This window comes from Pseudochaenichthys georgianus, chromosome 22 (genome assembly GCF_902827115.2).
Source record: "Pseudochaenichthys georgianus chromosome 22, fPseGeo1.2, whole genome shotgun sequence".
NCBI lineage: Eukaryota > Metazoa > Chordata > Actinopteri > Perciformes > Channichthyidae > Pseudochaenichthys > Pseudochaenichthys georgianus.
Window position 1 is genome coordinate 21414425 of NC_047524.1, and position 72089 is coordinate 21486513.

At 42.4% G+C, this 72089-nt stretch overlaps 1 long non-coding RNA gene across 1 annotated transcript; it reads right to left on the reverse strand.

The window, feature by feature from the left end:
* Positions 1-4901: 4901 nt before the first annotated feature.
* Positions 4902-47489, reverse strand: LOC139432919 (uncharacterized). The gene is made up of 3 exons (XR_011642492.1): positions 47408-47489; positions 47227-47318; positions 4902-5393 (listed from the first exon to the last, which is right to left on the reverse strand). It is a non-coding gene; the product is annotated as an uncharacterized lncRNA (long non-coding RNA).
* Positions 47490-72089: the final 24600 nt, after the last annotated feature.

Genomic DNA, 72089 nt, shown 5'->3' on the forward strand with positions numbered 1-72089 from the left:
ACTGAAGAGACTTGCAATGATTTGCCCTAGACTTCTGCTTTCAGACGTAGTTAAGTTATTATCCTATCCAATAATAATCCAATTCAGAGGCAATAATGTAATATAATACATTATTTTATATATATATATTATATATTATTTATATTTATATAGTTACAACCGGCCATTTGAGTGCAACCATAATGCTAATGTGGCCCGCAATGAAATTGAGTTTGACACCCCTGCACTACAGAAAGGGGAAAACAGCAAAAAGCATAATAGGGCCTCTTAAATAGGAAATAGCTCCATGGCCAATCAGGTATTTCCATGACCTGTTTTGGTTCAGCTAAAAGGGACTGGTTCACTTTGAGGCCAAATATGTAAACACTTTCTCCTGTTTCACTGCAAACTCGAAACATCCTCTCTTTCTCTCCTTCTCTCCTTCTCTCAGTCTCTATCCTTTTTCTCTCTTCCCCCATTGTCTTCATGTCTCCCAGGTTATTCCTATTAGACACTATTCAGCGCCGGGCTGACAAAGACCTGCCTGCTGCGAGCTGATACAGCCACAGAGCACGGCTCCAGCCTCCCCTCTCTGATGTTTCGCTATGAACACACACACACACACACACACACACACACACACACACACACACACACACACACACACACACACACACACACACACACACACACACACACACACACACACACACACACACACACACAACACACACACACACACACACACACACACACACACACACACACACACACACACACACACACACACACACACACACACACACACACACACACACACACACACACACACACACACACACACACACACACACACACACACACACACACACACACACACACACACACACACACACACACACACACACACACACACACACACACACACACACACACACACACACACACACACACGCCGTGGTTTGTGTGTGTGTAGAAAGTGAGAAAGACAGAAAGGACTGAAGCATTAACAACTACATGTTTTTCTTTGTTTGGCCAGGGAACAAAGCAGTGGAGGAATGTCAGAGCACAATGGCACACAGATTCTGTTAGTCCAAAAGGAGGATGGCGGTGCATTCGGAGACAGACGGAGGGCCGAAGATAGACGGAGGGCAGCAGACAGTGATGGATGCACACAGACGGTGGGCGACAGTGAAAAATGAGAGGGTGGGAATTGTTCTTGAAGTGACACATAGGCTACTGATGATGGCGCCCAGGAAGCGAGGGACGAACAAAAAAAGAGGGATGGAGAGGGTGTGTAAGATGAACCTGGCTAATAGGGTCAGTGAAGAGAGTTTCACACTGCGCAGCCGAGCCATAAGTGTGGTGACATGTGAACAAACAGGACCCTCGCTGAAAGGACTGACACAGGCAGGAGAGAGGCAAAAAGGACTTGAGAGAAGGAGAGCTAACATGTGCTGAGTTTAGTTTACAATACAAGAAGCAAGAGAAGTTACTGGAGATAGTTATTCATAAAAATGATGCTGAGTAATCACATCCAGTTTCATTAAAGTGCCAAAAAGCTTAAATGGATTTCTTAGTCAGTCATTTCCATTTGCTCAGTGAGGGAAGAGATGCAAGCTGCAGTCAATTTCATTTCAGAGGAAAACTGTCACAACATTTGCCAGATGTGCATAGCTCGGCACTTTGATGCTTGTTGGGGTATTGTGAGGACTTTCTAGTAGGAAGGGACACAGTCACATTTCACTGTTTTAAATTCATAGGGGGCCATGAGTGTTTTACGTTAATCTGACTTAATTGAGGATTATTTTCTGGTGTGTGTGTGTGAAAAATTCAAACTAAAGAGGAACGTTACATACACAGTGTCCAGAGGAAGATCTGCAAAATGGGAAAATTGTCTGTAATTATGTAAATTGGGTCAGAATCGATTGGTGCGAAGTAAAAAAAAAAGGAAAATGTAGACAAAACTTGTTGCCATCGTGATATGATGCCACAATAACTGCGTGTAAGATTGGGCCAATGGAGTGAAGAGGGGGATCTGGGGGACCTGAAAAGTGTTATGATGCCCAATGGGCCAGGGGTGTAAAGGTAAATTATTTTGTGTCTACATTTTGCAGAGTTGGGTCTTTGGTCAGATGAAAAATCAGGGGACCTCAAGTTATTGTAAAATTCATTCTAAGAGTGATTTGAATGTATTTTACTTTACATCTCCCATGTGAGACAAACATATTTAAGCCTGTAAACATGCATGTGCAGTGGAACATTGATAAATGCATTTGTGTGTGTAATATATTTTATTGTCATGCAGAAGCTGTCGATAAATATCACATATAGCCTACTTGAAACTCTTGAGAGAGGAACAGTAAGAAAAAACGCTATTAAGTTATCTGCATGAATCTCAAATATAGCTAGTGTGATAAAATGCACACCCCATCGTATATTTTATAGATTGTAGTTATTCTTTGCCAGCGGGTCTTTACTCTAAACACCTGCAGCAGCAATATATTTAAACCCTGTTAGTGCCATTAACTTACCTCTCTGCAGTAGGTGAAGAAATATCCTTCAGGAATATGTAAATAAGTACGCGGAGTGCTGAGGCAATTAAGAAAGTGAAGCATCTCCGTTTGGTCAGATTGATCAGAGCACAGATGAAGTACTTCTTATTTAATGTGTGCAAGCTCAATAAAGTGCTAATTTGCAGGTGATGGATATCAAGCGATATTCGTAACCGTCACAAAGCACGTCTCCGTCTAATACGACTCATAAACAACGTACAGTGCGAATATGACATCCATCAGGCAGCCGATCAATCTGTCACTCACCGGAGCCACGGAGGAGCACTAAAAGGCACAGGGCTGAATTAGTGTGCCAGGCTGTCTGACCTGTCAACGTCACTGCCACAATATACTGTAGTGCTCTCTGACTACTGCGTGAATGATGAGGAACCCATTCGCAAAGTGGAATTTGGCAGCCGAACATGGTTATCCCCGTTTGACCTCCTTCCACCGGCTCCTTCCCTGAAAGAGCGCTGCCAGCCGCTCAGAGGGCCACTACTGTAATTGAACCGAGTAAAGGCTACATGCGAGAAGTACTTCACGGGAAGGGAATTGCTGATCATAAACAAGAAATTATCTCCCGAGTGTCGTTTTTGCCAGTTTGGCTACAATGGCATTTTCTTTGTTGTTGTTAAAGCACAGTAGAGCAGCAGCGGAAGGCCACACTTCTGTAGACAGGGGGGTCATGAGGCGGAGTGACTCACTGAGTTTAATGAGGGGTTTATGACTAAACAAAGGCCTCTTCTTTTTGATTTCTGGTGGTCCTGTCTTCTGAAAGCTATATCAAAGCGGCATTAGTTCTTCTTATTTGATCTGAAGAGATTCATATCTATGTGAAATCCATCAGGATGATATCAGAAAAGTTCACTGTAATGTTTCTATTATTCATTTGTGAGAAACCAAAAGGTTGATCTTGATTTAGGCAAATAGGAGTTTGGGTGTGAGGTATTGCATGCTGTAGACGAGATAATAGGAATAACTACATTTTCAAGTTGTTCATATTGGGAATCTATCCAACCAATCATAGCATCCAATAATGAGAGCCCTCCTCCATGCTAAGCGTCTAGCTCTTTCTAAAGACAATGCGGAAAGAATAAGACAAATTAGACAACCAGTAGAGGAATTATGAGAGCACAGACTTCAGCATGGCTAAATTCCTTATCTGGTAATGCTAACAAAATTGGTAAACCATTTTGTGTACCTGCCCACCCCGAAACTGCTCCTAAATTGAATGGGATCAGGTGAAATTATAGCTCACTTAGTAGGACTCAGATTTCAATCCAATTGCCACGTATCATCTCCTCTGTCTCTTCTTCTCAACACTGTCAATAAAGGCACAGGTGGCCCAAACAAATCTTAATGGGAATAAATCACAGGATCCTTTTTGGCCCATGTTACTGCCTTCCACCAACTTTCTTGAAAATTCGGCCAGTAGTTTTCCGTATAAGTCACTGAGGCAAACAAACAAATCGCCCAAACCACCATCATACCTTCCTTGTCTCTGGGAGCTACAAGTGGCCCTCTCCAATCAAGCTGTGCTCATAATGGTTCACTTCAAAGCACACAACCTGCCTTCACATTCCTCGGCCTTACCGCCATCTGCTTCAATCGTCGTAATGAAGCACCCCCCCTCCCACACTGGCCCCATTAGCCTCAGAAAGCTTCAGCCTCTCTGGCAGCACTGCTCCAGGCTGGGCCACGTCTCCGCCCAGATCGCTCATTTCATCATCACCCGGCTCTTAATGAACTGGAGGATGGAGGGCAGTGAGCAGAGAGGGAACCACAAGTGTAGCCCCTTTGTACTAATAAAGACACTCTGTCCGTAATGAAAGTGGCTCTTTTGTTCCACATTGGGCACACTTAGAGGGCGGGATTCAGCAGCCGAGGCGCTCTGACCACTTTAACATTCAGCTCCGTGATAAATGGTCAAGTCGTGAATTATTTCCCCCTTTTGGGAGGTCTTTCTTGTCATATGGCAGCTCTGAATTATTCGCTCATTTTAACTGATTGGTTCCTTTGTGCTTGGAGGCTCACGCGGTGAACTTGCCATCTCTCATTCTATGTGTGTAAAATGTATATTTCTAATGCAGAGACAGCTGTTTCTTTGCTCTCCACCCACTGGGAAAGTCATTCAATATCAAAGGAGAGACTGTCTAATCACAACAGAGTTACGTACTGTACTGTACTGTACGTTCAACATGGCTGATTAGTTTTATTTTGTTAGGAAAGGTCCACATAGGTCACACGTATTGCTCGGAAACAATGATAATTGATAAGAGATGCATTTCCATTGAAATGAGGGGGAATCAAATCAAATCAAGTTTTATTTATATAGCACATTTCTAAACGATTTTTGGTCGAGCCAAAGTGCTGTACATATAATAAAAATAGCCTACAGTAGAGACACTTTACAGCAAATACAACAGCACAGATTGTTCAGAATATCAGTATGAGAAACACGACACCCTCTATCCTTAGACCCTCACATCGTACAAGGAAAAACTTCCAGAGAAAACCCACAGTTTAAGGGGAAAAAATGGGAGAAACCTCAGGGAGAGCAACAGAGGAGGGATCCCTCTCCCAGGACGGACAGACGTGCAATAGATGCCGTGTGTAAATCGCAGAGATAATACATTTTACAGCATATAGACCGAATGTTAGGAAATGCATGTGTCTGTAATAAGAAGATGAATCCACAAGGATGTCAGCTACAATCCTGTGGAACCCATCAGGGAAGCAGCATGACGAGACCCAAGGCAGGACCGCAGAGACAGGTTCAGCCACGACCCAAAGTCCACGACTTAATCCAGAACTCAGGATAGAGGATCCAAGACACAGGACTACAGCAAGAGGATCAGCCTTGACACCGGATCCCGGCGTAGATATAGATACAAAACAAGAAAAAAGATTTGGCTGGGTTAATCGGAACAAGAGAATACACAGACACAGACAGAGAGGGAAAAGGTCATTGGATAAAAGTTATTCTTGATAACCCTCTAGAAAGATCTCATGAACTTCCCCACTCAATCTATCAAAACCCGAGCAGTTCTATTAGATATAAGATAAGCAGTGGCGACTGGTCATTAGGGGCAGGTGGGGCAAAAAAATGCAAACAAATATATAAAATATATTTTAAGATCATGTTTAATCATCTGATTCGTCTGTACATTGCTGTTTTAGTCTGTGTTCTTCTAATTAGTGTCTACACAGTGTGTGCCTATTGAGCTGTTTAGAGCCATGTGGGACAAAACCTGATCATGCCCCTCCCTCTCACTGTCTAAGTCAATGGTGACTGTAAAAACTACACTGCGCATGCTCAGAATATTTTCCTATTTAATGTGTGTGGCAAAAAAATAATGACCATAGGGGCACTGAACTGCCATCCCCACCATACGTCATCTCACATAATTCAGAGCCGATTGGCTGTAAGTACGTGCGCCGCGAAAAGTGTGGTGTGTGAAGAGGAGACGAGCTGCAGTGACGCGTCCTAAAACCCGGAAGTAAGCTGCGCATGGCTTCCCTCGACAAAAAAGCAATGAGATTTCTCCATAGAATTTTAGAAAATAGCTCCAAATAAGATCTGTGGGAAACAAACCTGTTATATAAATGCACGTTTTGTTCAGCCGGATAATATCCACATGTCTACCCTACTTTTATAATTTTCGAATCATAAATCTATTGATTAGATTAGATTTATGATAGACTTTTGAAACTACAAGAACATAAGGACTTTTACAAAAAAAAAGTAAGAGATTTTTGTCCAGAGGAATAGGCAAATGGATTTAATCTTCAAGTCAAGGTAAGACTGCAATTTTATTGAAAATGGGATCTTACTAAGAGAGAACAATTCAATATTGAAATGATAAAATTACATTTTTTGGGTATCCTTTTGTTGAACTGTCTGTTTAAAATTAATTGAAGCATCAGACAAAAACAGCTTTTGAAAATAATATTATATTTTGATTTAGGTCAACATATAATATTTGTAAACCTGAAGAGTCAGTGCCAGTGCCTCACCAGCCATGAACCTCACTGCAGATGCTTATAGACAAAGTTTTTTGTGCCCCACCACTTTTGTACATATAAAAACGCCACTGAGGATAAGAAACAGAGAGCACAACAACCTATCTCTTCATCAGATGCACTACCCCGCTTATCTAAGCGACCGGGCGGCCGAGTATGAGGGCGAAGGCAGCGGCCGGAAGAGTCAGGGGGCCGGGCTCGAGGACGAGGGCAGCGGCAGGAAGAGTCAGGGGGCCGGGATCGCGGGCGAAGACCGCGGCTCACAGAGGGCTGGGCTCGAGGGCGAAGACCAGACAGCTCCGGAGGCCGGGCAGGAAAGCGCTGACGGGACAGCTCCGGAGGCCGGGCAGGACCCGGTGTCGGCCGGACAGGAATCGGAGCTGGTGGGACAGGCTTCGGTAGGATCCCCCACGGAAGAGGACCATGAGTTGGCAGGACCCCCAGCGAGACATGTGATGTCGAGGCCTCCAACGAAACAGGACATGGGGTTGGCAGGACCCCCGGTAGAAGAGTAGTTGGCGGGGCCTCCAACGGCACCGGACACAGGGTTGGCAGGACCCCCGGCAAGAGAGTAGTCGGCGGGGCCTCCAACGGCACAGGACATACGATTGGCAGGACCTCCGGCAAGAGAGTAGACGGCGGGACCTCCAACGAGACAGGACAAAGGGTTGGCAGGACCCCCGGCAGGAGAGTAGTCGACGGGGCCTCCAACGGGACAGGACACAGGGTTGGCAGGACCCCCGGCAGGAGAGTAGTCGGCGGGGCCTCCAACGGCACAGGACATAGGATTGGCAGGACCCCCGGCAGGAGAGTAGACGGCGGGGCCTCCAACGGCACAGGACATAGGATTGGCAGGACCCCCGGCAGGAGAGTAGACGGCGGGACCTCCAACGAGACAGGACAAAGGGTTGGTAGGACCCCCGGTAAGAGAGTAGTCGGCGGGGCCTCCAACGAGACAGGACAAGGAGCTGGCAGGACCCCCGGCAGGAGAGTAGTCGGCGGGGCCTCCAACGAGACAGGACAAGGAGCTGGCAGGACCCCCGGCAGGAGAGTAGTCGGCGGGGCCTCCAACGGGACAGGACAAAGGGTTGGCAGGACCCCCAGCGGAACCTCCAACGGTACTTGAGTAGGGACTTGAGAGGGAACTCGAGAGAGGGCTTGAGAGGGAACTCGAGAGGAAACTTGAGAGGTAACTCGAGAGGTGATTTGAGAGGGGACTCGAGAGAGAACTCGAGAGGTGACTGGAGAGGGGACTCGAGAGGGAACTTGAGAGGAGACTCGAGAGATGACTTGAGAGGGATCTTGAGAGGGAACTTGGACGGAGACTTGAGAAGGGACTCGAGAGGAGCCTCGAGAGAGGGCTTGAGAGGGACCTCGAGAGGTGACTTGAGAGGGATCTCGAAAGGGGACTCGAGAGGTAGCTCGAGAGGAGACTTGAGAGGGAACTGGAGAGGGGACTTGAGAGGGAACTTGAGATGGGACTAGAGAAGGGACTAGAGAAGTGACTCGAGGTGGGACTAGAGGTGGGACTAGAGGTGGGACTAGAGAAGGGGCTCGGGAAGGGACCAGAGGAGGGACTAGAGAGGTGACTAAAGGGGGGACTGGATAAGGGACTAGGGAAGTGACTAGAGGAGGGACTTGAGAAAGGACTTGAGAAAGGAATTGAGTAGGGACTAGAGAAGGGGCTAGAGAAGGGACTTGAGATGGGACTAGAGTTGGTACTTGAGAAGTGACTAGAGAAGTGACTAGAGGTGGGACTGGAGAAGGGATTAGAGAAGGGACTAGGAAAGTGACCTGAGGAGGGACTAGGGAAGGGACTAGAGAAGGGACTAGAGAGGGGACCAGAGAGGGGACCATGGCAGCTGGGGCCAGAGCTGAGTCTGGAACCATGGCTGCTGGGGCCAGAACTGAGTCTGGGACCATGGCTGCTGGGGACAGAACTAGGTCTGGAACCATGGCTGCTGGGGCCAGAACTGAGTCTGGGACCATGGCTGCTGGGGCCAGAACTAGGTCTGGAACCATGGCTGCTGGGGCCAGAACTGGGTCTGGAACCATGGCTGCTGGGGCCGGGACTGGGGCCGGAACCATGGCTGCTGGGGCCAGAACTGGGGCCGGGACCATGGCTGCTGGGGCCAGAACTAGGTCTGGAACCATGGCCGGAAACATGGCCGCTGGGGCCGGGACTGGGGCCGGATATGTTATAAATATTAAAATAAAGAACTAAATGAATAAATAAATAGCTAAATAAATAAATAAATGAATAGATAATTAAACAAAAGCCAGAGAGAAAAAGTGAGTTTTCAGTGTTGATTTAAAAACCCCCAGGGTCTGGGCCGACCTCACATGGAGGGGCAAAGTATTCCAGAGCCTAGGGCCAGCCGCTGCAAAAGCTTGATGCCCTCTGGTTTTAAGCCTGGTCTTAGGCACTATCAACAACAGCTGATCAGCCGACCTTAAGGCTCTGCCTGGGGTGTAGCGATGGAGGAGGTCAGCTACATACAGTAGGCCGGAGCCAGCCCATTTAGGGCTTTAAAAACAAATAAAAGGAATTTAAAATCTATTCCGAACCGAACTGGAAGCCAGTGCAATGAAGCCAGAATTGGGGTGATATGGTCGCGCTTTTTATGGCCAGTGAGAAGACGTGCAGCTGCATTCTGAACTAGCTGAAGACGTCTAATTGAAGCCTGGTCCATACCCACATACAGTGCATTGCAGTAATCCAGTCTCGAGGTAACAAAGGCGTTAATAACCCTTTCTAGGTCTTTAAAAGATAAAAACGACTTGGTCTTAGCCAATAGTCGTATTTGAAAGAGCAGGTCTTAACTACAGTGCTAACCTGCTTATCAAATGTAAAGGCGCTGTTGAAGGTCACTCCAAGGTTCATAACAGAGGGGAGGATATTTTTATTGAGGGAGCCCAGAATATCAACCGGGGAGACTGTTGGTTGGGGTCCAAAAAAGATGACCTCGGTCTTGCTCTCATTGAGGGTGAGGAAGTTTTGGCTCAGCCAGGATTTAATCTCTATTAAGCAGTCCTTCAACTGCTGTAGTGAGTTGGCATTTTGATTGAGAGGCAGATAAATCTGTACATCATAAGTGTAACAATGGAAGGGGATATTATGTTTTGTGAGAATTGAACCTAGGGGCATGTATGTACAATAGAAAAAGGATGGGGCCCAGAATCGAGCCTTGGGGAACCCCACAGGTAAGAGGGGCTTTGGCAGAGGAGAAAACACCTAACTGCACTGAGAAGCTACGGTCCGTCAAATAAGACCTGAACCATGCAAGGGCAGAGCCTGTAATGCCTGCGGACTGTTCAAGCCATGACAACAGGATACTATGATCCACAGTGTCAAAGGCAGCAGTTAAATCTAACAGCACCAAGACAGCTGGGCTGCCTGAATCGGCGGCTAAGAGCAGATCATTAAAAACTCTTAAAAGGGCTGTTTCAGTACTATGCATAGGTTTAAAGCCAGGCTGACATTTTCCATGGATACCATGCATGGTTAAAAATGACTGCAGCTGGGCGTAGACTACTCGCTTCAGGGCTTTAGATAAAAAGGGTAGCTGGGAGATGGGCCTGAAATTTGCGAGAATGGAGGGATCGAGATTTTTCTTTTTAAGTAGTGGCTGGACCACTGCATGTTTGAAGGCAGCTGGGACATATCCTGAGCTAAGAGAGGTATTTATAAGTAATAAAATACTTGCTCCAACTGATTCGAAAACATCTCTGAGAAGGCGAGAGGGAATGCTGTCTGAGGTGCAGTTTGTCGGCCGCAAGTGCTTGACTACATCCGAGAGAGAAGAGAGGGATATAGGCTCAAGATGGTCGAGGACAGCAGGGCACAGAAAGGGAGCAGAATCTGGGGTAGCATTAGGCCAAGAACAGATACTTTTTCGATAAAAAATTTAAGAAATGTATCGCAGAGAGTAGTTGATGGCACAATTGGAGAAGCATCACAAGGATTAATGATCGAATTGAGGACATTAAAAAGAACTTGAGGTTTATGGCTGTTTTTGGAGATTAACAGAGAAATATACTCTGTTTTGGCTGCTTTGACTGCCGTCTGATAATCGGAAAGGCAAGCACAAAGAATTTCTAAGGAGACATGAAGTTTATCCTTTTTCCATTTTCTCTCTGCACGCCTGCAAGCGCGTCTAAAAGCGCGAGTACAATCATTGAGCCACGGCTCTAAGAGAACTTTGTTGCGTCTAAGCGTAAAGGGAGCAACGGAATCCAGTATTAGTGTGCATGTCGAATCAAACAAAGAGATAAGCTCATCCGCACTAAAAGCACAGTTCACCTCTAATTTACAAATCGGATAAGTATTAAAAGCATCTGAAAACTGTGAGGCAGTCAATGGGTTAATTGAACGCAGACAACGCGCAGGAGCACGTGATTCGACTCCTACAGAAGGGATCGAGGTTGTAAACAGAACCGGTAAATGGTCTGAGATACGCGTTCCTGCACAGATTTCATCGAATAATACGATAAAACGATAATACTAAATCTAAGGTGTGTCCTTTATCGTGTGTTGGGCCAGCCACAGACTGAATAAGACCGAAAGAGTCGAGGAGGTTTAAAAAATCCCTAACCACACGTTTAGACTCGCAGCACACATGGACATTAAAGTCTCCGCAGATCAAAACATGATCATATTTCACCATGATCCCGGACAAAAAGTCAGAAAAGTCAGTTATGAAATCATTATTGTACTTTGGCGGACGATACACGACTGCGCAGAGTATAGGCGAGGCCGGGTTCAGCTCAAAAAGCTGCAACTCGAAGCTAGAATAGCTGGTTACTGGGTGAAGCAATCGGCATTGGAGATTAGCTCTAAACACTGAAGCTATACCCCCACCACGGCCGGTGGTACGGGGGGAGCTGAAGAAAGTACAGTCGGGAGGAAGAAGTTCAGAAAACGGTACATATTCGCCGGCGTGGACCCAGGTCTCAGTCAGGAACATTAAATCCAGATCATGAGAGGTGAAGAAGTCGTTTAACAGGAACGTCTTGTTTGCTATTGACCTAGCATTTAGCAAAGCCATGCAGAGTTTTCTCTCCGGAGGTGCCGAAGGTGTAGTGCGTCTTAGCGGACGAAGATGTGTGTGTTGAACGCCGCGCGGACCGGGAGCAGTCAATCGGGCAGGAGGAGCTGCCAGCGGGCCCAGCAGAGGCCGCAGCTCCGGAAAGACAGGGCGAATCCACCGAACCCTCGGATGGTGTGCAGCGGGAGGGCCATGACATCTGATGGGGGGATAAGTCACGGAAGAAGCCGGCAGGTGTGCTTTTTGATGGACAAGCGCGCCACCACGCTTTCCCCGTCGTCTAAAGCGCTTTCGGTGAGGCAGGATGCAGGGCAACCGGTGCAGGTAGGTGGGAATATCTGACAGTAGAGGGGGGGGAGTCGATTTACGGTTGCCAGATATAGGTTTGGGCAGCAGTATAAACTCCAGTGAGGGTCTTAGGTGGAGGAGAGCTTGGCGATCATAGACAAGCAGAGCAGGGACATTCTGACACACATAAAACAAAAACAGGATAGCTAAAGGCAGAGAGCTGAGGGAGCGGCATGCCGACACGCCATCTTGAAAATTCTGGAGAAGTGGCCTTGAAGAATATGACTTAAAGCACACTTTCAACGCTATAATCGAGCATATTAATCATTTATATAACCCCCCTCCACACACACACACACACACACACACACACACACACACACACACACACACACACACACACACACACACACACACACACACACACACACACACACACACACACACACACACACACACACACACACACACACACACACACACACACACACACACACACACACACACACACACACACACACACACACACACACACACACACACACACACACACACACACACACACACACACACACACCAGAGATGGGGACTCGAGTCTGCGACTCGGACTCGAGTCGTACTTAAGTCGCACACACTTGCGACTTCAGACTTGACTTGGACTCGTGACCAAAAGACTTCAGACTCGACTTGGACTCGTGTGTTGGGACTTGTGAACAATCATTGTGTTTTCTATTTTTGGCGTATTAAAGGTGGGGTAGGTAAATTTGAGAGAAACCAGCTCGAGATCGCTAGAATTTGAAAATACACAACCGGAGATAATCTGCTAGAGGCTGCTACTTCCTTATAGAGCCGCCTCCTCCAACACACACGAACGCGCACATGACCAATGAGGGCACGAGATAAGTTTGTGCCCAGATGGAAGGCTGACAGGCACGTAGGCGATCCAGTTATTTTAGCCGGGCTTATTACGCAGACGGGCGTGCCTCTGTTACTACCTCGTAGTAACACAATAGCGACCGGCGGCACACCTGCGGCTGTACCGCTTGTAATCAGGTTCAACTACAAAAACTTCGAACAAAACGCCGGCGGCACCAACAAAAGGAGCGCACACTGCAAAGTCTGCAATATCAAAATCAAGGATGCTGGCGCAACAACGTCGAATTTCATCAGGCACTTGAAAACTCACCCGGAGAGGTCAGTCACATTAACGCATATGGACGGTTAGCAAACATGTTTAGCTCAGCATCAGCTATGTAATCTTAATTTAGCTTGCTACTAGCTTTGTAACTGAATATTTGAAAAGATTAGTGAATTGCTTGTCACACTTGTTTGAGTTGAGTGGCGTTGACATCCAACTCTTGACAAGACATAAAAAAGGTCGGTAACATTAATCATTACCCGCTTTTAAGTACTTGTGATACTGATTTCTGATTCTGAAGTGTTTTGCTTATAAGTTGTTTGCATTTAGCTAAAGTGTGATGTTTTTCCTCATATTGCATTGCAATAGCCTGTTTAAAGTGATCGTATAACAAACAACTAATCAGTACTGATACTGTATGCTAATAGATATAGGAGTGATAATAACACAGTAAATGCTTTGAATTTCTTAGATATAGCTGTGCATTATTCTTAACAGACTGGATAGCAGCAGACAATAGAAGGCTTATTACAACCAGAAGAGACATGAGACTTTAATTTTGTTAGAGACTTGAGACTTGACTTGGACTCGTGACCAACGACTTGAGACTTGATCAAGTCTCACCCCACAAAGACTTGAGACTTGACTTGGACTCGTGACCAAAGACTTGACTTGGACTTGCAAAAAAAGACTTGTGAACATCTCTGACACACACACACACACACACACACACACACACACACACACACACACACACACACACACACACACACACACACACACACACACACACACACACACACACACACACACACACACACACACACACACACACACACACACACACACACACACACACACACACACACACACACACACACACACACACACACACACACACACACACACACACACACACACACACACACACACACACACACACACACACACACACACACTCCCAGTAGATACATCGCTTTTGCCAAACACATGCCAGAGGGAAGCCAGTCAGTAGTTATAACCATGCCGCTTTCGTCTCATTAGTATGTATGAAAAAGTGACAGGTGACACGCCCCCAATTATGCAAATGAGCTAAGTCCGTCTCCCATTGGTCAATGAGCTAAGTCCCGCCTCCCATGTCACGCCTCCCATTCTTTGATGTGTGTTATCAGGTAGGTGTGAAAAGCCCCCCTGTGTAGTGCCTTTGTTGTCTAATTCTTTGATGTGTTAATTAGGGCAGACTCTTTTAAGTTATGTTGTCTGGCCCCTGTCCCCTCACACCCCTTTGTAGTCTAGTCCATTGATGTGTGTTATAACAGGTAGGTGTGAAAAGCCCCCCTGTGTAGTGCCTTTGTTGTATAGTTCTTTGATGTGTTGATTAAGGCAGACTCTTTGAAGTTATGTTGTCTGGCCCCTGTCCCTCAGAGCCCTTTGTTATCTAATCTAATTAGCCTTTGATGTTTTGCCCTTTGATGTGAGGTGTGATTTCACACTGGTGAAAGCCTTTGATGTTAATCTAGGTGTCTCTTTGAAGTTATGCGTGAGACTGTCTACCCGCCCCCTCCCAGCCTCCCCCCCCACACTTTTCTCCACCCCTTCCTTATGGCTATGAACCCAGCAGATAGTGGGGGTGGAATTAGATGAAGATAGAAATACACTCAAACTAAATTAAAAAAGACAGACAATTCAGCGGGTTCAAAGTACAGCCTCTTTCTGGTCATGTGTGTTGGAGGAGGGGCTCTGTAAGGAAGTCTGAAGGAAGGGGCATATTTTCCCCCGGTTGTGTTCTTTCAAATTATAGCTCACTCGAGATGGTTTCTCTAAAATGACAGGTTTTGCATATATAAAAAGTGTATCTTACAGTTCCTTTGTGAGTGAATTACACAAATCTGCAGAGTGTCACTAAAAAGTTTTACGCAGTGACTGACATTCTGTATGGGAGTTCACACCCGAGCTGCTGCAGGGGTTGAGTATGTGTTGGCTCTCGGGGGATGGTAGGTTAAGAGTCAGATTCTTAACGAAATCTTTACACATAAATCTGCCGAGTGTCTGTAAAAAAGTCTTTAAATCAAAAAACGTGCCTTTTTAGAGTCAGAATCCTAACGAAATCTCCTCAAACAGAGTACTTTATGGTAGTGGTCCTCTTTTATACACAAAGTGTATCTTTTCAGTAACTTTCTCAGAGAATTTAAGCATAAATCTGGCAAATGTTCAAAACAGCCTTGTTTTCACTGAAATCGCCTCAAAATCACAAACTGACATTAAGAGTCAACGAAATCTACTAAAACAAAGTACTTCATTATCTACTTTTTTCAGCTTTTATACACAAAAGTGCAGGGAAGGTAGGCAGATTTAGAACACTATCTGTGAGATGCAGTTAGTTTTAAAAAATAAAACAAGATCAAATTAAATAAAAACACCCATTATTCTTCACTCTTTTGTAAAACGGACAGTTTCAAGAAAGATGAAACCGTGTTTATGCAGACATGCAATATATCTGAAGCCCTATGAAAAAGTTACAAGTATATTGTGTGAAAATATCTCAAAAAGTCGTAATATTGTTTATTAGTGATACCTGAGGATATTCTCTTTTTTAATTGTAGCGACTGTGAACTAATGTGTAATTACTTTTTACTAACTATAAGAAAAGTCTCTCTGAAGAGGGGAAATAATAAAACAATTTTAAAAACATGATCTTTGTCTTTTTATAATTACTTTACACCACTATAAGGAAACCCAATATTAAGTTTGTGTGAGGTTGTACTAGGGATAATATTAGAATTTTGCTGTACCCATAAAGAATGTGTTTCTGCTCCATTTCACTCCATGAAGCCTCCAGCTTGTACAAGGGCTCCGCCTCCACTTAACATAACATGTCCCGCCCTCCTCACCAGAACATTTAAAAGTAAGGGGATGGAAATAGACGAAAATAAATACGCTCAAACTAAATAACAGGCCAGTCATTTCCAATCACCAAGGCACTTTTCAAAAAAGAAAAAATGGCCAAGAGAAGCATAGATATGGGTTTAATCAGCGAGACGCCTGTGACAACGTACAGCCATCAGTCCGGAGCGCCAATCAAGAAACGAATGCAATATCTGTGCAGGATTCAGACGCCTCCAGCCGAAGAACTTCATGAAGAATGGACTCTGAAAAATGGCGATGTGTGGGGTTATGTATTCAACTATATGGGGAATGAACTGCATTTCTACAATCTGAAGAATGGAGAAACGTATGGACCCCGCAGTGTTAAAGCGACACTGACCTCAACAGATTGGGCTGTGTTAACTCTGGTGTCTTACTGCGTCGGCATTCTTTGCAGATTTCTTTTCTGTACCGATACATCACCCTCTCCAGAATATGAAACAACTCCGATTTCACTGTGTCCCTAAACTGAGACTTCTTGACCCGAGGAGTAGCATCAGCAGCAGTAGTACTGCAAGATTCGGGTTTCCCCAATGGTGGTGATGATGGTAGTCCAGTAGTCTGTTCCTGGCTGCAACTCGCGGGGGGAGTCTTGGCTTTTCTCTGCTCCATGGCTAGTTTACAATGGTCGTCTTAGTGAGGTCCTTCGTTTTAGATGATTTGCTGAGTGGAGGGTGGGGCTTATTGCGTTGAATGGGGGTAGTCAATTATAGAATTGAGAGTTTTTAGAAAAAAGTTCTTTAAGCGTTGTAGCTTTTTCATCTCATCTCCAGCAATAGGTCATCATTTAAGAACAAGTAATAGTTTTGTCAAGATTCTACAGAAAAAAGTCAAAAAAACTATAGTATGTCAGAAATATGGAAAAGTCATTGTGTACAAATAGTATGTTTAAAATCAAAAAAAGAAAAAGAAAACTCAATTCAATACAAATTAATGAATATTTTACCCTGTTCTAAAGTTTTGCACCCCTTAAAGAAAAACCCCTTCCTTACCAAGTACTTCATATTATACCCTTTGTTAAGTGTTGCGGACATCAAGGTGTATCTTAAAGTATCTTGGTAACAGAAAATAACTAAAATATGTAAGTTTATCAGAAAAGAAAAAACCTTGTTTATCTGAACAAGTGTTGCATACACCAAGGTGTGTCTAAAAGTATCTTAGTAACACAAGAAAAAAGAGAATAAAGCGTTGATGTTAACAAAAACTGGATTGTTCCACTGAAATAATAAATAAATAATTTCAAAAAGTGCTCTTAAAAAGAACAAATGTATTCAGATAAAGTATTTTGTTAGACTATTAAGTCCACGATGGTTACATTTAACCCCTAAAACATTTGTATTATATGTTTGTTTTCCTAATAAAGCCAGAGTCACCTGAATTAATTTTGTCTTCATACCTTTTATTTTTATTTTTTACATTTTGTAACAATCTTAAAACATTTGTAGAGAACAAACACTGTGGTTAAAATGAGTGTCTTTATGACGTCTCTCACACAGTTGGTATTTTTTTAACACATCATCTTGATACAGAGATAACACATTTTCGTAAGACAACCCCGACACTCTTTTTACATAGGTAGGGTCCGCTTTTAGTTTCCCAGACGGTGCTTGTCAGGACTCTTCTTACTTCTGTCGGCGGGGAAATATCTCCTTCTTCTTCCTCCACATTGAGGGGCAGTGGTGAAAACTCTTCTTTGATCTTGCATGCTGTCTGCGTTTTTCTTTGCTTTTTACTGCAAATATCTTATGTCACCATATGTGACGTATGAGGTCTTGGTTGTAGAGCGTCCCGAATGGCCGTATTGAACCGAATGAACCCCAAGTTGTTGATACCCCTGGAGACTCGGATGGAGTAGATGGAGTTTGATACATATCAGTGTCAGCCATATCAATATCAGCCATAGCGCTGTCGAGATCGGGTGTCCAGATTGCTGTAGAGGATGGGGGTCCTCCAGGCGTTTGCTCCAGGCTGCAGCTCGCGGCGAGAGACTTGGTTTTTCTCAGATCCATGGCTAGTTTTCAACGGTCGTCTTAGTGGGGTCCTTAGTTTTATATGATTTGCTGAGTGGGGTGGGACTTATTGCGTTGAGTGGGAGGAGTCATCTGTAAAGATGAGATTCTTTTTCACCAGTATTGTCACAAGTTAGAAACTTTTATTATTGTTTGTTTGATGCCTCATCTAAACTCTCCTGTCATTTCAGATCCCGCTTTCCTCCAGGCCCTTGTAATCAGCTCATTTCCCTCACCTGGTCTCCTCAGCCCTTCCCCTCACCTGTTACTCATTCCCTCATCACTCCACAGTATTTATACCACCTCATTATCAGTTGTCCTTTGCCAGAATGTCTTGTCGTTTCCGCCAAGCTCTCCAGTGAGTGTTGTGCTCTAGTCCCGAGTTTTGTCCTGCCCAGTTTTGGATTCCTGCCTGCCTGCCTGCCTGTCTGATGGATTTACTGGTTTTGACCCTGCCTGTCCTTGACCTGAAATAAACTGAACATTACTATATACTGGTTGTATCTGAGTCGTGCTATTGGGTTCTGATCTGTACCTGTGATCGTGACAAGTATAATGTCCATCGATGTCTGACTCTGTTTAAAAAGTTCTTTAAGCTTTGTAGCTTTTTCATCAATCATTTTCAGCCAAGCAGTCAGAGACACCTGCACAGATGTCTGAAAAACTCCGCATGTCGAGTTGAAATATTCCAAAACAAAATCATCAGAGGGGTCCTTCCCCCGCGTCTCCAAACGGCTTGCACGGTAATACCATCGCCCCAATGGACCGCTTTTAGTTTCCCAGACGGTGCTTGTTAGGACTCTTTTCACTTCTGGCAGCGGGGAAATAACTCTTTCTTCCTCCACATTGAGGGGCGGCGGTGAAAATTCTTCTTTGATCTCGCATGCTGTTTGTGTTTCTTTGCTTTTCTTTGCAAATATCTTGCACACCGCTGGTTCCACTATGGTTTCTTGATGCACTACAGTGGTTGCGTGGAGATCTCTGGAAGACACCAGAGTTAACACAGCCCAATCTGTTGAGGTCAGTGTCGCTTTAACACTGCGGGGTCCATACGTTTCTCCATTCTTCAGATTGTAGAAATGCAGTTCATTCCCCATATAGTTGAATACATAACCCCACACATCGCCATTTTTCAGAGTCCATTCTTCATGAAGTTCTTCGGCTGGAGGCGTCTGAATCCTGCACAGATATTGCATTCGTTTCTTGATTGGCGCTCCGGACTGATGGCTGTACGTTGTCACAGGCGTCTCGCTGATTAAACCCATATCTATGCTTCTCTTGGCCATTTTTCTTTTTTGAAAAGTGCCTTGGTGATTGGAAATGACTGGCCTGTTATTTAGTTTGAGCGTATTTATTTTCGTCTATTTCCATCCCCTTACTTTTAAATGTTCTGGTGAGGAGGGCGGGACATGTTATGTTGAGTGGAGGCGGAGCCCTTGTACAAGCTGGAGGCTTCATGGAGTGAAATGGAGCAGAAACCCATTCTTTATGGGTACAGCAAAATTCTAATATTATCCCTAGTACAACCTCACACAAACTTAATATTGGGTTTCCTTATAGTGGTGTAAAGTAATTATAAAAAGACAAAGATCATGTTTTTAAAATTGTTTTATTATTTCCCCTCTTCAGAGAGACTTTTCTTATAGTTAGTAAAAAGTAATTACACATTAGTTCACAGTCGCTACAATTAAAAAAGAGAATATCCTCAGGTATCACTAATAAACAATATTACGACTTTTTGAGATATTTTCACACAATATACTTGTAACTTTTTTATAGGGCTTCAGATATTTTGCATGTCTGCATAAACACGGTTTCATCTTTCTTGAAACTGTCCGTTTTACAAAAGAGTGAAGAATAATGGCTGTTTTTATTTCATTTGATCTTGTTTTATTTTTTAAAACTAACTGCATCTCACAGATAGTTTTCTAAATCTGCCTACATTCCCTGCACTTTTGTGTATAAAAGCTGAAAAAAGTAGATAATGAAGTACTTTGTTTGAGTAGATTTCGTTAACCCCCTGACTCTTAATGTCAGTTTGTGATTTTGAGGCTATTTCAGTGAAAACAAGGCTGTTTTGAACATTTGCCAGATTTATGCTTAAATTCTCTGAGAAAGTTACTGAAAAGATACACTTTGTGTATAAAAGAGGACCACTACCATAAAGTACTCTGTTTGAGGAGATTTTGTTAGGATTCTGACTCTAAAAAGGCAAGTTTTTTTATTTAAAGACTTTTTTACAGACACTCGGCAGATTTATGTGTAAAGATTTCGTTAAGAATCTGACTCTTAACCTACCATCCCCTGAGAGCCAACACATACTCAACCCCTGCAGCAGCTCGGGTGTGAACTCCCATACAGAATGTCAGTCACTGCGTAAAACTTTTTAGTGACACTCTGCAGATTTGTGTGTAATTCACTCACAAAGGAACTGTAAGATACACTTTTTATATATGCAATACCTGTCATTTTAGAGAAACCATCTCGAGTGAGCTATAATTTGAAAGAACACAACCGGGGGGAAAATATGCCCCTTCCTTCAGACTTCCTTACAGAGCCCCTCCTCCAACACACATGACCAGAAAGAGGCTGTACTCTGAACCCGGCCCCGATGCTGCATTCGTTTCTTGACTGGCTCTTCAGACGGGTAAGCTGTCACAGGCTGGTTAAACCCATTCGAGGCGTCTCTTGACATTTTTCTTTTTTGAATGGTGACTTGGTAAGCTGAATTGTCTGTCTTTTTTTATTTAGTTTGAGTGTATTTCTATCTTCATCTAATTCCACCCCCACTATCTGCTGGCTTCATAGCCATAAGGAAGGGGTGGAGAAAAAGGGGGGGGGGGGGAGGCTGGGAGGGGGCGGGTAGACAGTCTCACGCATAACTTCAAAGAGACACCTAGATTAACATCAAAGGCTTTCACCAGTGTGAAATCACACCTCACATCAAAGGGCAAAACATCAAAGGCTAATTAGATTAGATAACAAAGGGCTCTGAGGGACAGGGGCCAGACAACATAACTTCAAAGAGTCTGCCTTAATCAACACATCAAAGAACTATACAACAAAGGCACTACACAGGGGGGCTTTTCACACCTACCTGTTATAACACACATCAATGGACTAGACTACAAAGGGGTGTGAGGGGACAGGGGCCAGACAACATAACTTAAAAGAGTCTGCCCTAATTAACACATCAAAGAATTAGACAACAAAGGCACTACACAGGGGGGCTTTTCACACCTACCTGATAACACACATCAAAGAATGGGAGGCGGGACATGGGAGGCGGGACTTAGCTCATTGACCAATGGGAGATGGACTTAGCTCATTTGCATAATTGGAGGCGTGTCACATGTCACTTTTTCATGCATACTAATGAGACGAAAGCGGCATGGTTATAACTACTCCAGTCAGGTTCGAAATGACTGTCTCCTCCTACAGTATGTGTGTGTGTGTGTGTGTGTGTGTGTGAATGTGTGTGTTTGTTTTCTGATCATCTGTAGGCCGCAGAACTTTACGCCGCGCTATGACGCTCTGTGTTTAAACAAACTTGATTTATATGGTTATACTCGTAAAGTAAGCCCCATTGACGATGGTGGTGCATTTCCATTTAGAGGAGTTTTATTGAGGCTGCAGAAACGATAAAGCGAATGATTTATGAGCAGGGGCAACATGCCAGGTTAAATCTAATCCTGCAGCGGGGAGGGCCAGGGGAGGGGGGGGACCCACCGACTCCATCCTGAAGGAGGTAAAAGGGCAGTTTGGCAAATTGCAGATAGGAGAAAAAGATGAGTTTGTGATGTAAAGGGATATGCTATAGGTTTTGTGTATGGAATATTAAAAAGTTAACGTGGTGGGGGATGCATCGCAGATTGAAATCTACAGAAGTGATTTTTGCCTCGCTGAATATCTCATTATTTTATTTATTATCAATTCCCACAAACCATTGCAGCTTCCTGTGTAACAGTATGGCAATGCGAGGAGGTTAAAATGAAGTGTATCCCCAAAAAGAGATTTTACGGAAATGCCCCTTGAACATACATAGCATCTGCCAGTGTCTTCTGGCTACTCTGAACTCATTAGCAGGCAGACTGGTACGGGACTTTCTCCATCTGGTAGCCCCGAGCAGTGCACACTGCACTCAGCCCAGCCCGCACTGAATACCGTGAATTCAAACAGTGTGTGTAAGGTAACGGAGGACATTCATGGCTTTACTAAATCAATCCAAGGACTTTACACAGCCTTGGATCCATACAGCTCATAATGCCAAATCCAACCTAAATGTTGTTTAGGCTGTTAAGTGTTTATTAGATTTGCTACATGTACACTTAAGATCCCTTCCGAGTAAGCACTATACTGAAGGCAACCGGAAAACAGCATCAGGTACAATAACAACAGCCTGGTCCATAATTTACCTCAGCTCTTATGGGAATTTCAGTTTTCAAAAGAGCCACACACCTGAAGAAATGCAAATGTTGGTGTTTGAAAATCCCAGCAGAGCATTAAAGTTTTACAATCTGAATTGTGTCTTTTTGGGGGAAATTTCAACGCCAGAAATGCATAAGCCTCTGTGAAATACATATATACATTGCAAATGGCCTTATAGTCATTTTTTACTAAAAACAACATGCATTCCCACATTGTCAAAACACCAGTGCAAATGCAAAGTGAGCACCATGCAGTTTCTGTCTGTGCTGTTTCTGAACTAATGGAAAAGCAACTCGGACAGGACACTCCCTAACAGCACTGACAGTATGTGCCATTCACTGCCAGTAGTTCAGTGATGTAATGTAATTTAGTACATTTACTCAGGTACCATTCTTAAGTAGAATTTTGACATCCTTTTACTTTACTTGAATGTTTCCATTTTATGCTACTTTATACTTCTACTCCACTTCCATTCAGGGGCAATATTGTACTTTTTACTCCCTGAAATGTATTTAACACTAGTTACTTATTATACATAATACACATAATATGCTTATATGATGCAATACAGCTACTTTTCAATTTTGTATTTTAAAAAGTCTCTAAAATTGGCTCCACATTGATAAACAACAACATTAAAATGTGTATACATCTCATAAAAACAGGATAATATAATATTATCTACTATTAAAATACTGTGAAAGAGCCATTGTGCATTTTGATACTTTAAGTACATTTGGCTTAACATACTTTGTGTTAGTGAAAGGGGCCATTGTGTAAATTTAACATTTTGATACTGATACAGTTGTACATTTGTGTCAAGTAAAATTGTGAATTCAGAATGTTTACTGATAATAGACAATGACATTTTTATTTGTATTAAGTACAGGATCTGAGTACTTTATCCACCTCTGCTGAAGTTACAGTATGAATCACCATGTGGAGGACAAAACAGCAAGTCTTTGTAAACCTTTGTCTGAAAGGCTACTCAAACCAAACAAATCATCTGGGCCTGTCTGTCATTCTCATCCCTCTCTTGTCAATGGTCTATCATACATACTGCAACAGTGCATTACCATACCAAGAACAGAGTCCATTTTTTTACTTCGTATTCACCAATTGGGGGAACAAATTGAATCATCTAATGATAATGTTCATTGAGGACATATATGAATATAACAGGTATGACCCCGTTTCACACAATGCAACTGCTTGATAAGAAACACAGGGCTGGGCATGTGATGGTGTGGACAATTCCCTTTGCAAGTCATGTGGCAGGATTAGAGCTTTTCCATTCACTGGAGGGATTACACGATGGCACAGACTATATCTGTCTGCCGTGAAGATGAGACTTTCTTACACACTTATAATGATTTATTGGGATGGATAGGGTTGGAATATACAACAAGAAGGAATGGAGGGTCGGGGAGAAGGCACATGGGACAGGAATGAGGAGGAAGTTGGAAATGAGGTTGGCTTGACTGACAGATAGAGAGCCAGAGGAGGAAGAAAGAGGTCCATAAGGTACAATATGTATGAATGTGCAGTTCAAATATAAATTAGTTACACACTAAATTTGTAATGTAATTCTTAATATAATTATGAATGAATGTATTGCATTTGCCTTTGGATTTCTCACAAGTAGCCTACAGATTTCTAGTTACTTACTGTTATGTGTCTGGTTTAACAGGACATTTGAAGCATAAAACATATGCATTAGCAAAAGGAGTGCAAAAGAAAAACACATACTGAGAAGTGGTTAATGTGATCTAATTTTGGGCATTTATGCAGTCCAGATCTGTATACATTTTGACTCAGCAGTTGTGCTTGCTTTGCAGCATGTAACAAGAGTCTACACCCATGCTAGTGGACACATTAGCTAAATGCTAACATCAGCATTGAATTGACTACAAATCAAAAACCAACCACAAGGGCAGCTATTTCATACATATTTTATATAATTATAATTATCCGTCTCAATGAGTGGGTGAAAGAGTGGTGTGAACATTTGTTTACACTTGCAGGTCTGCTCCTAACCCTCACTGGCTGTAATGTCTGCAGCATTTAGCTTGCAAAGCTAATGGAATATTAGCAATTAGAGGAGAGCAGGTTTAATGATTTCATCAGGCCCAGCTTTATTTAATCGCAGTCCAGAGGAAGGTTACTGCCTGAAGGAAATGCTGCTGCTGATGGAAGTCACACAGCATGTCGGTATGTTTAAGCGAAATACAATCGCATTTATTCACAATGACAATTGAGTGAACAAACTTTGGGGGAGGAAGTTTGTAAATTGGATAGTTTCCAAACCGAATTCTAATTCTAAAAATGTAAAAGTTGGCATGACAATGCGATTTTTCTTGAATTATTAGAAAATAATGTCCTTAAACATTTTACCAAGCTGCTCTACTGCTAAAACAAATCTATACTACTAAATATATATAACAATATAAAATATATACTGATCTGTCAGTGCAGTTTTATGAACCACGTTTGACTGTTGTTGGTAAAATAACGTGTGTTTGTTCTCTATATTACAACCCAGTGATGGCCTCATCCAACAAGTTTCCTCTGTAAATTATAGCTATGTCAGGGTGAGCATCTGTGTGTGCACACTTATGATGTGAAGTTGCCATGTATAGCCTCAAACAAAAAAAACAAAACATATTTAATCTGGTAATACATGACATGGCCTTTCTAAATGGATTTGTGTTTTTTCTCTATTTACCAAACTGGCAATGCAGCTGAGTAAAAAAATAAATATTGAAATCTCTCACACAAGCTCAAAGGATGCTTTTTTTAAAATTATTTTGCAGTTGAGTGGTTGTTTACCCACATGCAATTCTGAGAGGATTGGTGGGGATTATTAGCGAGATTGTAAAAAGCATCAAAGTCTAAAATGTAGATGGGATTAAAAACTAATTTCCAATCACTACGTTCTTAAAAACCCATTACCTACTCTGAGCCACCCCTCCATTTTCCCCTGCCAGCCTCTCACCCCTCCTCTCATCACTGCCAGCCAGCACGGGAACACTGGATGTACCCTCTGCTGGGGGACCTCTAGCTAAACTCCTGACTCCCTCGCTCTTAAGGAGCATTGACACTGGCGATATTCCCAATATATACTCATTACAGTGATAAAGGTGCTACAAGGTGTAATATTGAGGTAATGGTAGGGATGGGACATTTGTGTTGATGGCCAGTTTACGACAAAACTCTTTTATTCCACTAACACAGCACAATATATGGAGCAATAGATCATGTTTGTGGCCTTTTATAGATGACTGTATGGTTGCTGTCCTCACTGTAGGAGTGTTACAGCCTCAGACAAAGATACCTTGCTGCTGGAATGGAAATCCATTGATCCAGGCAAAGGAACTGCAGTCAAAGTGTAAGACAGAAACAGAAATAGCCCTTTTTTTCTTTCACTGTCACATTATTGATGGGTATTGTTTTGGGTCTTTTCCATGCGGAATGAGAGAAAGTAAGAGAGGAATTTTCATAATAGACACCAGCGTGAAATAGATTCAATAATATTGACTATAGAAATTGGAATGAGGGAATAAATCCTCTCTGTGTTTCATGTAATTTCTCCCTCTTGGCAGAGTTATTAATGTCTGAGCCTTATTACTTTGTGGACCTTGGTGAGTCAACGCTCTTATCCCGAGAAGGACTCATTCTTTTTGCGGAACATGGAGAAGCTCTTCACAAAGGCTTGTTTTCCGAGGACCGCACTGGAGCGTAACTAATGAACGGGACGAAAACCATGAATAGCAAAGTGGCAAATAAGTCCTTTTTTTATGCTCTCAACTCTGCTCCCATCTTCTTCATTCTTTAGCGAGTACGCGCAACCAGGGCCGTATCCAGGATTTCCTAAATACCGAGGTCCAAACATGCTAAGGGGGGTTCGGGGTATACCCCCCCCTCGAGATTTTGGGGATTTTCATGATCTAGTTAGGTGCTTTTTAAGTCCTGTGGGGGGTCACAAATTGGATAATATATCGATTTCAAACCATGTCAGTGGGCTGCAGAATACATTATTTTTGAAAGTGTACATAAGAATCAGTTGATTGTTACTATTAATGACCTGGACATGCAGAAGAGGCTAAAATGATCACACAACATTGTCAACATTCATTTTCCATGTATCTCTCCTTTCCATAACCTGCATCCTCTCTTCCATCTTCTTTAGTCTCTCTGTCTTCTTCCTGTTCATTACTCTCTCTGTCCTCTACTCTTTCTCTTTGTTCAATCTCTCCCTCATTGTTCACTTTTTTCTCCTCCTCACTTGTCGCTCCTGCCAGTGAATTAAAAGCATTTCAGCAATTTAGTTCATTTCACTTGTTTGTTTGCATTCTTTTGCAATAGATGTATGTTGTTTTAAAAGTATGCCTATTGTCTATATTGTAAATGAAGACTATTGTTATAGATAAATAGATAGATGGATAGATGGATAGATAGATGGATATAAAGATAGATGGATAGAAAGATAGATGGATGGGGTTATTAAGCCTACATTCTTTTGTGTGACTGTACCTGCAGTTCCTCCCTGACTTCCATCACTTTCTCTCTCTCTCTTTCTCTCTGCCTGTCCTGTCTCTTCCTTACCAAAGCTGAGCTTCGACTGACGTAATCTTTTCATTATATCTGAGTCAGTGTAAAAAGAAAACAATACAATGTTATATCTTCAATGTTTTACTCAAATTGAAATGAAAGAAAAGCATTACAACGTTTGTTAAAAGGTAATCCTTCTGACATTGGATGAATGTAATTAACTGTAGCTCTCTAGCTAGTTTATTCACGCAATTTAAATCAAAGTATAGCCTATAGCTGCAATATAAGTTAGTGTGCATGTTGTAGGACGTCCACTGACTAACGTAGAGCGTTCACACAGGATCTGCTGGTCATATGATGTCCTGATGAACAGAAACACAAGCAGCCCGCTGGACTCAGATCTCTAGATACCTCATCACTCCTCCGCTGCCCCGATACAAGTCCGGGCTACGGTGGTTTGTTGATACATGTCCTCTTCTTCTGTTTGCTTTAATCGAGGCTACGTAGTTATGCAGCTTCCCCATCATCAGTAAATGGAAGTACTAAAAGAACCCCGTTTAGTGCAGATATTTCACATGTTTTGTTATACACAGCTCGGAAAAAATTACAGAGGTCCGGACCTCGGTGACCTCAATGGTGGATACGGCCCTGCGCGCAACTGTCGAGGTAATTCATTTGTCTGTTTAAGAAATGGATGTGTGTTTAAGTGTGAGAGTGCTCCGACTCATCGTTCATCTTAATCTTAAACCAACTGAGAGGTCCTACTGACCCTGATGATGTGCTGCCAAAGGCAACATCCACCACTGCCTTCAGCCTGCTGTAAATCTCCCTCATTGCATATTATCATTCAGAGCTCTGGGGCCGATGACACCTTCTTGGATTACCTTTTTGGAATTCAAGGAGCAACGTCAGCACTCGCGGCACATTCCCTTTTCTCACAAACCTTTTCTCGCGTGTGCTTTCTTGTTTATTCATGTGTCACAGAGTCACGTTGGATAAATTCCAAGCCATTTTACCAGAATGGATGACCGTCATCAACGAGTCAGGATCTAAATCATTCTACCTGATAACACATACCAGCCGTGAGGGCTATGCCTATTGCATTACCAAAGAGCAGCGAACCCTATAATCATCACATTTCCTCAATCAATGAGGCGTCCGTTCAGTCCTCCAACTGACAAATGGACTCCTTAGCCTCCAGCTCCCCCGCTCCTCCTCCCCCCTTTCTCACACTGGCTCCAGATGAAAGTAGAAAAAGGTTTGGCGTCCCTTTATGCCACATTGTGTGTAATCCCCCCTTATCTTCAGCTTTTGGCGATTCAGCCTTTGGACTGAAAATAGCACAGGATTGTTCAACCTAAGCATTGATAATGTGGCCGCTGGCTCTGGGAGGGCGTCAGGCACAATAATTCTATTAAGTGTTCAACTCCGCATCAGCGCAGAGGCCGACATTTGCTTCCTCAGCTCCTTCCTATTCATCGCGCCTCCCAGCAGGAAGATGTTTATTTTTGTACACATGCACAGCAGGGATGGCTGGTCACCATGAAAGTGGAGCTGACACATTGATATTTAAGAAGATGCATCAGTGGGGTTTCTTCATTGCTGCCCTGGTAAAGTGCTGATATAAATTCACCACTATCTTCGGACTGAAGCTCGTAAATGAGGGATCAAATTGGACCAATTTTAGTTAACCCCCTTGCCCTCCTGTAAAAGCAGTCAGCGACCTATATGTCCGTCCATGAAGCTCACTCAGCTCTGATTGACGAGGAACTGAGCCCCTATTTCAAACCAATTGTCTTTCCATCTATATCGTGTTCTGTCAGCTCAATACCAAAGAGGGTGATTATTAAGAGCTTAATGGAGGAATGATCTTTAGCGGTGGGTTGTAACCTGCCTCATTTAAACTGATGAATATACTGTATGTAGGGCTATGTGAAGGTTGAAAAGTGAGTAATATCTTTCATCAGTTCGCTTGGAACTTCAACTGAGGTGATACCAAAGAAAGCACCAGATACTTTGTACAACTTTTGCAAATTGAAAACCAAAAAAATGACGTTTCCAAACAACTCGAATGGTGGCGTACCCTGCTTAGGAAATGCGGCATACACATTTATTGTTTTCAGTTCTATCTAACTCCTGAGGGAATCATTTGGTAGCTCGTTAGCAGCTAATGCTTTTCTAGCAAAAACGGCAAGTTGCTAACTGTGTATGTTTACCATTTGCAGGGTTGCCAACTTTGGGCACCTGGCTGGAGTGAGATTTTGATATCATGGGTTTAATTACACATATGCGCACTAAATGACTGCTACCGTGTCAGCAGTGGGACCTTAGCATATATATATAGGATATATATACAATATATACAAATACAGAATATTGGACACAGAAGTAGTAGTAATCATACTGTTTCAATCACATTAGTATGCATGACAAGTGACAGATGGACACGCCCCCAATTATGCAAATGAGCTAAGTCCCGTCTCCCATTGTTGAGATCCTTTGGTGTGATCGGGTACAATTATGTTAATGAGCTAAGTACCGCCTCCCATTTTTCGAGATCCTTTGATGGGTGTTATAACAGGTAGGTGTGAAAAGCCCCCCTGTGTAGTGCCTTTGTTGTCTAATTCTTTGATGTGTTGATTAAGGCAGTCTCTTTGAAGTTATGTTGTCTGGCCCCTGCCCCCTCACACCCCTTTGTAGTCTAGTCATTTGATGTGAGGTGTTATAGCAGGTAGGTGTGATATAAGCCTCTGATGTTAATCTAGGTGTTGATTAAGGCAGTCTCTTTGAAGTTATGCTGTCTGGCCCCTGTCCCCTCACAGTTGTCTAATCTAATTAGCCTTTGATGTTTGCCCTTTGATGTGAGGTGTTATAACAGGCAGGTGTGATTTCACACTGGTGTGTTATAAGCCTTTGATGTTAATATAGGTGTCTCTTTGAAGTTATGCGTGAGACTGTCTCCCAGCCCAGGCCTCTCCCCCTTTTCTCCACCCCTTCCTTTTGGCTATGACGCCAGCAGATAGTGGGGGTGGAATTAGATGAAGATAGAAATATGCTCAAACGAAATCAAAAGACAGTCATTTCCACCTACCAAGTCACCTTTTTAAAAAAGAAAAATGGCAAGAGACGCCTCAAATTGGGTTTAATCGGTGAGACAACTTACCACCATCCGTCTGGAGCACCAGTCAAGAAACGAATGCAGCATCAGTGCGGGGTTCAGATGCATACAGCCGAAAGATCTGTGCACAAACTTATCTCGTGCCCTCTTTTGGTCATGTGAGCGCGTTCATGTGTGCTGGAGGAGAGGCTCTGTGAGGAAATACGCTCAATCTAAATCTTTGTCCGAAGGAATCAAACTCGTCCTTATTGGGACTTTGGGAGGGGTCTTTTTTTTCTTTTAATGGGTGATCTGTCAAAGGGTATGCTGTCAATCATTCTTAAATCTCTTGAACTAGGAATCTTAGAAATGCGTCTTAATCCTCCCAATCCTAGCTCTTCCTCCTCCTCCTCATCGTCATCATCCCACTCAGCATGACAAGTCCCGCCTTCCTCACCAGATCATTTAAAAGTAAGGACCCCTCAAGGACATTCGTTGAACACTAACCATGGATCTGAGAAAAAACAAGTCTCTTCCCACGAGTTGCAGCCTGGAGCAAACGCCTGGAGGACCCCCATCCTCTCCAACAACATGGACACCCAAGCTCGACAGCGATATGGCTGACATTGATATGGCTGACATTGATATGTATCAACCTCCATCTACTCCATCCGAGTCTCCAGGGGAATCAACAACTTATCCCATTCGTTCATTCGTTTCAATACGGCCATTCGGGACGCTCTACAACCGGGCCACATACGTCACATACGGTGACACAAGATATTTGCAGTAAAAAGCAAAGAAACACAGACAGCATGCGAGTTCAAAGAAGAGTTTTCAGCTCTGCCCCTCAATGTGGAGGAAGAAGGAGATATTCCCCCGCCGACAGAAGTAAGAAGAGTCCTGACAAGCACCGTCTGAGAAACTAAAAGCGGACCATCGGGGCGATGGTATTAACGCGCAAGCCGGTTGGTGACGCTGGGGAAGGACCCCTCTGATGATTTTGTTTTGGAGTTTTTTTCAACTCTACATGCGGGGTTTTTCAGACATCCTTGCGGGTGCCTCTGACTGATTGGCTGGAAATGATTAATGGAAAAGCTACAAAGCTTAAAGAACTTTTTTAAACAGAGTCAGAAATCGATGGACATTATACTGGTGAAAAAGACTCTCACTTTTGCAGAGGACTCCGCCTCCCACTCAACATAACAAGTCACACCCTCCTCACCAGATCATTTAAAACTAAGGACCCCTCAAATAAATGCATTGTGTTTTTCTACCTATGTAAAAGAGTGTCGGAGTTGTCTTACGAAAATGTGTTATCTCTGTATTAAGATGATGTTTTAAAATGAATTTTGTGAAAAATACCAACGGTGTGAGAGACGTCATAAAGACACTCATTTTAACCACAGTGTTTGTTCTCTACAAATGTTTAAAGATGGTTACAAAATGTAAAAAATAAAAATAAAAAGGTCAGGAGACAAAATTAATTCAGGTGACTCTTATTAGAGTCTATTCCCTGTGTCTGTTTGTATCTTTGTAGGAATCTGACTTTTATGAACTAATGTTTTTTAATTATTTTATTAACTACAAGGAATTCTCTTTGAAGAGGGTATTAATAGTTTAAAGATCTTAATGCCCTTATGATCATGTCTGGCAAGTTTTGTGATTTTGGCGAGTGTCAAATGTCCATAACAGCCTTGTTTCAAGCATCAAAATCACAAACTGCAATTAAGAGTCAGATTCTTAACGAAATCTACTGACACAAAGTACTTCATTATCTACTTTTCAGCTTTTAAACACATAAGTGTATCTTTCAGTAACTTTCTCAGAGAATTAAGCATAAATCAGTCAAATATTCAAAACAGCCTTGTTTAACTGAAATAGCCTCAACATCGCAAACTGCCATTAAGAGTCAGATTCTTAACGAAATCTACTAAAACAAAGTACTTCATTATCTACTTTTCAGCTTTTATACACAAAAGTGTATCTTTCAGTAACTTTCTCAGAGAATTAAGCATAAATCTGTCAAATGTTCAAAACAGCCTTGTTTCACTGAAATAGCCTCAAAATCACAAACTGCCATTAAGAGTCAGATTCTTAATGAAATCTCTCAAAATCACAAACTGCCATTAAGAGTCAGATGCTTTACGAAATATGCTGACACAAAGTACTTCATTATCTACTCTTCAGCTTTTAAACACAAAAGTGTATCTTTCGGTAACTTTCTCAGAGAATTTAAGCATAAATCAGTCAAATGTTCAAAACAGCCTTGTTTCACTGAAATAGCCTCAACATCACATTAAGAGTCAGAATCCTAATTAAATCTACTAAAACAAAGTACTTCATTATCTACTTTTCAGCTTTTATACACAAAAGTGTATCTTTCAGTAACTTTCTCAGAGAATTAAGCATAAATCTGTCAAATGTTCAAAACAGCCTTGTTTCACTAAAATAGCCTCAACATCACAAACTGCTATTAAGAGTCAGAATCCTAACGAAATATAGTAAAACAGAGTACTTCATGGTAGTGGTAAATGTTGTAAGTGTATATTTCAGTAACTTTCTGAGAGAATTAAGCATAAATCTGTCAAATGTTCAAAACAGCCTTGTTTCACTGAAATAGCCTCAAAATGACAAACTGCCATTAAGAGTCAGATGCTTGACACAATCTAATAAAACAGAGTGCTTTCATGGTAGTGGACAGCTTTTAAACATAAAAGTGTATCTTTCAGTATCTTTTTGAGAGAATTTAAGCATAAATCTGTCAAATGTTCAAATCTGCTTTGTTTAACTGAAATAGCCTCAAAATCACAAACTGCCATTAAGAGTCAGATGCTTTACGAAATCTAATAAAACAGAGTACTTTCTACAGATGACTCCTCCCACTCAACGCAATAAGTCCCACCCCACTCAGCAAATCATATAAAACTAAGGACCCCACTAAGACGACCGTTGAAAACTAGCCATGGATCTGAGAAAAACCAAGTCTGATGTAGCCTCCCCTTATTATCACCAGGATAACGGATATGGGCTTAACGACTGGATGTTACAAAGTAGGGGAGAGGATGTTCCCGGAGAAGAGCTCTCCTCTATATCATATCCATGTAAGGTCTTTAGGACAAAAGAGGACTATTATAACATGACATATGAAGAATATCTTTCTTTAAAAGATGGTATTATAGATAACCTTTATAGAAACAGTATATCTCATACCACTCGCCAAGATCGCAAACAACAATTAGCAGAAAATTAAAGAAAAAGTAAAGAAAAATGAAGAAAAAGAAAATGAAAAGGAGAAGAAAAATGAAAAGCAAACGCAGAATGCGAATGAAAAGAAAAGGGGCAAAAAGACGGAAAACGAAAAAGACAAAAAGAAGGAAGGTGAAAAGAAAAAGGAACAGAAAGATACACTTCTGTGTATAAAAAGCTGACCACTACCATGAAGTACTCTGTTTGAGTAGATTTCGTTAGGATTCTGACTCTTAATGGCAGTTTGTGATTTTGAGGCTATTTCAGTGAAACAAGGCTGTTTTGAACATTTGACAGATTTATGCTTAAAATATCTGAGAAAGTTACCGAAAGATACACTTTTGTGTATAAAAGCTGAAAAGTAGATAATGAAGTACTTTGTTTTAGTAGATTTCGTTAAGAATCTGACTCTTAATGGCAGTTTGCGATTTTGAGGCTATTTAGTGAAACAAGGCTGTTTTGAAACATTTGACAGATTTATGCTTAATTCTCTGAGAAAGTTACTGAAAGATACACATGTGTGTATAAAAGCTGAAAAGTAGATAATGAAGTACTTTGTGTCAGTAGATTTCGTCAAGCATCTGACTCTTAATGGCAGTTGGTGATTTTGAGGCTATTTCAGTGCAATAAGGCTGTTTTGAACATTTGACAGATTTATGCTTAATTCTCTGAGAAAGTTACTGAAAGATACACTTTTGTGTTTAAATGTTGAAAAGTAGATAATGAAGTACTCTGTTTGAGTAGATTTCGTTAGGATTCTGACTCTTAATGGCAGTTTGTGATTTTGAGGCTATTTCAGTTAAACAAGGCTGTTTTGAATATTTGACTGATTTATGCTTAATTCTCTGATAAAGTTACTGGAAGATACACTTTTGTGTTTAAAAGCTGAAAAGTAGATAATGAAGTACTTTATGTCAGTAGATTTCGTTAAGAATCTGACTCTTAATGGCAGTTTGTGATTTTGATGCTTGAAACAAGGCTGTTATGAACATTTGACACTCTTCAAAATCACAAAACTTGCCAGACATGATCATGGGGGCATTAAGATCTTTAAACTATTAATACCCTATTCAAAGAGAATTCCTTGTAGTTAATAAAATAATTAAAAAACATTAGTTCATAAAAGTCAGATTTCTACAAAGATACAAACAGACGCAGGGCAATAATAGACAGAGTCACCTGAATTAATTTTGTCTCCTGACCTTTTTATTTTTTACATTTTGTAACAATCTTTAAACATTTGTAGAGAACACACACTGTGGTTAAAATGAGTGTCTTTATGACATCTCTCACACCGTTGGTATTTTTCACAAAATTCATTTTAAAACACATCATCTTAATACAGAGATAACACATTTTCGTAAGACAACTCCGACACTCTTTTACATAGGTAGAAAAACACAATGCTTTTCTTTGAGGGGTCCTTAGTTTTAAATGATCTGGTGAGGAGGGTGTGACTTGTTATGTTGAGTGGGAGGCAGAGTCCTCTGCAAAAGTGAGAGTCTTTTTCACCAGTATAATGTCCATCGATTTCTGACTCTGTTTAAAAAAGTTCTTTAAGCTTTGTAGCTTTTCCATTAATCATTTTCAGCCAATCAGTCAGAGGCACCCGCAATGATGTCTGAAAAACCCCGCATGTAGAGTTGAAATACTCCAAAACAAAATGATCAGAGGGGTCCTTCGCCAGCGTCACCAACTGGCTTGCGCGGTACTACCATCGCCCCGATGGTCCGCTTTTAGTTTCCCAGACGGTGCTTGTCAGGACTCTTCTTACTTCTGTCGGTGGGGGAATATCTCCTTCTTCCTCCACATTGAGGTGCAGCGGTGCAAACTCTTCTTTGAACTCGCATGTCTGTCTGTGCAATTATCTTGTGTCACCGTATGTGACGTATGTGGCCCGGTTGTAGAGCGTCCCGAATGGCCGTATTGAAACGAATGAACGCATGGGATAAGTTGTTGATTCCCCTGGAGACTCGGATGGAGTAGATGGCCATATCAATGTCAGCCATATCGCTGTCGAGCTTGGGTGTCCATGTTGTTGGAGAGGATGGGGGTCCTCCAGGCGTTTGCTCCAGGCTGCAACTCGCGGGAAGAGACTTGTTTTTTCTCAGATCCATGGTTAGTGTTCAACAAATGTCCTTGAGGGGTCCTTACTTTTAAATGATCTGGTGAGGAAGGCGGGACTTGTCATGCTGAGTGGGATGATGACGATGAGGGGGAGGAGGAAGAACTAGGATTGGGAGGATTAAGACGCATTTCTAAGATTCCTTGTTCAAGAGATTTAAGAATGATTGACAGCATACCCTTTGACAGATCACCCATTAAAAGAAAAAAGAGACCCCTCCCAAAGTCCCAATAAGGACGAGTTCGATTCCTTCGGACAAAGATTTAGATTGAGCGTATTTCCTCACAGAGCCCCTCCTCCAGCACACATGAACGCGCTCACATGACCAAAAGAGGGCACGAGATAAGTTTGTGCACAGATCTTTCGGCTGTATGCGTCTGAACCCCGCACTGATGCTGCATTCGTTTCTTGACTGGTGCTCCAGACGGATGGCGGTAAGTTGTCTCGCCGATTAAACTCAATTCGAGGCGTCTCTTGCCATTTTTCTTTTTTAAAAAGGTGGCTTGGTAAGTGGAAATGACTGTCTTTTGATATAGTTTGAGCATATTTCTATCTTCATCTAATTCCACCTCCACTATCTGCTGGCGTCATAGCCAAAAGGAAGGGGTGGAGAAAAGGGGGAGAGGCCTGGGCTGGGAGACAGTATCACGCATAACTTCAAAGAGACACCTATATTAACATCAAAGGCTTATAACACACCAGTGTGAAATCACACCTGCCTGTTATAACACCTCACATCAAAGGGCAAACATCAAAGGCTAATTAGATTAGACAACTCTGAGGGGACAGGGGCCAGACAGCATAACTTCAAAGAGACTGCCTTAATCAACACCTAGATTAACATCAGAGGCTTATATCACACCTACCTGCTATAACACCTTACATCAAAGGACTAGACTACAAAGGGGTGTGAGGGGGCAGGGGCCAGACAACATAACTTCAAAGAGACTGCCTTAATCAACACATCAAAGAATTAGACAACAAAGGCACTACACAGGGGGGCTTTTCACACCTACCTGTTATAACACCCATCAAAGGATCCCGAACAATGGGAGGCGGGACTTAGCTCATTAATATAATTGTACCCAATCACATCAAAGGATCTCAACAATGGGCGGCGGGACTTAGTTCATTTGCATAATTGGGGGCGTGTCCATCTGTCACTTTTCATGCATACTAATGTGATTGAAACAGTATGATTACTACTACTCACACACTATAAAGGGCACAAAGTTTCATTCACTAATGTCAGTTTTATTGTGTGCCTGTCGTGATAAGCAATTAATTGACTTATCGTACAATAAATAAAAATGAACTTGATACATTGCCATTTACATGAGGATGTGACTAGCTTGAAAGGATGTACTTGAATTATTATTATATATTATCATTATGTCAGTGGTCTAAAATGGTCGGAGCCGACAATATTATCGTTTATCGCAATAATTTCCGGGAAAATGAATCCAACAAAATTAATTATCGTGAGAGGCCTATACATGAAACACACACACACAAACACATCTACAGACTTACTCCAAACTGCCAAATATATTAATTAACACACTCTCACTCTTATACTCTTTGACTCTATTTTGGCCAAGTAGAACAATAAGCAGCAGACTTTTATTTGTTATCATTTCTACTGGATCTTAGATCTGCGCATGCGCAACACACCTGATTGACCAACCGGCTCCCACTGCTCTGCTGTCTGTTAACGTTGTTAAGAATGGTGGGGGCGGGGAGGGAGCGCATCGACAGCTTGAGCAGCTGTCAACTCAACATTGTAAATAACCAACCAAAAACGATCGCCGTTCATCTTGTTTTTGGCGTGAGAATAGTTTGGGCAGCGTGAGAGCGTGAGATTGAGAGTGAAAGCGTGTGTCACACGCCAGATGCGTGAGAGTTGGCAACCCTGCATTTGGTGCTGAGGGGAGATTCTCTGTAAGTTTATAAAGACTTTTCCTTGCAACCAACTAACACATACCTAAAGTCTTTGTTATGTTATTGGTGAACCAGATTGATAACTTATGAGTACATGGCTCATACAGTAGTAAACAATCATTTCATGGAGGAATGGACATTTTAGTTTGTTGTTGTCCTAAAATTACATGAATGGCCCAACATAATGTACTGTACAATGTTCCTGAGAATGGGTTACATGCAGTGGTGTGTGGGTATCACCGTGCATAGTGGCTAACAGTTTCTGAAGTGAGCAGGTCAGAGTGGCCTCCACAGGCCTGCCACTACAGATGGCTCATTAGACTAGTGTTTGATACAACCCCCACTGCTCTCCTCTTCGCCCCCATCTCCCGTCCCTCCGTCCCGCTGTCATCCCTCTTTCATCAGCCTAACACCCAACCAGCTGCTCACATCTAACAACCACAAGAGTTCAGACACCAGAAAGGAGAGAACTGTGAAACATATTGCAAAACAGAAACTACTGTACGTAGTTCATGCTGCAGCACTCTTTTCTTAAATTATGCCAAGAACGAGATGTCATCTATTTCTCTCTCCTGGTATCTCCTGGGAATCAGGAGCAAGATGCACCTCCAGCTTGTCAAACCTAGCCTACAACTGTAGCAAAGTGATTACCAAATGATGAATTACAGTCTACATCACTAAATCAAAATGAGTGAAACATAGTTCTTATGTAGTGATTAGCAGTTACTAAAAACATCTAACTCAGCAACTGCCATGTGTCATTATTTGTGAATGTAAGTAAGAGTAAATTATGTTTTCTCCATGAGTTACGAGCTATAACTTTATTTGGAGTCATGTTTGATGAATGTCCAATATTCACTCCCTGTTCGCTGTGTTTTTGGTTCTAACTCCTGAGGGAATCATTTGGTAGCTCTTTAGCAGCTAATGCTTCGCATTGGCGGAACGAGAGTGAGCGTGAGATGGAGCCAGAACAGTAAAGTTGCCGGCTGGACAGGTACAACAATGAACTGGAAGTCACTACAAAGCTCCATGAAGCTGAGGGGAGATTCTCTGTAGGTTTATAAAGACTTTTCCTTGCAACCAACTAACACATACCTAAAGTCTTTGTTATGTTATTGGTGAACCATATTGATAACTTATGAGTTTGAAAGTAGCAAATAGTCTCTAAGAGCTTAGGATGGGTTCTGAAGTGGCTCTACAAGTGGTTGGCCCAACCCAGTCCAGAGTCAGAATGTCTTTATTAGTCCTGCAGCAGGAACATGTAAGGCATTACAGCAGCAAAGGTACAGTGCATATTAAAAGGAAAAGGAAAAAAATACACTTTTATGGTAAATACAATTATAAACAAATTAGCAACACCGAGAGTACACCATAGTACAAAAATAAGTAGCAGTGTTTTAAAACATAAGGAAGTTTAACAAAATGTTGAAGGAGCGGTAACGTAAATAAATTGTAAATGAATTGTTAAGTAATAAAGTGTAAGTTGTACATAACCGTATAAGAGGAATACAAAAAAGAGACACTATGTTTTAACAATCTAATAATGTTATAAAATATACAGTTTTAATCTAAAAGAAATCTGATTTATTTCTTGAAATATTATCAGTTTAATAGCCTGTGATTATTATTATTATTATTATTCTTGTTTTATCTAAAATGGTTCTTGTATGGCGTGGCAGAACAGAGACTATGATCTCCTAAGTATCGTATGTATAAAGCAATGTATCAATTCACTACGTTTTGTATCCAGTGTTACAACAAGAGCATACATCTCCTCTTTTCCCAAGCAATCACTGAAATTAATGTGTTTATGTGTGTGCAGGGGTGACCTATATTCTGTTCCCCAACATAAAACACAGTTTATCGTTACATAAACATGGCATACAAACCCTTAAAGCTACAAATGTTTGACTAGTGCAAAGATGTATTGCATTACCGCTAAATGCAAAGCCTGACATTTCATCACATAGCAGCTATACATTGCATTTTACGACACTTACATCATCGCAGTGTGCATTTCTCTGGGGTTTGTTAGAGTTTTCTTTAGCTCTGGGGTAAAGACTGCATGCCTGGTGTACTTGTGAGTTATTGATGTGTGTGTAATTGTGCTAAGAGGTGTCTTGTCTATGATCAGGTCATTACTTGAATCCCTGTGTTGACAGACAGAGTCCTTGGCTGGGAAGGTGTCAATGTTTAAATTGGTCTGTAAATCCGTAAAAGAGCCAGCGGGCCACCACAACGCCTCATTGCTTCTCTAACAACCTCCATAATTCAACCCACACACTCACACAAGCCTGTCTTTTTTCAGCAATACTGTACAACCACTTGAATGTGCGAAATGTCAATAGGACCTACGGATGGGTTGGCTTTTATAATGCATGAGTGAGATGCAGCATCATGACTGAACTCCTGCAGATTCTAGGTTGAAGCGGAAAAATTATAATCGAGAGAAACACAAATGAGGGCAAATGAGCGAAGATCAAAAAGTGTTTATAAGCTGGGCGAATTACAGGAAATGTCCATCAATGTAAGGGAAACTTCTGTGTAGAAATGCAGTGGGAGTCACCGACTCACGAAGGAGACACAGGACGAGCAGGAGTTCTGATGTCAAACACTGGTAGTTTAATACAAGCATCGGCCAGAGAATTCATATCACAAGTCACAGCAGCAGAAAGTTCTGACTGCACGGGTGGGTTGTCATGTCAATTCTGAATCACCCTCTCATCAATGTTGACCTTTTAACCAGTTTACAGGGAGTCCACCCACATATTGAGAGAGGCATCTGTGAACACCTGGAGGTACTGAATCCCTTTATCTGACTCTATGGCTCTTGTGACCGAGAGTTGACCGGTCATAAAATTGGTAAGATCAGCAATAGGTGAAACTTCCCATTCCTTAAGACAGATAACAGACTTCGGCTTCGGTCGTAAAACGTCAACAGGCCGAAAGGTCAAATATCTAAAGTAAAGACAAAATGAATCCCTCACAATCAATATAAGGATGGCGAATCGAGTGTCGAGGAGTGTGAAGAGGAATAGTAAAGAGATTCTCTAAATGTGGTTTCAACCTTATTACAGTATGTTGAATATGTATCACTGCTACACTTTTCACTACAGGGTCATATTCCCTCTTTTCATCTCCTCTCCTCTCTCCGGGAACATCAAAGAGGCAAAAAGGATATTTAGAGAAAGAGTCTTGCCTCCCACTTCAAATAAAGTGTTGCCAAATACTTCATTCACCTTGAACTCGCGTGTAACTACAGCAAGCTGGGGTAAAGGCAGTGTTGGGAAAGTTCACTTTCTACATGAACTAGTTCAGTTCACAGTTCACATATTTTAAAATGAACTAGTTCAGTTCATAGTTCATAATTCAACATTTTGAACTAAAGTTCATGGTTTCAAAAATGAACTAATTTATAGTTCATAGTTCTTTTTTCAATACGTTGCTGCGAGCTATTATTTGTCTCCTGTACGATGTTAATGGGCCATTTCAATTTTTACAATATCCTCAGAGGGCCGTACAAGTTATTGACCTCTGCTTAAAAAAACTAAAATCACAGCTCATTCATTTCATTCTGTGCAAAGAAAAAGCAACCTCCTAATCCAGATATCTCACCATGACTCGCGTATGCATGCACGTGCAAGGTGTGGCGTGACCACCTAAACAGAAAGATAATTTATGGACACAAGATGTGTGCAAATGTATTTAGTTTCCTATCCATGTGAACATGGTTTAAGTGGGGGGGACCTAACCTCCTCTAGGGGGGTCCGGGGGGCATGCTCCCCTGGCAAGATGTGTTGCACTTTGAGAGCAACATTAGGAGATCTATGGACACATCTCTCAACACCCAAACACAACTGTAAGCAGATTTTCTTTTAATTTATGGATATTTGACAAATCACTACCCTTTCAAACTGTATTCTTCTTTATTAATAACTGTCTTATAGTATTTTATACCTGTTTACTTTATTCTCTTATTTTTTTTATAACTATAATGATCATATAAAGATGTGCCTTTACCTCACTGGTTGTAGACAAAGCTTCTTATATTCGTTAGCATAGCTAGCTAACCAGATGCTAATGACAACAACACAGTTATTATAGTATGACAGATGAGCAGATCGCCACTGGGCTTACAACTAAGACACAGACACGCAGAAACTGTGGCATGTGTACGGACTTATCGGTACTGCAATTTCTGAAGTGCTGGAGTGGCGTTCTGGTGCTCTCCGTCAGAACTGCACCCCTGTCAGTCGAGACATATACCACGTGATGACACGTTAGGCTCGTGTTGTGTTCAAGGACCCTGACCTTGGCCAGGAAAAACAGGTACTCGCTTGTTTAATTTTTTGCGGTCTAGATTTCTTTCATTTTTTTATTTTTTGGCGTGTGTTTATAAATTACCTCGAGGGCCGTACCAAATTGTCTCGCGGGCCGTATACGGCCGGAGGCCGGAGGTTCCCCACCCCTGCCGTAGAGTCTCACTCTGAGCGAGTGCTGCTGCAGCTGCTCTCGGCTTCGTCCATACTAATTCATTCATTCATTCATTCATTCAATGCTCGCCGGTTCCGCGGTTCCACATTGTTTGTTGTGAGGAGTCTGATATATTTAGTATATTTATATTTTAGTGCGACAGCCAGGGGTGACAGGCGCGTACGCGTCACAGGCAGCTTGCTGTTGCCAGATTGGGTGGTTTTCCGCATTATTTTGAAGCCTGTTTACGGTGTGTTTTAACTGGGTTTTCGGCTGAAAGGCATATGAAATCTGGCACACTTTTGAACGCCGTTATAATACAGTGCTGAGAATGAACGCACGTTTGAACGCCGTTATACAGTGCTGAGAATGAACGCACGTTTGAACGCCGTTATAATACAGTGCTGAGAATGAACGCACGTTTGAACGCCGTTATACAGCGCTGAGAATGAACGCGTTCTCAATTACGTTCATCTAGCGGAAATACAGTACGTTCAGTTCACGTTCGCCCAAAATATGAACGCGTTCATGAACGATCGTTCATTGAACGCGTTCAGGTACATCACTGGGTAAAGGACTGGGAATGGACTCAAGGAACCTTTTCCATGAGGCTGTTTAGAGAAAGCTGCATTAAAATGTAATTTCATGCCCAAAAAAACAAACTGTGCACAGATGGGAAGAGAGGAAACGAGTGTCTTTAAACTGAGCGCCGAACACAGCCCTTGGGAGGAAAGAGTCGCCAGACAGCGAGGATGACATTTCCTTGTGACTTCCTTTTAAATCTTTAACAGGGTCCATGTTTTTCCATGCAAAGCCCTATGGAGAATATTATCTGCATAAAATGGATTTACAGGTAGCTATGTTTGCTTTGCTGTTAAAGCCCTCCCCTTCTCTCTGACTTATATTGATTGTATGCCCAGGGGACGTCTTGTTCCTGTCAATCAATAATCATTGGCCACATAACCAGTTTGGCCTTATGTCACCACCCTGCCCCTTCTCTCCTATACATTTAATATACATTAAAGTGCCTAGAATAGCCAACAGAAGGATATTAAAGCCCCACTCACAGTGAGAACCAGTGAGAAGCTACTGAAGCTTAAAGCCTCTCTCCCCCTTGCACACGACTCGTGGAAATGGACTGGAGGTTGGATGTGTGAAAGTGCAGAGGTGGCTGCCGGAGAACAACACATTGATTGCATCTAAAAGGCGCCGTTGTTTGGGTGGAGGTAATGTGTCTGAGAGGGACTCTGGAAATGGCTCACAACTGTTTGGTTGCGTTGTCCAATGAAAGCTACATTTCCTCTGTTTTTTTTAATCAGGGCTCAGCTCATCCATCACCAGAAGCCCATCAGTGAGAGACGGTCGGAAAAGTGTGGAGCCTCTGGGAGTCCCTGCATCCCCATATCTGGAAATGAGAAAACTAATAATAGGACATGGCTGGGCATTATCGCAGAGGGGACCGTGGTGTTTGCTGATTTTAAGAGGCAGAGAAAAAAAAATTCAGCGACCTTGGTTCTTTAGTGTTAGGATGGTGAGATTCAGTGAGTTTGGTCAAAGAAAGCGATTTCTCATGTGATCTTGCCGGGAAAGGATTTCTTTAAATTGAACACACACATCCACTTTGACTCAAGAATGAACTGATTCAAATGAATTGGTCAAAGGTCACAACATGTTTCTGGGCATACGTTGTGAAACATGAGTTGTATGTCAACATCCTCCCCATTCTCTTCTCTACATTTAATATACACGATGGGTGCCTCGAGCCAGTAGAAGGATATTCCTCTCTGCCTGAATGTGCAGTCAGTGGCAGCTTTGACAGAGAAAGAGCTGAGATAGTGAGGTAGGGGTGGAAGAGGACCCTTTAGATCCTTGAGGGAGTATAGCCATGGCTCTGCCACTAATGAACTCTGCCTTAGCTGACCTATGGGCTCAGGAGAATGTTAGCAGTCACACACGCTGCAGCCAATTAGACCAGACCCCCGAGACACACAGAATTACAAAAGTGCAGCGAGAGAGCCACTGGGCTCTCTGCTATAGGAAAAGAAAATGTACTATGAGTTTGAGGGTAGATCTGTCAATGCAAATGGCCATAGGTGTCACACTCCCAGGTTTGTCACGGTTTTAGTGTTGTCTGTCTGGTTATGGGTTTTGTAAGTCTGTTCATTCAGTGTTTTGTCCTCCTCCCTGTCATTAGTTTCCCTGGTGTGTCTGATTGTCTCATTGTGTTCACCTGTTGCCCTTGTGTTTCTCCTCCCCTGCCCAGCTGTGTCTTGTTCTGTGAATACCCTTCTGTGTATTTAGTCTAGTCTTCCCCTGTGTTTCATGTCGGTTCATTGTTTCCCCTCCATGTTATTCCACGGTCTGTGTTCTTTGTGCTGCTCGTTGGTTTTGGATATTTTGGATACTGCCTTTTTTGCCACAGCTTTATATTATTTAATAAAGCTCGCTTTTCGTTAAATTCTGCATTTGAGTCCTACCTGCTTCACCCAAGCGTAACAATAGGTGAAGCGGTGGAACTACACTCAATGGTTTTTCAATATATTTAGATCAATCATGGTTCCAACACATAATGTGTGATGGGACCTTCTGCATCAAACTATATAGCTCCATGTACCCCTTTAAGGTCAGTTTAGCAGATGTCTCTACTGCCTCTATTTAGGAGATTAGGTTGGATGGATGGGTCAAACAAACAATTCACTTTTACCAATGAGAACTACAAATGAACATTGTCTTATTTTTACTTAAGTAGCATAATTAACTTATGTCACATATGTGATAACTTAAGTATTGTATCAAAAACTGATATTTTAACCCTAACCATGACCTTTCCTTAAATTGATCAAGGCTTTTTGTTGCATAAACCTTACAAAATGGTTTTGTACGAATTCAGAAGTTAACCACTTGTTGAAATCTATACGACTAACCTGCATGTAGAAAAATGATCAAGCGGTGTACAGTGCATTCAAAAGTAATGAATGAAAATGTGGGAGTGAAAACATGGCAGTTCCTTTAGCTTTAAGGTACGTTTTAGCATCTTTAGGCAAATTGTTTTGGTTGTACGCTATAATATTTTGTCATCATCAAGAGAATAACGAGTATGCAGTTGTTTTCAACCAAAATGACAGACATTGCCCGCAGGATTTGGCAAAACAGAGCTAAAGGTGTTAGGAACCTTACAGACACTTGGACTCAATCGCACGACTCAAAAGAAAGTTTGTTCAAAAATAGTCTTTACTTTGGAAAAGTATAAAGTTCAAACAAAACATCACTCCTAAGAGGCAAAACATAGCAAAGCAAATTGCAAACTAAATAAACTTGACTATGGTCGCAAAATACAATAATCTCTGGGCGAGACAAGCTGGCTCTCTAAATGGCACAAGACGAACTGGCACAGGACAAAGGGAGACAGGACTATTTATACATGAGGTAAGGGGGAACAGGTGGAAACAATCAGGGGCGGGGCAGACACTGACGATGGCGGGAAAACACACAAAGGGAGGAAGTAAAGGGACCTGAAATGAGACCAGAGGTAAGTACAAAATAAAACAGGAAGTGCAATGACAGGACTAGACAGGTGAACAAAAAGACTTGACTAAACATAAATCTAACCTGGGCTATGAACTAAACGTGAAACAATAACATGAACCTGCTTAACATGACATGAACAATTTAGCAGACATGACGGGATGTTACAAAAGGAGAGTGAATACCAGAAATGCATTCATCAGGTTGCCAGAAACACTAAGTGCTGATGTAATAATAATTATAATAATACATTACATTTATAAAGCGCTTTTCCTGGTGCTCAAAGCGCTTACAAGCAAGTAAAACAAAATAACAACAAAATTAGAAAGTGCTAAGCTAGGAGGAATAAGGGCAAGGGGTTAGTTGATTAGGAGTTGAAGGCAAGAGTGAAAAGGTGAGTTTTGAGGGATTGTTTGAATGATGTGAGAGTGTTGGCAGATCTGACGTGGCTGGGGAGGGAGTTCCAGAGTGTGGGGGAGGCTGCTGGGGAGGGAGTTCCAGAGTGTGGGGGAGGCTGCTGGGGAGGGAGTTCCAGAGTGTGGGGGAGGCTGCTGCGAAGGCCCTGTCACCCCATGTCCGGAGCTTTGTCCTGATGGGCTGCAGTAGGTTAGCTTCAGCAGACCTGAGGCGAGGGGTGGGGTTGTGTTGTTGGATGAGGTCACAGAGGTAGGGGGGGGGGGGGGGGGGCAAGGTTGTTGAGGGCTTTGAAAGTGAAAAGTAATATTTTAAAGTCAATGCGGTGTTTGATGGGGAGCCAGTGGAGATCATGGAGGATAGGGGTGATGTTGTCGGAGATGTAGTGACTTTTCTGCTAGATAGGCAACTGTTTTGTTATCAGTGTTAGCATTACAGTATGATAACACGTCAATGTTGTTTCTTTGTGCACAGCCACCATGGCCAAGAATATATTCAGCCAAAACTGCAATGCATCAAATGTAAGAAATTGTCCTAAAAAAGAAAACATGAACACAAATTGATGTTGAGCTTCAGGCAGCGTTTTTACCCGGCAGCCTATATGCGTTCATATCAGCACCTTATATTTCTAGTGTCTCATGGTGTAAATGACTACAGTATTTGTTGTCCTGCAAAGACCTGTGAATCACACTGTAAAATGATCTTTCATGTTTAGCTTCGATGTCATAAAAATGCTAGGAATTATGTGATGTGTATCTCCTGCTCCACATGCGTTTCCCCTGTGTCTCTCCCTCCTGTGGGTTTCTGAAATGCTGTCCCTCTCACACAGTGGAGACATTAAGCTCTCTTTCTCCTCCTCCACACGCTCCCTGGGGATCACATCACGCCCACCTTCTCCCATGGATACCTCAACTCCCACTCTCATCACCGTGGAGACCCAGCGAGACGTTGGCTCCCAGCAGCACATTGGTCCACATAGCACGAATCAACCAATAACACAGCGTTATACGCTGCGCTAATAGAGTCATTTAGCTGGTTTTCATTACTTTGAACGTCTCTTAAGTTGCTAGACTGACAAAACACTTCAGTGCATCCTAGGTTTTATGTTGCTGATAAAAAAACACATTTAATTGAGAAACCTATTTTGGAATTATATTAAATAAACGTGTTGTTTTTCTGTCCTCATTAGCATCCCATTTATAATCCACCATGTTTGCTGATACATTCAACTTGTTTTTACTATTTCTCATCCCCAGTATTGTACATTTTCCCTAAAGGTATCCTCCATCAACATTGATTTATTCAATAAACGCAATCTCTTGCCTGATATTCTGTTATTTATCTCTGTGATTTCTTCATAGGGTTTCTCACCTTCTCCCACTCCCCTTTGTGGGACCTTTATTCAACGGCAATGTGTGTAATGTATATTAAAGAGCTGTGTTTTTGTGCCGGAAATACCTTGAAGCGGTTCTGACTGCCTCCCATCTGAACCGAGCAGCTAGCCGCCTCTAGCAGATGCATTTCCTGCATTCGAAGACTCCAGCAGGACCCTGAAATAAAAACATCTTCGGTTAAAGACTAACAATTATCCCTTCAGCGACACACAAGGTCAGTGATGAATAACAACTCCTAGCATTACTTCATTATCCTCAGAAACGTCTATCACAGACTATTTGAACTCAACAAGCAATATACAGTATGACATCCTGACGAATTCAGATTCTAGCAACTTCCTCCTGGGACACATTACCAGTAAGCTCCAGAACTCCTCCCCCGAGAACTGTTACCCTCCTCAACCTTTAAGTAAAGCCTCAGCTCCTCACACGGCAGGGAGTTCATGTGGGAGGTCTGACTTTAATTTGGCCTTTAGCAAATTAGGATTTGTATGATCCCGAATTGATTTTCATACAGTAAACACTTGTTAAGGCACTTCCTGAGGTCAGTGTTTTGTTATCGTCTTTGCTGCAGCTGAAACACCAGCAGGATCAACTAAGTGATAAGGAAGGTTTGCTCTGTACGGGCTTTAATGTGGAGGTGTCAGAGAAGGAGATTGCTGCTCAACAAACTCAGCATCATCAACCTTCAAAATAACCATATTATTGCAAAACCTGTAGAACAAATATATGAGTAAATGCTATCATTTGATTATATTCAACTTTGTTTATTGCGCATTGTCTCTTTTTTGCAAATCAATTATGAAACACTGTAATCATAACTGTGCAATGATCCGGTTTTAAGTGGCCCGTGTTTATCTACACAATATTAGATACATTTATTTTGTCACAATACATACAATACAATGATAATCCACAATACACGGCATCTATTGCACGTCTGTCCGTCCTGGGAGAGGGATCCCTCCTCTGTTGCTCTCCCTGAGGTTTCTCCCATGTTCCCTTTAAACTGGGTTTTCTTCGGAAGTTTTTCCTTGTACGATGTGAGGGTCTAAGGACAGAGGGTGTCGTATTGTCATACTGATATTCTGTACACACTGTGAAGACCACTGAGACAAATGTAACATTTGTGATATTGGGCTATATAAATAAACATTGATTGATTGATTGATTGAATACAGGTCCATTTTGAAACACCAACACGTGTCACTTTTCCTATACTGTACATAGATATTTTTTGATTATATTTTCTCTAACCCTTTGTCTGTCATACTATATGTGCATTATGTAGCTATTTATACTCTGTAAATCAAGCTCTTCTCATCTTATCATAGGAACAAGTTTCAACTATTTTTTCCACCTCAGCATTAACTTGACTATTCCTCCACAAAAAGAGTCCCACATATAACGTATGTTGCTGCATTTAGGGAATTGTTTATACATTGCCACAAAAACAGAGTCAGTTATTGTCCTGTATATTCAGTGATGCTCATTTTCTTTGCTCCCAGGAGTAATCAGTGGCATCCATATGCACAATGCGTCTGTTTGTTTGAATTTGTCCCCTTCTCAGTGCATGGGGAGTGTGTTTTATATGCACTCTGGTACAGTTATCCATATAGCTCACAGCAATCCAACATGTTCTGATCATATATTACAGTTGTATTACACCCAAAGGCCGATACTGTAGCTTTGATATGAGCAGGAGCGGCTCAGCAGTATTCAAAGCCTCGGCCTCATTCACCGCTATCTGATCCCAGGCCTGTTTTGACATTCATTTAGAAAGAAGTTCCTATGTGATGTACTGTAAGATGTAAAATACTCCATTCTACACTTTAACGGTTATAATCTCAGTGATTTACAGTTAAATGTCTCTACAGTCACACATGGAGCATGGCAGAGAAATACTGAGGCAAAACTGCTTCTCCTGGCTGGCTGGCGCGAGGCCACAGGAAGCTGCACATGCCACCCTAACTCAAGCTGACACCCAACATTATGGCCGCTACTGCTCCACTCCCTCTTCAAACTGTATTTTCATTCCCGCACACACTCCCTATAGGTAGAATCAATATGGAATTATCAATATTTCTGTTAAATTATTAATCAGATTCCCTCTCAAATATGCTCTTAGTTGTGTTCCAGTGCCTGTGTCGGGAGGAGTAAACGCTCTGCTTAACGTGCTCGTAAAAACTCGCTACTGTGGAGTGAACGTGAGGGGGATTTTTATGAGAGATATGTGGCCCGGTGTAAAGCCGGGACATGTACGTGAGAATGCCAAGAGCCGAGAGGAATCTGAGGCACTGAAAGTACCTCACACCAGGGGGGCCCAATCCCCTTTTCCATCCTTAAAGTCATTTCTGTGCAGGACGTAGGAACTACAAGATCCATAAAGTTCAACTTAACCTTGATTCAACGCTATTCAGGCTTAATGCCTAAGGGCAAGGATGTGTATTACAACAACCCTGTAGTTAATCCAACATTTAGGAACATAGTTATGTTTACCTTTTGTTTAAGGAAAGTCTTGATCAAAAGCAATCGTTCAACATTTTAGGGTATAAGCTTATTTGCTTTCTTTCAAAGAAATGCCCCATACTTACATTTGTTGTTAGGCAGCATGTATGTATTGTAGCATATTAATGATGGGAGCACTTAAGAATGTCAGGTGACTTAGTTTATTATAGGTCAAACAATCCTTGGACCTTCACTGTATGAAACCTGCTTCCCGGGAAAAGATTGTCCCACTCTTGACCTAACAATCAACATCGGCCCCTCTGTTGTTTCCCCGACTCAGACTGCAAGGAATCTGGGTGTGATCCTAGATAACAACCTGTCCTTCACTGCAAACATCGCTGCTACAACCCGCTGCTGCAGATACACGCTTTACAACATCAGGAGGATACGTCCCCAGCTGACCCAGAAAGCCACGCAGGTTCTGGTCCAGGCTCTCGTCATCTCACGCCTAGACTACTGCAACTCCCTCCTGGCTGGTCTACCTGCATGTGCCATCCGACCTCTGCAGCTCATCCAGAATGCAGCGGCTCGTCTGGTCTTCAACCTTCCTAAATTCTCCCACACCACGCCGCTCCTCCGCTCCCTCCACTGGCTTCCGATAACTGGCTTCCAGTAACTGCTAGAATCCACTTCAAGACAATGGTACTTGCGTACCTTGCTGCGAATGGATCTGGCCCTTCCTACATCCAGGACATGGTTAAACTGTACACCCCAGCACGTGCACTCCGCTCTGCATCAACCAAACGACTCGCTGCACCATCGCTGCGAAGGGGACCCAAGTTCCCATCAGCAAAAACACGTGGGTTTGCTATCCTGGCTCCAAGATGGTGGAATGAGCTCCCCATTGACATCAGGACGGCAGAAAGCTTACACACCTTCCGGCGCAGACTGAAAACTCATCTCTTTCGACTCCAATTCGAGCGATAGAACTATTAACAAAGCACTTATCTACTAATAAAGGGCTGGCTTATCTGAAGCCAGTTGAGTAGCACTTGAAATGTTTTTGCTCTATGAAACCTGATGTACTTATATGATTCTGTTTTCTTCAAGTTTGTATTTTGTTGGTCGAACGCACTTATTGTAAGTCGCTTTGGATAAAAGCGTCAGCTAAATGCAATGTAATGTAATGTAATGAAACCGCAAGTCAACTCTTGAGTTATTTTAAGTCACGTACGTAACTATGTTGGCCATGTCACATATAGTTAAAAACTCAAACCTCGATTTTTTCGCAAACCTAACTTAGCAGTTTTGTTGCCCATACATGAAAAAGCAGTTCAATTTCATACTGTTAACCATGCGTTTAATCTTTAGTCATCGTATTACTATTTCACAATAGTTTTAGGATTCATTGTTGAACCACCTAGGTGTAGATATAAGGACATGTTGGCTATCATTGATAGTCTTTATGCTAATATAGGCTAACAATGTCCCAAACAAAGTGTTTTACTTAAAGTATAGAGCAGGATTCATTTTCTCATCTCTCGGAAAGTAATTCTCCCAAATGTTAATCTTCTTCTGTAAAACTAAACAATGTTGCATGTGTCTATTACCTGTCTCCATTCTATCATGTTTAGATTAGTTATTCACAGGAACGATTACAATAAAATATAATGTTGTGCATAAATGTCTTTTTTTACTTCTGCTTGCCTATCCTTGCAATATTGTTGGAGAACCCTGTTCTATGTCTTTATTGTTTAAAATAAAGAAAACATTTTCCTTTTTGTTCTTATTACTGTTGTTTCAACAATTATACTGTGCCATGTTTTAGGTTCTCATGGGAATGCTGACAGCTCCTCTCCCTCTGTGCCACACACTGCAGGTGAAACAGCCTCCAGGGGCTCCCTGCAGCTCTCCTGCACTGCTGGGTGCTAAGGAGATTAAAACCCCCCCACAGAGAGAAAGTGGCTATCAACATACTGTACTTCCTTTTCCTCTCTCTTTCTCTAAACACAGTAACTAGAATTAAACATGCCGCCATAAAACCCTATGATTGCTGAGAATCTTTCACATTTACAGAAATGGATATCATATCACCCAGCATGCAACATGTATCATTATGTGTGTGAGAAAATACCAGATCGGCTCACTGAACACATGGTGGAGTCAGACAGGGAAGGAGATCCACAGCTCCCCCTGTCAGAAACCAGGGGGGACTGCAAGATGGATATTCCACTTGTGTTTTAATGCATGCAATTAGCCTTGAACATGTCTGAATGTTAACTAGCATGCACACAAACACAAACACACAAAAACACAATAACTCTTGCGGAGTCCAATTAACTCATGCCCCTCACCTCGCCTCCCAGCTCCCCGGAGGTCCCTGGAAGCAGTGCGTCATGTTTATCTTCCTGTAAACGCACTATACAATAGATGGCCCTGGAATAGGGCGAGATTCTGCAAAGTCACGGTGACATTGCTGAGCCGGGGGGGTGTGCGACGGAGAGCTGATGGAGGCACGAGATTGTACACAGATGAATATTCCCCTGCTGAGAAAATATCATTAATCTGGAGCCTAACTTTTCTGCCAGGCAGTAGTTAGACTGCCCCAGACAATGCTTAAGGTCAGGGTGTGATGACTGGTTATAAGTGAACAAAAAGTGTCTGTTTAAGCTTCCAACACCAACAAAGCTGCTTTTAGTTTTCATGCACCGCAGAAATGGAACAACCTTCCAGAAAACCTGAGGTCCTCACCAACCCTCAGTTTATTTTTACAGCTGCTTCAGAAGTCATTTAACTTGTTTTATCCCTACACTTCTTGCAGCACCTACTGTATTTACAATGTTGCCTTTTATGCATGGTTTTTATGAATCTGTTGTGTTTATTTATTGTGTTTCTTTCTTCTGTCATCCTATTGTGTCTTAATGTTGATGTAAAGCACCTGAAATTGCCATTTCATCAGAAATAGGTGGTATTTGAAAATCAAGGGACGTATGTGTGAGCTTCTGAATGGCTTTTATTATATATTAATAATATCATGCTGTGCTAATGAGTTATAAAAGTCAGAAGTGCTTCGGACTTCGCAAATGCCATAGCTGTGATCATCCTTGTTAGCTCCAAGCTTTTGTGATTTGGCATGAAGGCGATAAAAGGTAGGACAAAGTTAACACAACCGTGAGCCCTTCAATCTCTTCCTCTCCTCTTCTTGTCTCTTTTATTTCGCGGGATAAAGTGGCGATTATATTACTTTTCGGAGAGCGGGAGGAGGAGGAAAATAAAAAAGGAGAGAAAGAGACGCTTCCTCCTCCCCAAGATATTCCAGCTGCCTGCCTTCCCCAAAGTTGAGGAGCTTTAGAACGGTGGATTTACAGAGAATTGGGAGGGGGTGATATGAAAATGTATCTGCCCAATCTGAGAAGGGTTCAATAATCCTCTTCTGCTCTGCCCGGGAAGAATGGGGAGGAATTGACTCAGAAATGGGCGACTGGTAATAGTCTGTCTTTGTGCCAAATGATATTTCAGTGGAAGGAAAATGAAAGGTAAGGAAGGAGAATAAACTGAAGTCGAGATGACCTCCTTGTCCTTTTGAAGGTCTTTTTGAAATGTCTTCTACGTAAATAACAGGGACTAAAAGTTTTCAATTACATAACATTCACACTGCGAGGAGGGGCAAACAAGCCACAGGGGAGTCGGTTTGTTTACGGATACGTTTCTACCGGTGTTCCTTAATCAGAAATGATTCAAGAGATTAGCACCTGAAAGGCCTGCTTTGGGTCTGTTAGCGCACAAACAGAAGGTTCAGTCTTATAGGGTTCATCAGCTTTTCTCTATGCATGAAGAAGCTTGTTGTTGGCCAGCCTTCACAGCTCTTCCCTGCCGGCAGCTTGGTTTATGGTGCGGCTGATTTGTAATTTTCCAGAGCCTGCAGGGGGAGCAGGTCTTTTTAGCTTTCCCTCACTCTCTGCATTTACTCTCATAAATGATAGAGGAGGCACGTGCCGACCTCAGCCTGAGACTCCCTCACACTGATGCATATATTATGTGTTAAAGAGGTCCTATTATGTTTTTTGGGGTTCTCCTTTTCCTGTAGTGTGTTAAATATATTTGTGTGCATGTTAATGTTCTGCAAAGGCTTGAATCCTAAAGTGCCCATACCCCCCCCCCCCCACCTGAAACACCTCCATTGGACTCCTTGGTTTACTTATGTAACATAGTGACATCACTAGCTAACACTTATGCTTCTATTGGCTAGCGCTCCAACATAATAGGCGCTTCGCTTTCACACCGGAGTATTTTTCCCCGTACTTTTCCCGACAACAAAACAACAGAAATTGTTCATGAGAACTTTTCACCCCTTTTTAGTGTCTGCTAGAGAGCAGGTACTTTCCTGGGAGAAAAAGGTTCCCATTTGTGATTGGCTGGGCGAATTGCAAACCATGCCCCGTAAAACTCCGAAAAGTTTTGTGAAGCCACCATTTGCTGGCATTAGCATTATTAGCCTTAGCCAGTGCACCAATGGAGAGAGACTAACTTATGGCAACACAAAAAAAAACATGGGAGCGGTGGAGATGAGGAGGTGTCGGCGTTCTGGCGATTTACTCGGAAGCCAGTCCCCAACTCCGGGGACCTCCGGCCGGGGACTTCGGGTGGCAGTATACGCCGTGAAGTGGTTTGCGGCCTGCCAGTAAACCCAAAGCAGAAGAAGAAGAAGAAGAAGAAGAAGAAGAAGAAGAAGAAGAAGAAGAAGAAGAAGAAGAAGAAGAAGAAGAAGAAGAAGAAGAAGAAGAAGTGACGTCAGTACTGGGAACTAAGTACTGCAAAGTACTTGGTGTGAAAGCGCCTATTGTTAGTGATAGACTAAGGGGCGAGATATCTTTAAGGGGTTGACCAATCACAACAGTGTCGGCCAGCTAACCAATCAGAGCAGACTGGGCTCTGGTTTCAGACAGAGGGTGAAAAGAGGTGCTGCATCAGTATGAGAAAAATAAAGAGCTTTCTGAACATTAAAGCATGGAGACATGTCACAGTAGAGGCACTAAATACACATTTGAAGAAGAAACTCAGAGCCAGGATAAAGTCATGCATTTCAACCTTGGTAATGACATGCCTAGTGGGATAATGTAGCCCCTGAATGCAATTTAAATTGCTACTTTCTTTCATCATGCCTGTACGACCCAGCCAAGGTAGTGAGTTCAGGCCCTCCGAGACAGTGCGTCCCAGCGGGAGGTGAAGGTGGTGGGTTAGGGTTCTTGACTTCAAAGATGGGCTTGTCAGGTATCCTCAGCCACAGCGCTCTTATGTAACGCCGTGCCTGCCTCTCAACTTGACAACCAAATGTGCCTCATCAGCTGTCTCCACTGAATCATTCATGGGAGGAGTGGAAATTGAGTGAGTCCAATACACTCCACCTATCTTAAATGAACGTCTTAGTCGAGCAGAGCACAGAGATGTCTGGAGAGTGTGTGTGTGTGTGTGTGTGTGTGTGTGTGTGTGTGTGTGTGTGTGACGTGTGTGTGTATGTGTGTGTTCATATCAGGATATTGAAAAGTGCACTTCATTTAATGGAGCTAATAAAAAAAGGAAACATAGAGGTTCAAACTATTCTCTGTTTTTATTAGAAAATAACTGATGTGGGAACATGGAGCATACATTTAAATTAATATTTGCACAAAATGTCATTAAAAAGCTTGTAAAAAAAATTACCCTGTGAATGAAACAAGAACAAATTAAATGGGAGTCCATCCTCTCACACTTTCTTGTCCCACTGTTGGTTCATTAAAGAGTTACATTATAGATATCCTGTCCAGTGTCTCACAATGGTAGATGGATACGTGACCTGTTTGCGTGCAGCCACTAGTGGGCGCTTTAATTCCTATAAATGTGCTCTTGGAATCCTCTCTGAGGTGTTAATCATTATAATGGCACAATCACAACATGTGTGCAAAGTCTTGCAATACAAAGACTAGTTAAAAATACATATAATTTAGCTTGTTATATTTTACTTAACCTTAAAATAACACAGATGTGAAGTTTCAAAATTGAAGAGGCTAAAACTGGCACAACTTTACCTAAACTGTTGACTTTACTTTGTACTCATTCTTTATTTACTTATTTTTTCAAATGTAATCCTTGTATTTTGTTTATGTAACTTCTATAATTTCTTGTGTATGCATTGTGTACTAGCTGTGAGTTGGATGCAACATTTTAGATTATATTCTTTTATATGTGACATATCAAACCTCTTGAATTATACTATGCAGAATTATGCTGTGATTAAAGTAAGAACTTTTTGTCCAAAGGACAGTCTGGGCCGATATGGGCTAAAACGTTTTTTAAATGTTCTCTCACTTAAATTATGTGTCCCTGAATAACCACGTGTCTTTTAAAATTCTACTTTTCACGAGCTCAGGAAATGAAGTAAATAGTACAATATTTGCCTATGAAATGTAGTGAAGTAGAAGTATAAGGTAGCATAACAATAATATTGAACAAGTATCAATCAACAAGTAGCATACTAAACAGTCCTTGAGTTAATGTTACATGGGTCATTCAAGAATTGGAGAACAATTTAGACATCAGAACTTTTGTCATGTTTGTCATGCTAACAGAATAATAGCAAAACAAGTACATAAAAACCCTATTTTAAATGTTGTATTTGACATGCAAGTTGGCCTCTAAGAAGGTGGGACCAGAGACAAATGCCATTTTAGGCAACAGCTTTTTGATATTTTAAATAATATTTTGAAACCACTTTTTCCACAACTGTATTGACATCTTGTCAACTGACAAGTATATTTAACACAACAAGTTTTAGCATTTTGGGCATGGATTATTTGAAATGTCATCGTTGCATTTAAAGTCTTTGTTATTTTCAGCAGACAATAACCCACTGAGAGTGTGTTGGTGAGATGTAGTTGAGTAGCTGCATAATATAAACTTCAACAGTTAATCCACCACAAGTGAACACAAGGACAGTCTTTTGTCTGTTACAATTTATATGTTTTACTCTTGAATAAAAGGAACATGTTTGTATTTCTTTCTTCAACTAGTACAATTGTCAATTTAACAACTGTAGTACTTTTGCTACATTCATTTGGTTAAATGATCAACCAGCAGTCTTTTAACAGGTTACTCTTCAGGCGTCGTGTTAGCAACCAGTTGCTGAGAAAGTGATCTGATGCGTTTCCCCGCTCTGTTTGTTTTCATCTCTCCCCATGCTCCCTGTGTGCGACCTTTCCCCTGGCCCCACCCAAAGCCACGTACATTTTCTTTGGGGACAAAGGCATGTCCCCGAGTCCCGCTGGCTCCCTGGCAGTGGTCTTGGTCCCAGGGCCACGCCACACTGAGCCCCCTCGGAGCCCCGCGTCCTGAAGGCCGCAGCATCAAAGAGTCCCCGGGTCAGGGGGCCGAGTAGAACCTGGTTTAACCCTCCCGTGCCCTTTGCATCACAATGTGATGGTACGTTCCCACTCGTTTGGCCCTCACTTTCCCCGTGATATGCGAATATCAATGATGGCGCCCCCCCCCATACCTTCCCTAACAACCTCATGTGTCCCTCCTACTGCGGCCTGACATACAGGTCACACTCGGAGCTACCTGACTCTCAATATAGAGCTAGAAAACCTGAATCTGACCCTGATAAAGTAAAGGGGTATGAATGTTGTCTTATACATGAAATCCAGGAGAGAAATATACTATATCAGTTTGGTTTTGGACTCAGCAATGAATCAGAAATGGTTAATATTACCGTCAAAATACTTAGTTACAAGGGAGTGTAGAAATCAATCCACTTTGCACACATTGAGGAGCCAATTGTTTTCTTCTGTTATTATTCTAGGCTAGACAATATTTTTGTTCTAGACATTTTAGGCATGTCAATTCTTCAATAAGACAAATACAAACTACTGATTATACCTTAATTTCCCTGTTTTAGGACCCAATTTGTTTCCAGAATAAACACAATGCACCATGCAGATCCCTCCAGTCAAATGAGAAAATTACCCATAATGAAGTTTTTTTTGTCACGCATCACTCACGCAAGATGGCATCTTCGATCGTCGAAAGTAGACGCGCTAAACTTTCCGGGGAAGCTTAAGGTCCCACCAACTACATTACCATCCATAAAGATGTCAAGGCAGCACAAATCCATTTATCTCACAGCCATTTCCAATGAGAAGGCGATTAGCCATGCCGCGCGAGACACATTATGCAACAGAGTAAGAGCCTTGCCATTCAAAGTTAATGGGATTATATTTCAGTCTGTGCCGCTCAGACATGTCTATAAACAGCGTTTTTGCTGAGGGGTAAAACTTTTTTGGCAATCTATTTTTCGTAACACAATGGTTCTACATTCAGGAAGTGTGGTTAATTTATTTAGACGTGTTCTCAATCGCTCACTGGAGCCCCCATTATTTAAATAGTGCTGCTGGAGTTAGGTTTAGGGAGACAAAAAGGCTTGTGACCTGCACCATAAATAAACACAAACACAATAGTTTTGACTGAAAGTGAGGCACAAATTCTAAACCCCGAAAGTGAAATGACACTGAAAGCTTCCCTTCTGGCCAGTTTAGCATAACAACATTCCATGTATTATCATGAGTTTACTTTTCAGAGGCTGATTGTTTCACAGGGACGATAGACTTGGTTAACTCGAATGGGAGGAGGAGAAGTGAAGGGCAAAGGGCAAAATCTTACATGAGTTTCCTCTTTCTCTGATGCCCAATAAAGTTGTGAAAGGAATGAAATTGAATAGCAGGGATGGGGTCACTGCGAGGGACAATAGTCACTGAGGAGAGAGGAAATCTAATCAGCTTGGAGATGCTAATTTTATGGAGCACCAATTAAGGAGAGTTTTTTATGACACTTTTTTGAGAAAACAAAACAGCAGAGCTGTCCCCTCCTAGTTGGGGGGCCCCTGGTGGAGTGGCCCTCTACACTGTGAAATACCCCTCCACTCTCAGCATTGAGCCCAGGCTCTAATGGGATGGCACCTCCTTTATGCCTGCCCTCGCCCACATTGGGGAAATGAGGCTGTGTCTGTTTGTTGTTCTGGTAGGCTGTGCGTCCCGTTTATCACTGTCAGAGCACCGAAAGAGAGGGATTGAAAGGGTGGGGGGGGGGCTCTGATATCCAATCTGTCCTGCTTTGGGCTTTACGACCACCGGCCCCACGTGGCGAGTACCCCACCCTGGACCTATACATCTCCATCTCTGCCTTTCGGGCACCGACAGCCTTTGTATCGGCTCACTCCGTCTGCCAAGATATGCGTCTGCGCCGCTAACGGGGGCCCGGGTGGAGCTGCTAACTAGACAATGACGGGAGATCCGAGACGGCCAATGTTTAACCAGCGAGCGGCCTACTCACGCCCCTGCCTGGCCCCGTAGCCCCCTGTGACTTTGTGGGCTCAGGGTTAATCTTTTAAAGTCCGGAGCCGGGGCGCACCCCCTCCTGCCCACTGTCCCACAAATATACTGCCACACAGTCACTAGAGCTGTACTTTTACGGGACCTTTTGTTTAAATGCTGCGTACTCTGCCTGTAAGTCCACAGTGCTCCATTGCTCTGTAATCCTTCAATCTTTTGGGGGAATTAATACATGAATAATATTACTTGGAAAATGAAGAAGAGTGAACATTTTAAGGGGATGCTTTAACTCTTCAGTGCTTGGCAAACATAAATATCATCCTATACTAATTCTAGCTGAAAATTAAAGATGTAGGTTATGAAACAAAACATGGTTTAAGTAAGCCACACCAACAACAGCTGCGACAGGTGGATAGTTCTCTGATTCCCTGAAGTGCTCTTCCTCTCTTCTCCTTTACCCCACCGCCCCACTTTCCATCTTCATGCACCCCTTGCCTCTCTCTTTCATCGATTCCCCTCTGTATCGAGTTTTTACGGGCCCTCGTAAACATGTATTGATATTTAATGCCGCACTCAGCAGGGCAGGGTCTGTCAGGCTGAACTTAGAGGCCTGTGCCTTCCCGAGACAGGAAAATTGAGACAAAGAACGATATCAATAACTGCTGTAAAGCTGCACCCAGCCCTCGTGCCACTGAGAGGACACACAGCCGTATGACAGCGGCCCAGGCCCGGCTGAGGAACAGGGAAGTTGGTCTTTGCTCTAAAAGGAGGAAATCACAACAGAAATCTCGGTGTACTTTTGTTTTCACAATTTAGTGGCTAGGGTTTTCTTTTTATGAAGAACTGGTCATATTCCTCCTGGGACCCAGCTCCAGGATGTCCACTGTAGTGGACATTTTGTTAACATGCATCTCCTTTTACTCTTTTTAGCTACTCTACAATCCCTGATGTACTGTACAGAGGACATCCTGGTCTTTCCAGTGATATGTCATTGGTTAAAATTGCATGCTGGGAAGTTCCTCTTTCTTTTCATCCAAAATGGCTGGCATACCAAAAACAAAATGTTATAGAAGCAGGAGGAGAAGTCAAATATTGTTGAATAATTGTAATTTTTACCATGAAAATCATATATGTTCTTGTTTATTAACATGTGAGGAACTATATAATTAGTTCTGAAAGCAATTAAATAATTCAAGTTTTCAAATAACAGCACTTTTATAAATGTCCATTCTAGTGGACGTCAGGACTATCTTCATGGACTTTATGACTCAATTTTGTTGCAGGAGACGGAACTGAAGCACCAGATAGTTCAGGGAGATTCAGATTTTGAGCTCTCAAGGCAAGGCAAGTTTGTTTATATAGCACTTTTCTGTACGCGACAATTCAAAGTGCTCTCAGATGATGAGAGAGATGAGGATTTCACACCTGGGATAGAAGAGGGTCAAGAAGAAGGGGGAGAAAGATGCAGGAGGCTCCATGAGCGCACAGATACAGACAGAGACAGATAGGGACGAGCTGGAAAGACATGGTCCCCTGTTGGCCAAGAGTAGCACGTATTGTCTTATTGTTGTTTTTATTTTAAGTGGAGCCTTGTTTCTATGAGCATGGTCAAATGGAGACCACATCCATAAAACTAGTCAAGATGACCCTACAGCCCGTGCCGACTGGAGTCAATGAGGTACTTTTCCCACTACATTGACTACAAAGTCTTTGAAGATCTGGAAAGATTCACCAAAAACCAAACTAGTTTTTTATTGACCAAATAAACAGCAATGTTCAGATCAATTACTTAATTATGTTTTAAATAAAGGTGAATGTATTATTGTATTAATATCACTCTATAACCATAATACATTACATAGTCTGTTAATTTTGGCTGTCTTTTCAAACTAATATGGTTCTGACGTCCTCTACAGTGGACATACTGTAACATTTAAAAATAAAATAAAAAAAGTCTAAATTGCAAGATGTTTTTTTAACCCTAAATAGGTAGGAAATCACAAAAAAAAGGAAATTGGAAGACATTTTTTTCCTCAGGTCCCAGGAGGATATATCTATCATATTGTGTGAAGGAGTGCTGGGGGTTTGGCTGTCAGTGCATTGGTATCGAGTTTCAATTGGGGGCTTATTTCTAGTTAAATCGGTTGAGCCTCATGTTGAGTCAACAAGTGAGGTAAAACCATCTTTTCTTAGTTAACAAGTTGAAACTTTAATAAGCTACTATTGCTGATCCTACATTATTCGTCTGAATTTGTGTTTATTTGTTGTACTATTGTTAATTTTATTCTAATCTCCTTCTTTGCCTGATTTAAAGCCTTATGAATGACCTCTGTGACTCGTCTGTAAAACAGGTGAGAAATGCCCATACCCAGAATTCACTAGTTTAGCATCCACATACAGCTTAATATAATAGAAGTGCAGTGATGGCCATTATACTACTAAACTGTTTACAAATGTAACTGTTCTGAAATGAGTCACAAAGTCGTTCACATAGTGCCAACAAATGCATAAATAACATCCAAGCGACAGTGTAATTACAATGTGTGCAGCAACAAATACAAATGTTAAAATAACAAGCTAAACTCCAAGATAGTAAAACATGTTAAATGGAATAAAACAATCTCTGAGAAAGATGTTTAAATGTAGGGACTGATTTAGTTTTATACATAGGTTCATTTATTTCAAGTCTTTTAAAAGAATACTGATTTGCCCATATGTACATTATAACAGTTAATACTTTTGTCATTCCTCCTGTTTACATTACATTACATTGCATTTAGCTGACGCTTTTATCCAAAGCGACTTACAATAAGTGCATTCGACCAAGAAGATACAAACTTGAAGAAAACAGAATCATATAAGTACATCAGGTTTCATAGAGTCAACACATTTCAAGTGCTACTCAACTGGCTTTAGATAAGCCAGTCTTTTATTAGTATATAAGTGCTTTGTTAATAGTTCTATCGCTCGAAGTGGAGTCGAAAGAGATGAGTTTTCAGTCTGCGCCGGAAGATGTGCAAGCTTTCTGCTGTCCTGATGTCAATGGGGAGCTCATAACACCATTTTGGAGCCAGGATAGCAAACCCACGTGATTTGCTGATGGGAACTTGGGTCCCCCTCGCAGTGCGGGTGCAGCGAGCTGTTTGGCTGATGCAGAGCGAAGTGCACGTGCTGTGGTGTATGGTTTAACCATGTCCTGGATGTAGGAAGGGCCAGATCCATTCACAGCATGGTACGCAAGTACTAGTGTCTTGAAGTGGATTCTAGCAGTTACTGGAAGCCAGTGGAGGGAGTGGAGGGAGCGGAGGAGCGGCGTGGTGTGGGAGAATTTAGGAAGGTTGAAGATCAGACGAGCCGCTGCATTCTGGATGAGCTGCAGAGGTCGGATGGCACATGCAGGTAGACCAGCCAGGAGGGAGTTGCAGTAGTCTAGGCGTGAGGTGACGAGAGCCTGGACCAGAACCTGCGTCGCTTTCTGGGTCAGGTGGGGACGTATCCCCCTGATGTTGTAAAGCGTGTATCTGCAGCAGTGGGTTGTAGCAGCGATGTTTGCAGTGAAGGACGGTTTGTTATCTAGGGTCACACCCAGATTCCTTGCAGTCTGAGTCGGGGAAACAACAGAGGGGACGATGTTGATTGTTAGGTCAAGAGTGGGACAATCTTTTCCCGGAAGGAAAAGCAGTTCAGTCTTGTCAAGGTTGAGCTTGAGGTGGTGAGCAGACATCCACTGAGAGATGTCAGCTAGACAAGCAGAGATGCGTGCGACGACCTGGGTCTCTGAGCGGGGAAAGGACAGAATTAATTGGGTGTCGTCAACGTAGCAATGGTATGAAAAACCATGCAGGGTAATGACAGATCCGAGCGAGTTTCTGTACAGAGAGAAGAGGAGGGGACCAAGAACAGAGCCCTGAGGGACCCCTGGTCGGACTCGGACCCTCTCCAAGTTACCCTGTAGGTGCGGTCTTTGAGGTATGAGGTGAGGAGTGAAAGTGCAGAGCCTGAAACTCCAAGTTCTTGGAGAGTGCGAAGGAGGATCTGATGATTCACCGTGTCGAATGCAGCAGACAAGTCTAAAAGGATGAGGACAGAGGAGAGGGAGGCTGCTTTAGCAGTGTGCAGTTCCTCAGAGACAGCAAGGAGAGCAGTTTCTGTAGAGTGACCTGCCTTGAAACCAGATTGGTGTGGATTAAGAAGGTTGTTCTGATGGAGATAACAGGAGAGTTGTTTAAAGACAGTGTTTTCGACAGGAACGGGAGGAGAGAGACAGGCCTGTAGTTTATAACATCGGACGGTTTGAGAGTGGATTTCTTTAGGACATTCCTTTCTAATGTGATTCCAACTTGGGACATGGGAGAAAAAAATATGTATTCCAAAGTCTAGCTTAAGCTAATATCAGACTTCAGGTGTCTGATTGAGCAGATCAAGTAGCTCTCTTTTAAAATAACAGTCATTTTGTCTATGCCCTCTTGTTTTCCTAGCCCTTTCATAGCTATTTACCAAGCTAGATTGGTTTGTTGTAATTTGTAGAGATTCAAGCCCTAAAGATGGCTGCCTTCTCTCCAAGATAATATAAATAGATGGCACCTAGCTTGTGGGGCTAAAAGTGGCAACAAATAACTTTGGAATAACTTTACAAAAATGTCTCATGACCCCATTACTCAAGATAACCTACTGAAGTTGTTGTGAGCAGTTTAGTGTATTTGTTTCTGCCAAACTACACCTTCCATGTTATTGTCGAGCCAAAGCTAATATCAAACTTTAGTTGTCCGATTTAGCAGATCAAGTTACCCTCTTTTCTAAATGATAGTCATTTTGTTACAGAGTGCCTTTCTCGACAGTGTTTCCTTACTGAGCTGCAGAGGAGGGATAGAACACAAAGACATTTCGTTTCAAAGAGAGACTTTTTTTTTAAATCCCTGTTGAACAAAGCCTGTCGTGACATGATTCAGTAAAGACATCTGAACCAGAATATAAAACATGTTTGCCAAGGGACATCAGTGTGACACCGATCTCCAGTGATGGGGACAGGTCATGAACACTGTCTCCTTCTTCCCTCCTCTAGTTAAACAACAGGAGGTCTATAAAGCAAAGGGTCATGGCCCTCTTTTTGTCAGCAAAGCAGAGAAGAACAACACGGCCACTCTGAGTTTGTGCTTCATATTATGTGTCGGAGTGTCACTGTGTGTGTCTTTGTGTGTGTGTTTTTTTCTTTTCTCTCATCTGTCACTCCTATGGGACAGTCACAGATCTATAGGCGCTGAGCATGTTTCAGGCATGTTGATGATAGTGTGCCACAGGAGCAGATCCCCTCATCAGTATTCCGATCAAGCCAAATGTGAATTAAGGTTTAATGTGCGTCCATAATCGCCCACCTGAGCCCCCGAATCGCAGAGTGAATGTGTGTGTGTGTGTGTGTGTGTGTGTGTGTGTGTGTGTGTGTGTGTGTGTGTGTGTGTGTCATGATAGAAAGAAGCAGGCAGGGGGTAAATGAGCAAAAGAGCAAGGAACAGAAAAGATAATGAGATAAAAAATGACTGAATCAATCTTCACTCTTCCGGGAAAAGATTGTCCCACTCTTGACCTAACAATCAACATCGGCACCTCTGTTGTTTCCCCGACTCAGACTGCAAGGAATCTGGGTGTGACCCTAGATAACAAACTGTCCTTCACTGCAAACATCGCTGCTACAACCCGTTGCTGCAGATACACGCTTTACAACATCAGGGGGATACGTCCCCAGCTGACCCAGAAAGCCACGCAGCTTCTGGTCCAGGCTCTCGTCATCTCACGCCTAGACTACTGCAACTCCCTCCTGGCTGGTCTACCTGCATGTGCCATCCGACCTCTGCAGCTCATCCAGAATGCAGCGGCTCGTCTGGTCTTCAACCTTCCTAAATTCTCCCACACCACGCCGCTCCTCCGCTCCCTCACTGGCTTCCGGTAACTGCTAGAATTCACTTCAAGACAATGGTACTTGCGTACCATGCTGCGAATGGATCTGGCCCTTCCTACATCCAGGACATGGTTAAACCGTACACCCCAGCACGTGCACTCCGCTCTGTATCAACCAAACAGCTCGCTGCACCCTCGCTGCGAAGGGGACCCAAGTTCCCATCAGCAAAATCACGTGGGTTTGCTATCCTGGCTCCAAAATGGTGGAATGAGCTCCCCATTGACATCAGGACAGCAGAAAGCTTACACACCTTCCAGACTGAAAACTCATCTCTTTCGACTCCACTTCGAGCGATAGAACTATTAACAAAGCACTTATATACTAATAAAGGGCTGGCTTATCGAAAGCCAGTTGAGTAGCACTTGAAATGTTTTTGCTCTATGAAACCTGATGTACTTATATGATTCTGTTTTCTTCAAGTTTGTATCTTCTTGGTCGAATGCACTTATTGTAAGTCGCTTTGGATAAAAGCGTCAGCTAAATGCAATGTAATGTAATGCAATGTAATGTAATGTAATGAATCAAGGGTTTTGCACTTAAAGTGACAGTTCACCCTAAAATAAAAAAAGACATATTTGCCATTTCACCTGTAGAGCTATTTATCGAGCTAGCTTGTTTTGGTGTGAGTTGTAGAGTGTGGGAGATAAAAGCCATAACTATGTCTTCCTTTTCTCCAATATAATGGAAACAGATGACACTCTTTGCATAAAATCATGATCCTTTTAAACTCAAGATATTCTACAGATCTTGTTGTGAGCAATTTTTTTATTATGTATTTTATATCGAACTACACATTCTACAGAACCGCGCAGAAGAGAGCATCTACTTATTTACTAGAGGTTTGTGTTCAGTCTTTGGATGGCGTACAGTAGTTCAGTCAAAAGTAAATGACAGTGGCCTACAGGGGCAAACGCTCTGCAACAAGAGTTAGTCTGCTTCATAATTGAAAGGGTTTTGTCTGCGTATTTGAAATGACTAGGTTAGTTACATTAGCTAGCATTTAGTCAATGCAGCCTTTTAATAAACGTTGCGCATGTGTCGTCAAGTTGGTGAATGTTTTCTAAATGCTGCACATTTATAGTCAAGTTTGTGAAGATGTGTCCTCATTTGCATGTCTTTTGACACATTTGTGTTTAGAAAAATACAAATGTGTTTGCCCCTGTCAGCCACTGTCAAAAATAGTTCCTAGACGCAACCGATATCTGTAAATGTATCTCTGATTTGAGGATGAACTGTTCCTTAAACAGCAGCCACATTAGATACACAGAGGTACAACATCTGGAAATAAGAGCAAAAAAGCTCCTAAACCCCACTTTCACGGTTTTTCTAATTACCAGACAAGGTAATTGGCAGCGTGTGCCCATTGAGCTAAATTGCACTTATTCATTTCACTACATCAAGCCAAAAGCTAAAGAAGTCAATTGTGTGTCACTAACTAGTCTGATGCCTTCAAAGACCATTCCTTAAAAAACAGACACGGTAAATTCAATGAGCCTGCAGTGGCTGTATAGAAAGCAAACACATGTGGGCGCACACACACACTCTCACTGACCATTGATCAGCTCGTCAATCAGGGGCCAATGAGGATTGCCAGTGGCCACCAACACTCAGGTTATTGTGCGTGGTGACCCCGGGGTCAGCGGTAAGTAGCTGAGGACTGAGCAGCTCACAAAAGGACAGCATCATGTACCGTCCACATACAGTGGCGTTGCCGGCGGCACCCTTATGAATAGACACATGGCACGCCTACCCACAGATGGGATGGAGACGAGGCAAGGGTGGGGGTGCACGTGTTGCCGTGGCGAAGGAGCACATGTGGAGGTAACAGACTGAAACAATGGTGCTGATGAAAGGCGGTCGTGCCCGGGTATCGGGGAGGGAGATTATTGGGCAAGCAGGTCCTGTTTTATCAGGCAGCACAACACAGAGACAAGGGGGCTGGAGGAGACGGGGGGGGGGGGGGGGGGGGGGGGCTGAGCGGCAGAAGTCTGCAGACCGCCGACACAAAGCCACCCCCATGCTCCAGTGAGCGGCCAACTGTTCAAAAGTGTGACCAGCACAATGCAGAACAGATACACTTTGTGTGTGTGTTGTTTAAGTGTGTGCATCTGTGTAGGCTTGTGCGTGTGGTTTTTTGATTGATTAGGATTTGCAAAGTAACTGTTTAAATCCTTGCCTAATCCACCATAACTATACAGACTCATATCCTCATGTATGAATAATAAACACCCTTCATTGTTATAAGCCTTATCCATATCATTGTACTCAAATCACATCAGTTTGAAGGGGACAGTTGACCCAAAAAAACAACAACATATTGTCTCACTTAGTGCTATCTACTCATGCAGATGGTTTGATTCATTGGTCTCCACTCAACTATAATGACATATTTCTTCTATACAGCCATGTATCTTTCCAGAAACTGTGACATTATTAGTCTGAATATATTGCAGATATGTTGTACACCTGCTTTACTAAATGTTATCTATCCTTGTCTGTAGATGTATCCTTAATTCTCCAAAAGTCTTGCCTGTTTTGCATATTTAAATATACATGTACATTTCAGAAATGTTTTGGAGAGTTTCATGGTGATATATTTTAGATAAATGTGTAACCCTATCCAACAGTACTTTCTTGAAAATATAAGAATTGTACAATACATAACTATAAAGGCTGTTACCTGAGCCAGATATCTGCCCTTTAGTAGCACTTACACACCCCAAACCTTCCAGTTTTATACCTATCTATATTCTCAAGATGTTCACAGAACAGTGTCAATATATCACTCAAGTTGAATAGCACGTTATCCCAAAAATCATGGGGAAAATGTGTTTTTAATATGGCTGTTGACTTTTTGGGATGTAAGGAGTGATTCACAGAGATACCCCTCAACAAAAACATTTGACTGTTTTATGTCAACAAAATCATAAACAAGAATTTTGAACCTGGCTTTATCGACTCTTCAGATTTCTGTTATGGAAATATGCAAATGAGAACACATTAGGTTGAAGACAATTCCTCATTTGCATATTTTAACATAAAGTTTCAGAAAATGTGTAAAACAAAAACGAATTGTCTTTATTTAAGTAATCACCGTGGGAATTTGTTTTGCCCTATTTCTTGTAGTGTGTAAAAGCAAGCTGACATTAGCCACAACAAACTAAATAAGGCTGTAGCAGAAAAACATCTTTTTCATTTCAGGGCACGTTATTTCTTCATTGAGAAGTCACGTAGTCTCGCTTTAAGATGTGACTCTTTCTCATTGAGCAGTGACAGTCTTCAGGAGGCTGCCATCATCTGGGTCCTGGCCACCTGAAGGCCAACATCTGGACCCGGGCCCGATGCCTCGTGATGACGGTCTGCTCGGCAACTGCTTCTGCCCTTTCCCCTTTCACTCTCTCCCCCTCTCGCCAGTCTTTCCTGCTTTGGTGTCCCCCCGGGGTAATTGTGGGGTAATTTATGAAGTTCTAGCAGCATGGAGCAGGCCAGTGTATGGGATAGCCTGCTGACCGAGCCCCATTCAGCTTCAGAGGAGAAGGCCTGGACTCCTTTTATCCTACCCATAATCAGCACCTCTCCCTGGGCCTGTATCCCCCTCCTGACTCCACTCGCCCTGCAGCCGTCCACAGCATGCGACCCTCCGCGGCCGCATAGAGATGAAGGGGAAAGTTATTGGACTCTTTAGTGACTCATAAACATCCTAGAGGATTTTCATAGCGCCTTTGTGTCTTTTTGTTGCGGCCGAGATAATGCAATTGTTTCAGGCGGTGTAAATGAATAAATCACCAAGCAGTTTGTCCCAGCGGTGAGAGATAACAAAGGGCAGCACTCCCTGTTCTCAGAAACACTTGTCGGCCCGTACAGACACTTTGTGAAACAATTTATATCTCCCTGTCCAGACACCGGTACTCAGAGGGAAACATATAGATGCATAGATGCAGCAAACCAATTCCACATATCTGATCAATTCCCCTGCTAATATGATTTCCATCTCAGAGCCTCGATATCAAGCGAAAAGAGAAAAATTGTGGTAAACAAAGGCTGCTGTGCGTCCTCTATGGGGTCTGCTCCACACCACATGCCCAGATTAAAGCTCAGTGTGGGTGTACAGAAGATCTCGCCACTGATCTTGTTAAACAATGACCAGCTGAGAAAGAAGGAAGCCTAACGGTACACGGCGCAGGTTTGCTCTTCAGCTCAGCGCTTTATTGAGCCATGATAGGCCCTAAGCTGGCCTGATCCTCTGTAGCTACAAGCATATGCCTGTGATAATGCCCTCATTTTCTGGTCACCTGAGCACTTTCATTGGAGTGTACCCAGTGGGGCAGCAGAAAGGGTGTCTCTAAAGCCAACAAAAACAAAACCTCTTGAATTGGATGAAGGGTCCTGAAAGGTGGCGTCCAGAGAAGAAAGTCAAACACTCTGATGCAGGGTTAAAAATTGAAGGATTATGTTGAAACATGGAGGTTTCAATTGTAAGATGCAAAGCTTGGAGATCCTTGCGTCTCTCTGTGTGGCCCGTTGCCTCTGTAAACACATGAATAAGAATACGAAAGAGCAGGAGAATGGGATTTATCTGGTTCATGCATATAGTGATGGAGTAAGAGAGGGAGTGATTACACCCCTTTTATTAGAGCCCCTAGCAAAGGTCCCTATATGTGTTCCTAGTGATTTTACTTTTATTAATACACTGCTCTGAGCTGTTTCCCATTACTTTCATCAGTTTATTTGACTGCCACTCTCACTAATCTAACTTCATGCACAGTTAATGAGCCGTCTTGACACATTGCCCCTACATTTATATATAATTTACTTCTACCACTGTGGAAACATTATTGATCGCTTTTCTTCTCTTTGGATAACGGAGAACACAATGGCACAGAACCAGCAATTAAAAGCTCAGAAAGACCAGACAAGAATGAAAACTGGAGCATTGTGTCCAAGGCAGTTAATTAGGACCTGACCCAATTAGCAGAGGAGAGTCCAGCAGCCATGTTGGCCCGGAGCCTAACGATGGGGAAATCCATATGCTCCTTATAAATGGCCCATGTTGGCTATCGAGGTTCTCCAATTATAATATCACTGAATGTTAGCTGAGCCAAAATACCCTGCTGGGCCCCCTCATGGAGCGGTAGTGGGGGGTCCTGAGGGCCCTCTTGATTCCCAATCCTAACTTTCTGCAGGTCAAAAAGATTGTCATACTTTGAGAATGCACACATAGCAAGGTGAAGAGCAGTGTGAGCTTAAATGCAAGTCCATGACAATTTAAACACGCAGGTAAAGAAATATGGAGCTGTTTCACACAATAAAAAAGGCTGCTATTTATTCCATGTGGCAAAGAATTTAAAGGAACAATATAATCTGTTGTTGTTCCATGACAGAATACAAACAACTTGAAGCAGAGTATTTCACATGTTATTTTATTTATTATATATTAAAAAAAATCATTTGAAGAAATCTATTTGTATTTAATTAATAGATATATTTTAAATTATCATATTTTGTTCTGTGTGTGCATGGTATTTTCTGCATGGGTTTGGTTGGACAAACAACTGAAAACTGGGCACTTATTGTTTGCTTGTGTTTTTCTAAACAATACAAACAAAATCAATGAATGAGTGCTACAAGACAAAAACAAGACATTTCATAAAGGCCCTGTCACACTGTCCCGAAATTGACACCCGATGGACACACGATAAAGGAAATGTTCAAATTCGGCTCTGATCGTAGCAACATCGGGCCATTCGTGAGGGCATCTAAGCCATCGTATGACCGCCGGTGGAGTTTCTCAGGCTCCGGCAGCAACTTCGTGAGCGGCAACTTCGTAAGGCACTCGTGAGGGCATCTTGTCAAATCGTGTCATCTTCGTGTTATCATCGGTGCATTCACCCTCACTCTGATCGGGGCGAATGCCCGATGGCACCGATGATAACAAGATGCCCTCACGATGGCCTTACGAAGGGCAAAATTGACACACGAATTCAACACGAAAATGAACCTTCGCAAGGTCCTTCGGCAATTTTTTGGCATGCCAAAGATTTTGCCACCGCTCACGAAGTTGCTGCCGGAGCCTGAGAAACTCCACAGACGGTCATACGATGGCTTAAGATGCCCTCACGAATGGCCCGATGTTGCTACGATCACAGCCGAATTTGAACATTTCCTTTATCGTGTGTCCATCGGGTTGTTTTATTTAACAACCCGATGGACACACGATAACAAAATCATGTAAACATATTATGTAAATAACCCAATTTGTGTTACTGTGAAACTAAAAAGGATATAATATATTATTTTGAAGGAGAGTTGACAGGAAGTTGTTGTTGCTATGGAAACAACATTACGGAGAAAACGTAATATTTTCTACATATAAAGACGGAGAAAGTAAAGAACAAAGTCTGAAAATATCAGTACAGTATCATAGTACTGTAACATAATTGTTTTTGGTACTTTCATTGCAGTTGTATGTCTTAAATGTAATGTAAATGTTGCCTTCGTGTGTGGTTCGGGGCCATCTTCGTGCGAAATTCACAATTCCATATTCGTGTGTCCATCGGGTGTCAACTTCGGGACAGTGTGACAGGGCCTTTAGGCATTCTGGATGAGGAATTGGTCTTTGAGCGAATGTTTCCATCTACATTCCTATTCAGATGACATCATTTTGTTGAGAACAAATGGAAATGTTGCCTAAGGATGGATGTGTTGTGATCGAACCAAGATTAACTTAGTTGGGTATACAAACATATTAGGTGATGAATTGGAATAAGAATCATTTATTTTTAGTAAAAAGTATAGTCAATTACAGAATGTTCTCTCTACTGAAAAGTGTGTATGCTCCTTCATATTTTTCAATGCAAGTCAATAGTATCCCTGTTTTTTAGAACTATCACGAAGCTGCACTAAGCAGCCACGACTGCAGAAGAACATCATACTGTTGGGTAAATATAAACCAGCGGGTACACCCAGGAAAGATTATGGAAACACAGCACATTCTTTATGACGCCTGTAGAAAGTTGTCTTGAATGTTGATCGCCTTGCCATTATTATGCTCCAGGCCACAATCAATTCTGCATCCAAGGTTGAATGTTTTTCCAATCCTCTCTTGCTCCCACGAATAGTGTAGCACATGAGTATTATTGTATTCCCAAACTTCTGACCTTAGCGCTG